This window comes from Syzygium oleosum, unplaced genomic scaffold (genome assembly GCF_021117445.2).
Source record: "Syzygium oleosum isolate NSW1041296 unplaced genomic scaffold, Sole_v2.1 Sole_v2.22, whole genome shotgun sequence".
NCBI lineage: Eukaryota > Viridiplantae > Streptophyta > Magnoliopsida > Myrtales > Myrtaceae > Syzygium > Syzygium oleosum.
The window spans coordinates 4,250,821-4,322,909 of NW_026607506.1; the positions used below are offsets into that span (position 1 = coordinate 4,250,821).

A 72,089-nucleotide genomic window follows, 5' to 3' on the forward strand; every position below is an offset into this window, starting at 1 on the left:
CGGGTCAACCGACCCGACCCGAGGCATTGACTCGGGTCGAATCGGCTGAACCGGGTCGGCTGGGCTGACCCGGGTCAACGAATCCGACCCGGTCGTTGACCCGGGTCGGATCGGCTGAACCGGGTCGGTCGGACCGACCCGAGTCAACAGATCCGACCTGGGGCGTTGACCGGGTCGGGTCAACTGAACCGGGTCAGGCCGAACCGACGGTCGCGGACGCCGGAGAAACCAGAAATCGGCCGCTCTCCGGCCTACCCAAGCCAACACCGCCCCCAAATAGGCTTCTGGGAACTTCACCGAGCCTCACCGGCTGCCTGGGATCGCCGTCCGACCGTTGCTGGCCGACCGGCGAGGTAATTAAAAAACGGCCTCTTTGAGGCATTTCATCAAACAGACGGTGAGCAGCGCAAAAAAAGGGGAATCCCGACCTGTTTCGAGGCCTCGCCGTCCTCGGGACACCCGTTCTTACCTTTGACGACGATGGACGGACGGCGGGGGACGGCGGTATGGGCCGGGACTCGCGCGAAACGGCCGGCGCGGGTCCCGGCCAAACCGGGAGCAAAAACAGGGGAAAACAGAGCGGTTCGGGACCCGGGGATGCTCACCGGTCGACGGCGCGGCTGGGCGGCTTACGGCGGGTCTGAAAGCGACGGCGACGCTGCTGGTTCTGTCCTGTTCCGGTGTTCGCTCTCTCTATCTCTCTATTCTCAGCTCTCTCTGTCTTCTCTCTTGCTTTGTTTTTCTCTCCCTCCGGCTGACCGGGGCAGCTTTGGCTCTCTGTGTTGCCGCCGTCGGCTCGGCGGAGGGGATGGATGGCTGAAGCTGAGGCGCGGTGGCCGCCGGAAGCCCTCTTTCTCTCTCAGCTCACACTCTCACGCTCTCTCTGTGTTTCCCTCTAAAATGGCCGACCCCCCCTCTCTCTCTCTCTTTCTGTCTTTCATAGCCGACGACGACGAGTCTGGGCCCGGCCGCGTCGGCGTGACGATGGCCTGCACCGGCCTACGCCACCCCACGACTTTCGTGGCTATGGCAGGCCGGTGCAGAGCAGGGGGGCTGCTCAATGTGCCGAGACGGAGAGGAGAAGGAGAGAGAGAGAGAAAAAGAGAGACCAGGAAACGAGGGGAGAAGGGGCTGGCCTTAATGGCCGGTCCCTTTGGCGTCTTTGCCGGTCTGCTACGGGCCGGATGGGGACAGGGCGGCCGTGGCTCGGCCGCTCGTCAACCTGCGTCTGCGTCGGCGAGGAAAACATGGGGAAGGAGAGCGGCGACCGCTTGGCGAGGGGGAAGAAGAAAGGAAGGGGCTGGGCCGGGCCAGGCCCAGTCCGCGCGGGGAGGAGTAGAAAAAAGAAAAAGAGGGCTGGGCCGGCCTTGGCCCGGCCCGATCCGATATTTTTTTTTTAAATAATTTTTTTTTAATTTTTTGAAAATTAATTAAGAAAATATGCTCTAATAGACCATATTAATGAAAATATGCCTAATGTCTATATGCAATGCATTTAAATAGAAATTTTTTTGTTTTAGGAATTAAAGAAAATTAATTCCTAAATTTTGTGCAATTAATTTTGGGCAAATTAAAAATAGGTGTCAACAGCTGCCCCTCTTTGAAGGTGAGCTCGCAGAGATTGAGCTCGCAGAGGTTACGTTCAAAGATAAAATGGCACCTAAATTTGGCCCATGCATGTTCAATGAATGTTATTTTTGGCGAGACCGGAGTCCCATTTTTATGATGCGATATAAGATGATGCATGCTAAAGCAAATAAAAACATACCTAGGGCTACTTACCTTGCCGAAGGGTAGAGTAATTCCATATAGTTGATATTGTGTGTCGAGGACCCGAACCTGTCTTCGGTCACCTTGATGGGAAAAATGGTTTGTCTAGGACCCGAACCTATCTTCGGTCGCCTTGACTGGATTTTGTTTGTCTCGGACCCGAACCTTTCTTCGGTCGCCTTGACTGGGGGAAATCGCTTGCCTAGGACCCGAACCTATCTTCGGTCGCCTTGACTGGATTTCATTTGTCTAGGACCCGAACCTTTCTTCGGTCGCCTTGACTGGGGAAATCATTTGTCTAGGACCCGAACCTTTCTTCGGTTGCCTTGACTGGGGCAAATCGCTTGCCTAGGACTCGAACCTATCTTCGGTCGCCTTGACTGGATTTCATTTGTCTAGGACCCGAACCTTTCTTCGGTCGCCTTGACTGGGGGAAATCGCTTGCCTAGGACTCGAACCTATCTTCGGTCGCCTTGACTGGATTTCATTTGTCTGTCTAGGACTCGAACCTTTCTTCGGTCGCCTTGACTGACTGGATTTTGCTTGTCTAGGACCCGAACCTTTCTTCGGTCGCCTTGACTGACTGGATTTTGTCTGTCTAGGACCCGAACCTTTCTTCGGTCGCCTTGACTGACTGGATTTTGTCTGTCTAGGACCCGAACCTTTCTTCGGTCGCCTTGACTGAGGATTGCTTTGACAAAGTACCTGGGGGTCCTCGCCCGAGGATTTGATGGTTTGCCTGGCGGGTCCTCGCCAGCAGGTCTTGAAAAGGCTCAAACGATGAGCACCTGGGGGTCCTCGCCCGAGGATTTGATGTGAACATGAGGGTCAGTCCCATGCTCAGGAGGGTGAACAACGGGGTCAATCCGATATTCAGAGGGGGTACCATAACAATCATAGGTACCTGGATTTTTGGAACCGGCATGGGTAAAATGTACTTACCTGGGCACGTTCCTGCCTCTTAAGGGCATGTCTCCTGTCAGACAAGTTTTTCTTTGTACAAAGACATATGTATTCATCGGAGAGATAGACAAGCGAGGCTATTCTTGAATATCGTATGAAATATCTTGACCGGCTAGTCAAGATGCTTTTCTTTTCAAAGAAACACCCCGTTACTATACGGGTAGTTTGAAAAGAAATCGATGAAATACACGGGATTTCGTACCCGGAGGTTTGATGTATCATCTGCTGAATACCCGACCTTTTTCAGGGCATCTCTTCTGCGATGATAATGAGGGCTTCTCCAGCGCCCGAATTTTCGTGTTCTATCACTGGGAATTAGAACTCTGAGCAGCAAAAGCATGCTGTGTCAATTCCACTTGGGGAGCGGAAGAAAATTTTTGTGACATCTTTGGAGACGCTCCAAAGGTCATATGTTCTTTGAGTCTTTGAGGATATTTTACCTATCAAAGAGGGTTAGCGCAAACATGCATGCATTCATCAAAGATAGACAAGCTAGGCTATCCCAGAATGTGTATTTGAAAGTTCATGCATGATGATTTTGCCATGTTTGCATCACCAAACATCCACCGAGGGTAATTATCAATCAAGACAATATTCGCTCGCAAGGTGGACTTCTCGAGATGCTGAGCGAGGAATGTTCGGTCAGAAAGGACTTTCCACTCACTCTCATCGAAAAGGGTTGTTTGTCCCGTCCATTAATGCCGGAACATCGAAAGCACTCAATCTGACCACTATCACATCAACAAAGGTCTGAGTTTTCTCGCAAGTGGTACGACGCTGCCAATCTGAGAGGTCTTCTTCAGGGTCGTAATGTAGGCTTGGTCAATGGCTTAATGAAGGTGACTGTCCAAGTCAAGGCCATGAAAGAAAATATTCTGCAATCATCTCCGGGTTTACAAGTCAAGAATCCTGCAAAACGAGATAGAAATAGTCTTGCTCGCACTTCCTCGAGCGTTGTTTATAAACATTTGAAATTTCACGTTAATTCAAGTGTCCTAATCAGAAGAGACTTCATGAGGGACGTAACGTGGGCTCGGTTCACAGGTTGAGAAACGAAAGGATCGTTAGGCTCAAAAATGTGTGTAAGGGTGAGAGTTGGTGATGATCTTGGCATTGTCACCTGTCTTTTTCTTCATCATCAGGATCCTCTTGGACAACTCCCTGGGTAATCCCGTGTTTTAGCATCTTTGACAACATTTTCTTGAGGAGCTTCTACGTCAAGCATTTTCCTGGATACCATTCTATCCCTATTCCAATTGCTTTCTCAAGAATAGGCTTGTCTTCATCTGTCATGTGACAGATCTTTGTCAAGACAGAGTTCCTAAAGTAGGAATTTGTATCGAAGAAGAACTCAAGTTTAACCCTTTGGGGTCGTTTTTTTATCGTTTTTCTTCTTCTCCTTTTTCTTTTTCTTTGTTTTTTATTCATGGGCATTGGCCTTGCTTTTACCAGGCACACTGCTTTTTCATGCCCCTAGTTTTCAGCATTTTATTGCTGCTCTTTTGGTATTGTCAGGACTAGCCTAAACAAGCTTGAGCAGAATAATGTTATTAGGCTCTTGGAGTCTTCATCTTGATTTGGTACTTTGGACCCTGATGTTCAAGCTGTGGTGACTTTTGCCTTGCCCCAGTGTAGGGGATGATCACCAACTGGGTTGGTACGAAATGAAATCGCCGGCTCAATTGGGCTAGCAAGGGATATGAGTGTATGGGATAGAAGAAGAACCGCTCTTCGTCATCCTAAGGCACTTAAATTATTGTGAAAGTTCATCTGCAATAAAAACACTCAAAGATTAATGCAAATGAGAGCAAGAAAATTCCTATTCATCTTTGTCACATTGTGAGAGCTGTTGCAGCTGATGATCATAGAAAATTTTAGATATTACAAACTCCTCATCCTTCTTGTCTTGCTCATCACTGTTATCAATAAGATGTTGGCATTTTAGACAAGCTTTAGTTTGCTGCTTCTCTCTTGACAAAGCCCTCTTAGCCTCGACTGTCCGGCCGTCGATGGTGTGCTTGTCTTGGAAGACTCTGTCGAGGACCACCGGATCCGTGAAAACGACGAGGCCGAAGTCACAGGGACGGTGATCGAAAGAGAGGGACGCTCTTCTTGCTCCTACGAATTTGAATTCTCCCTGTGATCTTTGATTTACCTCAAGTTGCCCGATGTGGGGTGGTTCTTGACGAGGGGTGATTTAAAGGGAACCTCCAAGTGTATGGGCTTAAATGGTCAAGCAAAGGATTAATGGAAGTATATGGGGCAGGGAAATGAACTGCCTCTTGTCATTTTGGCTATCGTACCTTATGCGAGAAACCCCTTTACCTTGTAGAAGTGGAATCTTTTCGCTCATCTTACATGGGTTTGGTACGTGAGAATGTGTATAGACTAAGGATTGCCTCTCATCATCTTGAGACACCTCGTTCAATACATCGGAGCAGCTCGACACTATTCGTCGAATTGTCCGGATTTTCACAGGGAATTGGTGAATTAAACAGGTAAAATTACCATGCGAAATTCTTTCCAAGAGACATGCAATGCACTTGGGGGAAGTTAAACATTTGTTTGCTTTAACATGTTTCCTCTTCCTTTGTTTCGTTCTACTCTTATGAAAAGAGTTTGTAGGGAAAGAGATACTTACCTGTGCTGCAATGGCGAGGAGACAAACCTGTAAGGCAATAAGAAAGACCTTGTTAATGAACGGCTCTTTGAGGGACATGAATTGGGAACGATACAACATTACCCTTCGTGATTCCCCTCATTTGAGATCAAACTGACAACTCCTTGAGTTTCCTCGGATGTCGATAATTCCTCCTAACAAAAACAGGAGCTTATGTTAGAAATGAGAGGATTGAGGGTAAATTGAGAACGATACAAATTACCCTTCTTCCATTTTGCCTTCAAGGCTAGCAGAGTTTTTTTCTCCTCTTTACTTTGTTCAGCCTTCTTTGTTTCAGTCTGCTCCTCCATACTCTTGGTCTCGAAGCTCGAATGAAATCCTCTATAATTAGGGATGCTTCCGAATAGAGGGTTTTATTGTCAGCGCATGCTGTGTCAATGCTATTCCAACATGTTGAGGAGTTTCTCGTGAATGCTCCGATTCCTTACTGCACAGGCATGTGCAATTGCTTGCATGGGGATCTTCGCAGCAAAGCTAATTTCTGCTTTAAAGGTTTTTGACCGATATGGGTGTGACTGCCATCAAAACTTCCGTGGTTGTCAGGATCGGCCTTGACGCCATTTTGTCATGTGCGAAAACCTTTCCGGTTAGACTTGCCACCATGAGTGTTCTTTACTCAATTTTGTCCTATGTAAAAGGAAAAGATATGTCATTTCTATGCTAAAGTGGATGAACTTTAGGAACGAAATACACCCTTTTTGATGGATTGGGAGATTGCATGCCCCATAGTCTACTCTCCCAATTTGGCACTTATTCGTCATGCTTCATTCGAGAAGTCCCAACATTGGTGCTCTATCTGGCCCGCTAGTACGTCAGAGTCTAGCATGTTCCCCAGTTCATTATCTGCAAAAGAAAAGGGACGGAATGTCATTTCCAAAATTTGTTTAGGAATAAAACATACCTTTTTCTTTCAAAAGGGGTAATCTTTTCTTGATCTGCCCCCGACTTTTGTACGAAATGATGTTTCGCTCATCATGGGGTCAAGGAATGGTCAGCATTCTCTTTGACTTTCTGGGGTTAATATCACCCACTGGTAGTAGTGAGATTTGCCCCATGTTTCATTTGAAGGTTGGATGATCTTTGCTCAGACTACCCCTATCAGATAAGTTGGTCCGCGATCATTACCAGGGACTGATGTGCTCTTTAGTTTGTGTCATTTCCAAATGTCCCATTTGTAATAACAAATCAAAAAGGAGTATGCTCTGAGACACGAAGTGAGCGAGTTAGAAAGACAAACAAGGCTAAGAGCATGCACGCTTTTCCACCATCGTTCCTTTTTGCCCTTTTGAAAAATGATAAAACGTTTGCTTTATTTTCAAAAGCTTACAAACGAGGAAACATGAGGAAGCCCGGGCCTCAGAACACTTTCCTTTTCGTGGCTGGATATCATCAACGGGCCGGTTTGGAATACTTCCTCAGGCCTTCAAAACAAAACATTTGTAATTCTTTTGAATAATTCAGGCGAATTACATTTGTTGAAATGGAAATTGCAATACTAAAATTCCAAGCATAATTACAAATTCAGAAAACTGGGAATTCTAGAAAACAGCTGAGACTTTAGAAAGCAAGAAAAGCTCCCAAGTATGGGAGGATTCAAACTATTAAATATGCTTCTATTCTAAGGGAGGAAAATTGAGTCTACAGTTTACTCAATGACGACATCCGCGCCTCCTGCTTGATTGGGTGGTGCATTGTGGAATGAAAGCATCTTTGCATCCAATAATTTCTGGACCTTATTTTTCAGGACGACACAGTCATTGACGGAATGTCCTATTTCGCCCAAATGATAGTCACATGCCTTGGAGGGATCGTAGTTGGGGAAACGCTCAGGATTTTTACGCTTTGGCTCTTTAGCAAGCAACCTCTTGTCCAGGAGAATAGGCAGGATCTGAGACATAGGCAAAGGGAGTGGCGTGCACTGTTTTTTGTTATTTCGCCTTTGGGGCGGTTTGCGGCCTGAGGCCGGTTGCGGTCCACTGCTCATCTGAATCATTGGGGAAGGACGAACGGTTTGGGTGTATGCAACATCCGCATCTGTCAGGGGTTCTTTCTCCTTCTTCATGCCAAGTTTCTTGCTTGTGGAAGTGGGGTCTGTAAACCACCCCTCACGCAATCCCATTTCGATTCGTTCACCCACAGGAACAAGACGATTAAGGGATTCAGCAGTGGCACCAACCAGGCGGTGTCTGTATTCATATGGAAGAGACTTTATGAACAATTTCACTTGTTCATGATCAGTGAGTTGTGGGGTAACTTCGGGCGGCCAAGTGTCTCCATATGGTGGCATACTCTTTGAAGGACTCACTCTTCTTCTTCTCAGCGCGTTCCAGATCGTCACGAGTAAAGGTGACGTCGAGGTTGAATTGATAATGCTTGAGGAATGCATCAGCGGCATCATCCCAAGACTTAAAAGTATCCACATCCTTCGACATATACCATGTCAGGGCTGGCCCCGTCAAACTCGCTTGAAAGGTCCGAATCATGAGGGGTTCGTTGTCAACGTCTTGGGTCATCCGCACATGATACATGTGCAAATGATGTCTCGGGGCATGAGGTACCGTCATACTTCTCGAATTTCGGCATCTTGAATTTTTCTGGTACTTTGACCCGTTTGTATATGACAGGTCAAGTGGGACAGCATTCTGCGGGTCTTGTAGCTGTTTCAGCATCTCCTCGACCTTTGCAAGGCGTTTGTCCTGTTCTGTCATCGGTACAGCTTCAAGTTCAGGCTTCCTGACAGCAAGGGGAAGCAGATCGTCCTCTAGCGGGGGCATGTTGCTATCGCTGGCGGACGTCTTGTCTTTTCCAGTAGACGGTGGTGGTAACACCACTTCAATTGCTGCAGGCGTAGGTGTGAGTTTGCCCTGAATGGATTCCACCTGCTTTGTGAGATTTTGGATCGCATTGAAGACCATCTTTATCTCGTCCTCCATGTTGTTGAGACGGACGTTTTCTTCGGCCATTTTTTGTAGCTACCTGCGAAAACGCATATATGAATGAGTATAATGCCCAATAAAGAATCATTCTATGACTTAGTCATATTATTATTGCATATTTTCTTTATTTGCAAAGAAAAAATAAGCAAAAAGGGTTTTTATTAATATTAACATTACAGGCGGCGTCCCCGGGGTTCGAACCCCGGTCGCCTCGGACCGTGACGCTACATCCCCGGATACCACTGGGCCGAAGGCCGCGGTGGTGTCATTAAGGGGCAAAAAATTTCATTTAAAGCATAAAAAAATGGCCCGAGTTATATTAACATTTGTACAACCTAAAAACATTTTTACAGGAGAAAACCAAAACCCCTAAACATAAATACTAGGAAAATATAAAAGACAAGGGATTTTAACAAAAGGGCGCCATTCCCGGATACTCATTTTATAAACGATGGGGAAATCACGGTCTCTCGGAGGCGCTTATTTTTACGGACAAGCTCCGCAATAAGCGTATCCCTGGTATATAGACTGCAATCAACGGGTGGCCTAACAGTAACAAATCAATTGAATAAGTAGACCGTATATATAAAAAATGAGAAGGGATAGAATATATATACCTTTCCTTGAACCATGGCAATCGCAACAACATGCACATGAGGAGTGAGGTTCGATTTCTATCTAGACTGGCTCAGCAAAATGAAATTAAAAGGGTGCCTGACCGTCGCAGTCTCGCGTTGGTGTCAAGTCCTTTTAACCTCAGCCAAATCGAAAGGAATATCTTATAGTCACGCGAATAGCGGCTAAAGATACTTCTTTACGATTTTTTAGAAATAAATTTCGGGGAAAAGAAAGGCAACCTCTACATCGCGGGCTCGCGTTCGAGGTCGTATCTTTCTTAACACCATCCTAACATGCCCTATCGCGGCCCAGGTCCGGCAGCGTGGTTGTGTGTGCAACGGTGTAGTGCTAAATCATTAAAGCATGCACAACAAATTATAAATAATCAATTCGAACCTGCAAGACAAATAACACCTTAATGTCAGGATCATACCTGGAGTCCTTGCTGCCAAACAAAAATTATTTTGAACAGGATAAAATTTTTTGGCTTAAGTCCACTTTGAAAAATGCAAGTCCCCAGTGGAGTCGCCAGTCTGTCGCGACCGAACTCCCGAGCCCTTTTTTATCGAACAACATGCAAAAAAGGGGGGTTCGCCTGGTACGTGCTAAGTCTAGGTTCGAGACTTAACTCGGGCTCTCCTAAGCCCATACCATATCGCGACTTAGGGTTTAAGTTTTTTTAACATGCAAGTGGTTTATATCAAGGAGTCGCCACTAATCGATTTGGGGTGGGCCGATTAGAAACCCAAATAGGGTGATGGGAGAATCACCCTATTCCTGCGAACTAGAGATTAACTGAATTCGGGGACTTGGTTACACTAGTTGGATAACTAATGCCCTTTCGGTACCTTTTTACCCTGTTCATTTCTGAAAACATTTGTCAGGCAATTTGGATTGATTTTAGGACCTTTCTCCTAACATGTGAGGTGATCAAGCGAGTGCATAATCAGAAACGATTAGCAGTCAGGAACACAACAAATCATGCAGCCTAAGGTTCTAACCTTAACTAAGTCAGATGACATTCAAAAAACACAACACTCATGCAATTGTATTAAAAACATGCATAATAATACATCGATAATAAAAACTAACATGCAAAATACTACCACGCAACCTCAGGCTTTGTCTAATTTAAACAAGACGAAAACTTACAAAATAATATTACATTAGATTAAAACAACAACAATACATCACATAAAAAAAAAATTTAATTTTAATTTTTTTTAAAACGAAATTTTTTAATAAACAAAATAAAAAAAGGAAGGAAAAAGAAAAAAAAAAGAAAGAAAAAAAAATTTAAATTACTTTTTTTTTTAAATTTTTTAAATTTTTAATTAATTTTTTTTAAAAAATAAATAAATAAATAAATAAAAAAAGCGGAACCGGACCGGGTCGGAATCTACCCGGGTCAACCGACCCGACCCGAGGCATTGACTCGGGTCGGATCGGCTGAACCGGGTCGGCTGGGCTGACCCGGGTCAACGGATCCGACCCGGTCGTTGACCCGGTCGGATCGGCTGAACCGGGTCGGTGGGCCGGACCGACCCGAGTCAACGAGATCCGACTGGGGCGTTGGCCAGGGTCGGGTCAAGCGAGCCGGGTCGAGCGAACCGACGGTCGCGGACGCCGGAGAAACCAGAAATCGGCCGCTCTCCGGCCTACCCAAGCCAACACCGCCCCCAAATAGGCTTCTGGGAACTTCACCGAGCCTCACCGGCTGCCTGGGATCGCCGTCCGACCGTCGCTCGCCGACCGGCGAGGTAATTAAAAAACGGCCTCTTTGAGGCATTTCATCAAACAGACGGTGAGCAGCGCAAAAAAAGGGGAATCCCGACCTGTTTCGAGGCCTCGTTGTCCTCGGGACACCCGTTCTTACCTTTGACGACGATGGACGGACGGCGGTATGGGCTGGGACTCGCGCGAAACGGCCGGCGCGGGTCCCGGCCAAACCGGGAGCAAAAACAGGGGAAAACAAAGCGGTTCGGGACCCGGGGATGCTCACCGGTCGACGGCGCGGCTGGGCGGCTTACGGCGGGTCTGAAAGCGACGGCGACGCTGCTGGTTCTGTCCTGTTCCGGTGTTCGCTCTCTCTATCTCTCTATTCTCAGCTCTCTCTGTCTTCTCTCTTGCTCTGTTTTTCTCTCCCTCCGGCCGACCGGGGCGGCTTTGGCTCTCTGTGTCGCCGTCGTCGGCTCGGCGGCGGGGATGGATGGCTGAAGCTGAGGCGCGGTGGCCGCCGGAAGCCCTCTTTCTCTCTCAGCTCACACTCTCACGCTCTCTCTGTGTTTCCCTCTAAAATGGCCGACCCCCCCCTCTCTCTCTTTCTGTCTTTCATAGCCGACGACGACGAGTCTGGGCCCGGCCGCGTCGGCGTGACGATGGCCTGCACCGGCCTACGCCACCCCACGACTTTCGTGGCTATGGCAGGCCGGTGCAGAGCAGGGGGGCTGCTCAATGTGCCGAGACGGAGAGGAGAAGGAGAGAGAGAGAGAGAAAAAGAGAGACCGGGAAACAGGGGGAGAAGGGACTGGCCTTAATGGCCAGTCCCTGTGGCGTGCTGCCCCGGTCCTGCTTCTGGCCGGATGGGGAGGGCGGCGCTTCGCCGGCTCGTCGCCTGCTGCGTCGGCGAGGAAAACATGGGGAAGGAGAGCGACCGCTTGGCGAGGGGAAGAAGAAAGGAAGGGGTGGGCCGGGCCGGCCCGATCCGCGCGGGGAGGAGGAGAAAAAAGAAAAAGAGGGCTGGGCCAGCCTTGGCCCGGCTCGATCCGATATTTTTTTTTTAAATAATTTTTTTTTAATTTTTTGAAAATTAATTAAGAAAATATGCTCTAATAGACCCTATTAATGAAAATATGCCTAATGTCTATATGCAATGCATTTAAATAGAAATTTTTTTGTTTTAGGAATTAAAGAAAATTAATTCCTAAATTTTGTGCAATTAATTTTGGGCAAATTAAAAATAGGTGTCAACAGCAATTCTTATGGAAAGGCCCATATTTGGGTACGGGTGGTACGAAGGTACCTTGGAATATTGTATGCCTTCCCAAAGCAGAAGGGGGTTTGGGAATTAGAAGAATAGCCGACTGCAACACAGCATTCATGCTCAAACATATATGGCTACTCTTTACTGATAGAGAGTCTCTCTGGTGTAAATGGATCCATTCTACCTTTTTGAAGAATAAAAATTTCTGGGTATCCACCAAGCCGACTGTCTGTTCGTGGACATGGAAGAAAATTCTAGACCTTTGCCTCGACTTTCAGCAAACTTTCAAATGGAAAATTGGAGATGGTGCCTCCATTTCCTTCTGGTATGATTTTTGGCATTCCAATGGGCCCCTATATAAGTTGTTCTCTGATAGGGACATATATAGATCCGGAATCCCAAGGGACGCCTCAGTCAAAGATTTTTTCTCTTCTGTTTGGCATCAGTCATTTGTGCTGGATACATTCCATTCCTGGCCGGATGATGCTCCATTGCTGGCGGAGGGTGATGACCGGTTTACTTGGCAAGGGGATCCCTCGGGTACGTTCTCCACTTCCTCAGCTTGGGATTTTATTCGTATTAGAGGCCCCCCAGTCGCCTGGCATTCCTTTGTTTGGGATCATCATACAGCGCCTAGACACGCCTTTTTGCTTTGGATTATCTCCCTCAAGAGGCTTCCCACTCAGGAACTTCTCTTAAGCTACCGCAGAATTTCCGTAGGGGCCTGTGCGTTCTGTCGTTGTGGCCCGGACTCTATTGATCATCTTTTTTTTCGGCTGCGGTATCTCTCGATCCCTTGCTCTTTTTTGGGCGTCTAATTGTAACCTTTATTGGCGCAATGGCTCCTGCCAAGAAAATTTTCGTTGGGTTGCTCGGGTCACTACTGGACAATCCTTTCATCAGCGTATTACTCGGTTTTCCTTTGCGACCCTTTGCCATCTTATTTGGACAGAAAGGAACCACGTTCTTTTTAGGAACCGGCCAGTTTTTTTGACTGCTATGCGTACTCACCTTCTAAAGGCTGTTGGGGACAAAGGGCTCTCCCTCAAAACGGTGGAAGACAATCCTCGGAACAGAACACTGCAGGTCAATTGGGGTATTGCGGCGTCCATCTTTATGTGACCCTTGTATAGCTGTTTTTCCTTTCTTTTTGCGGGATGGCTGTCCTTGCCGCTTAGTGCACTCTTGGTGCTTCTCCCTTAGTCGCAACACCTTTGCACCTGTCGGGACATCTTTTGTCTTCTCAGGTTCGAGGTTTTTGTGTTCGGCTACTCCCTTGTAATTTGTGTGTTGAAAAGTCAATATAATACTTACCTTACCAAAAAAAAAAACATTGTTTTGTCGAAGTTCATTTAGATATTTTGAACTAATGTCTATACTTGAAGTTTGAGCTATCGTTCCAAATTTGGAAACAATGATTTGTGGAAGGTAAAAGGAGAAATATATTAGTTCATATGCACTAGAGATCATTTGTTTCTTAGGTATATTTGTTTCGCGGAAAATGAATGATTTGGAAAATATTTTCTTAAAAAGTTCACTTATATCATTCAAAAAAATGAATAAACCAAAAATATATTTATCTTCCACAAAAATGTTTGGACATAAATTGTTGTTGATAACGAAAATATTTTTCATCGATTAATTATTTCAAGCGATACAATCGATCATTTTTACAAAAATATTTTTCAAATTATTTATTTTTCATGAAATAAACGGATCCTTAAAGTTAATAAGTCAAACCATGGAAGGTAATAGGAGAAATATAACTTGATTTCGTTATTTTTAAAGCATCTATTATCACACATCATTAAATAAATAGTTATAACCAATTGTGCATGCATGCACAGCTCATATAGGACTCATGCATATTCGTCACTTCATCGCCATACACATGCCACGTCATTATCATGTATACACGTATTCATATTTTCAAAAAAAAAAAAAACACACACACACACACACGGCAGAAAGGATTAGGAGTGTAAAGTGATAAATGTATTCATGTTGGTACATCCTTTTTACGTAATTGTAAGGATCTCAATGTTCATCTCTACATGAGTAAAATCTAAAATTAATTTTTATGAACTTTGGAAAGGATTAGGTTTCTTATAAATTTCCCTTTTCGACAATGCTAATTTCTACATAAGTAAAATCTAAAATTAAAAAGGAACACGGCCCGTTTAATATATATGAGATGTCTACAATAAACAAAAACAAAACATGTGATATTCTTAATTACGATAAGAGCTTGGCTAGCATAACGGCACCGTTACAGACAAGTAGTAACAGCGCCAGCAGGTTTACAAATTCTCTTTTACATAGGATGGGCAACCGGAGCATTAGTTTCCAACTGTTGAGATACGACGGCAAATATTAAGCGCTAGTCAAATCCTTTGAACATCAAACGCTAGTTTACGAACATGTTCGATTTAATATCTCATAATTTTTAGGTCAATATAGCAAAAAAGTATTTAAATGGAGACAACGAATATTAATATTTGAGAATTGACAAATGAGAAAAGTAAACATTAGGTATGCAAAGGATATAAATTGTGGACTTTCGATCCTTTCAACGTTTTCTGATCATGTACCCATCGATTTAGCTCTTTTATCTACATATTGAAAATCCAGTCAGTCTCTCTTTACGGAAAAAATAATTTACTAGTCTCTCAGTAACTTTACTCATATGCCAGTGGATGGTACTTGAATATCATTTTTTAGTTGTTATTTATCAAAATATCTATTTTTTTTTCTTGGAACGTATACGGTTAAGTTCATAGATTTTGTAATATTTACCCTAGAAAGCTATATTTAGCACTAGAACATTGTGAGTAAAGAGTGAAAGTATGATTCTTTAAAGATGTGGTAGAAGATTGACGTAACCAAAGCAAAAGAAAAATCACCTTAAAATGTAAAACAAGAATTAGATCAAATAAAAATTATTTCATATTTGCGAGTAATTTTGGTTCTGTTTTTTTCCCTTTTCATTTTGGCCAAATTTTGTTATTTAAGAAGAACTCCACTTGGTGGGATTTATTGGGCCAATTTTTGTTATTTAAGAGGGGCGGTGCAATGAGCCACTCAACTTGATCCCACGTAAAAAAAAATAAATCTGGAACCATCACTTTAAGGGCGCGAATGATAACCATTCCGTTTCTCTATTTTTCTGTTTCCGGAAACATGTTTGGAACATAAATCCTTTTGGTAACGCAATTTCATTTTTCTATTTTGAGAACAAATTTTGAGCTGAGAAATAGGTTTGGAACAGAAATGAGAAGTGAAAATTTTGTACTTTTATATTTCTGGAACAAAAATAGAAGTAAAAACTCTTCTAATGGCTTGCCCTCGCCGCCCGTCGCCACTTGCCCCTAGCCCCCCGCTGGCCGCCGGTCACAACCCTTCGCCGGCTGCCCCACCTGTCGAGCGCCGCCCTCCACTGCTCTCATAAATTTTAAGGCCTATCAAATGAATTTCTAATTCGAGAATAGAAATTTCGTGTCGTTATCAAACGTATTTCTCTGCTCATAAACTTATTCAAGAAATAAAAATAAAAAAATTATCATAAATTGTTCTCAAGAACATAGTGGTTATTATTTGCGTCCTAATCTACATTCTTTTTTATGATGATTACCGGGTCTCCAGCACGTGTTTTCTCCTCAGATTATTCTTTGGCATGGAAGTGTAACTATTGCGATCAGAACTTTTACACAACGCCCAATCAAGCCGGTGATTGTTTTTTCTTTGATTGGGTCCTTTAAGTACATGTTTTTTAATTCGTATTGGTCCATCTATTTAAAAAATGTACGAAAGTGCTGCCAATGTGACACTTAGTTGCAGTTAATTGCTGTTCTAGGACCACGTGTGGTATTAGATGTGGCTATCAAAAACCTTAAACACTATGAAAAAATAAATATTTTTGAATCCTAGGAATGAGCAAATGCGAGGAGTTTGCCACATGTGGAAGGCGTTTCCATCATCCATCAAGGGCATTATTCTGACTTCAGTTTCAATATAATACGAGGCATTGTGGGGACTTGGTTTGTAAGAAAGCCACAGAAATAAAGCAAAGATGCATTACTTGAAGGTAAATTGCAAGAAATACTTTCGTTTTCAATCTTTAGACGAGAGATGTTTTTTTTTTGGAATACTCTGAAAATAATGCTAGGCTCAAATTACACTTGCAAATCAATTTAAAGTATAGTTTGAGACTACTCTTTACAATATCGTTTGAGATATTATATACGATTGCAGTGAACGACTAAAATATTTATTTAGTCTAAGCCATTAATTTGTAAAGTTTAGGTAGAAAGTATGATAAAGTACTACTTATTTCTATTGCCTTTAATATAGGTTAAATATTCCTTCCCAGCTAGTGTTTTTCATCGCAGTCTATTAGTACCAAACTTACTAATCGCAGTCTATTAGTACCAAACTTACAAAACAATTTAAGTTCTTTCATCCTAAAAATAAAAAGAGTTTGTTCTACAATAAAGTTATTATCAAGTAAATTCCCTGATACTTCTTTCTTGATCTTGTGATCATCTCATATAGGTTTGGATAAGAACTTTTTGTTCTTGATGAATTCAATAATAAAGTGTTTCCCCATCCCTTTATCATATTTATAAGTAATAATATCAAGGTTGGAAGATGTGGTATTTTCTGAGTTTTGAATCGGTTTGCCTTTCCCACTTTCACTCCGATTTAACATCTAAACTGATTAAATGAATTAGAAATAAAGAGAAAGTAAAACAAATCGAGATTTTATTTTTATTTTTCCATCATATCAAATTAAGATCAAATTACAAAAAAGGAAGAAAGAGTGAACGTAGATATCTGGCCTATCATAATCCTTTGGCCAACAATTCTTTTATCTTTTCACGGAAATGAAAATTATATTAAGATTAATTCCAATATAATTAGGGAAAAGTAAAAACTGAAAGTTAATGGAAATTTTTACTCGCCATAAAAGTGAATTGGGATTATAATAAGAAAAAATGAACGATAAAAAGGAGTGAGTAGATTATTTCTCTGACCTGTTATTATATGCAAGGAAAAAAAGACAACGAAGAAAAAAAAAAGGGAAAGAGAAATTATGATAATGTCAAAATGGCCACATATCAGCCATCTATAAGTCTACCTCAGTGCACAGCTATACATATGTAATATTAGATTGTGACACTTAAACTTGCACAAACGGTCGCACAACTATAAGTTCAGAACAAATGGCAAACATTACATATATTCAGGATACACAATCAACCCTAGAAGTCCTCATGGACAATTAATAGACATGTCCCTATAGTAACAAAAGATCAGACGCTGGAACTTGCTGTATAGAAAAGAGAGCCCGACGTCCCATGCTGGCTCATCTTGGAATTAGTTGAAGTCGCATGGGAGTAGAGGTTTTCTTCATCCACCTCGCCTTCGGTCTCTTCATTGTTTTCTTCAACTGTTGAGCTGTCGAGCTCGCGGTTAATCCTGACGAGTTGCTCAGCCACTTCCCTCATTGCCGGCCTCCTCGCACCACTTTGGTCCAAGCACTTCACTGCAATATCGGCAACCATTCCTACTCTCTCCATTTCATCTTCACTAGTGGCCTTGAAGCTTATGACATCGGAGAGTGTCTTATCCTTCACGGAAGAGATGAAATAATGAATAATATTGATTGACTCTCCAGACTTAGTAATAAAACTTGTAGGCTTCTTTCCCGTGAGCAACTCCACGAGGACAGCTCCAAAGCTGTATACATCACTCTTAATTGTTAACATACCGGTGGTTAAATATTCTGGATCGATGTAGCCCAATGTGCCTTGTATTTCAGTGGCTACAATATGACTATGCTCTGGTGATATAAGCACTGAAGTTCCAAAATCAGACACTTTTACTGAGTAATTTTGATCCAAAAGTATGTTCACCGACTTGATGTCGCCGTGAATGATTGGAGGATCTGCACAGGAATGCATATACTCGAGTGCAAGAGCTGCTTCGGCGGCTATTTTGAGCCGGTTTTTCCATGATCTCAAGATGGTTGACGCATTTTGATGGATGTGTTGGAAGAGGGTACCATTCGAAATGTATTCATAAACCAGCAATGGTATTCTAGTCTCCAAACATATGCCATGGAGCTTCACCACATTTTTGTGGTTTATTTGCATCACAATTTCAAGTTCATGCTGGAAATCCCCATTTATTAGAGATTTGTGCATATCTTTAGGCTTCTTGACCGCAACCACGATATCCCCTGCGACTCTCCCTCTATAGACGGAACCAAAACCGCCCTCACCGAGCTTATTGCTCTCATCATAGTTGTTGGTTGCTTTTGCCAGCTCTGACTCTGTAAAGATTTCAACTCTGTGGTGTTTCAAGAGATCTCCTCCATTTCGTCTGAAGTTTTTCTCTTTGCTTCTCCTCCTCCACATGTGAAAGGCTAAAACACCAACAATTGTGAAGAAGCACAGAATAATCGCTGCCAAAGAATATATGTAAATAGATTAATGATTCAAGTATGCAATCCTTATATGGTCCACATAGTTTCTAAAAGAAATTAATTTCAAACGCACAATCCATTTAATCCTCTTTTACATAATCCGCATCTATTACCATTAATTTGGATGACTGGTCAACCTTTCAAAATATAACTACCAACTTAACAATGATAGAAATTGTTTCTTTAACAAAATGATTATACATATTATGTATCATGTAACAATCCTTAAGAAAGTCCATATTTAAAATTTGACGCTTGTCATTATTAACCGAATAAGTAATCAATTGAACTCAATTTAAGTACATATTACCATCCGACCAAAAAAAAAAAAAAGAGAGTACATATTACCGGCGTATTTTATTACTCCTCCCAATGTCTTTCCTTAATTATAATGAAGAAGGTTTGTTATAAAACAAAAAAGAACGACGAAGCATTCACCTCCCGTTGTTTTAGCTCCTTCCATTTACAAATGGTATGAAAAATCAGTGAAATCTTTTAACCGCTTATGCACGAACATCACCCCAGTTTGTAGATAGTTAGTTTTGCATGTGGATAACTATGTATAATATATGACCTGCCAATCAAAAGCATGCTTGAAGGAGATTTTATCTAACTAGAGATGAAAGAATATATATAGCAATTTATATCCACTAATTAATTATTCCACTAAAACTAGTTTCAACCCCCTTGCAATGAAAACTCGCATCGTCTTAGAATTAATTCATCTATTAGAAAGAACTGATCCACTCACTCGATGGCCATTTGACATTCTTAATTTTATTATTTTTTATAAGAAAGAATAGCCTAATGTAGTGAATTATATATAAGGAGAGTGGCCTCAAGGGTTGGTTTTATGAGAGCCAAACAAGCTCCAACCTTCAATGTGGGACACTGGGAAGATGAAATACATGGAAAACAATTGTACACATTGCTTACCAAACTTGCATCTTCTTTAAACGCAAGACTTACAAGGAGAAGTGATTGCTCGTAGGGTTTATTGTTATTATGATTTCATATTTTTTTATAGTAAATATTATAAGTAAAATAAAAGAAATAAAACGTATATTTTTTCTTGAAAGTGTACACGGGGTTGCTATGGGTTGCAATAATGTTAGCCCCAGCTTGCCTTGACTATTGTCCCGCCTAATGCCTTGTGGGGCATTTTTTAGCGGGGGAACTTTGCCCCATTCAACGTGGTGTCCACGAAGAATGGGTGCCTCGTGCCCATCCTAAAGAACCCCGCTCCCCCAAGCTTTTAGGTATGGATCCTTCCTTTTTTGCTACTTATTATCCAAATTTTGACATTTAACTATATATGTGTTTAACTTCAAGAACTTTAAATACGTAAGATAGATGAGAACATGTTTTTTAATACCCCGGAAAATCTAGTACATCCGCCGCCACAATTCAATTAAATCATGGATTATTTCACCATATTCTGCCAGCGGGAAAAGTATAAAAAAAGTCCTAAACCTGTTGCATTTGTACCAATTCAGTCCAAACCTTTCAATTGGATCAATATAGTCCTAAACCATTTCAGGTTTTGCCAATAGAGTCCATCCGGCCAATTTAGGCCGAAAATTACTGGCGTGGACGCCGGCCATCCTACGTGGTATGGTTGGCGCCGATGCGGATAATTTTTTAAATTTTAAATATTTTTTTAAATTAATTTTTTCTTTGCCTTTTCCTTCTTTTTTTTTTTTCTCTACCGTAGTCGATGAGGGTTGCCGGAGCTCGCCAGGCCTCACCATGGCCGCCTTCGCCCATGGGCAAGGCCAGCCTCGCTAGGGCCTCACTAGCCATGGGCAAAGGCAACCGTGGCCTCACCAGCCGCGAGTGAGGCCGCCTTCGCTCGCGGTTGGCTAGGCCATGGCGAGGCTAGCAAGGGCTTCGCAGCCTTCATCCAGTGGCTAGCGAGCTCCAGCGACCCTCACCAGCCATTGTGGAGAAAAGAAAAGAAGGAAAAGAGAAGAAATAAAAGAAGAAGAAGATAAATTTAATAAAAAAATTCAAAAAATATTTAAAAATTTAGGACGCCCGACGTCCAAGTCAGCAATTTCCGGCCTAAATTGGTCGAAGGGACTCAATTGGCAAAACGTGAAAATGTTTAGAATTAGATTGGTTCAATTAAAAAATTTAAAACTGAATTTGTACTAATATAATAAATTTAAGATTTTTTTGGTACTTTTTCCCTCTACCAGCCTAATCGCAAATTGCACGAGCAATGTCGTGGGATCTGTCTTGTGTCCAATAACTACACTTCTGTTTACTCTTAAAACTTCTGTTTGTCCGGTTTTACTATTTTTACTATTTTTTTTTCTTTATTTTGTCCATTTCTCTCTTTTGATAGATAATCAATTGAAGATTTTTGTAAACCATTCACGGGAGGATACCTAAAGGTAACCATTTTTACCCAAATCCAAACTCAACCAAGACGTGCAAGTCTGAGTAATAATTACTGTAAAATGATTTGGCAAAAAAAAAAAAAACCCAATCCAATCCATAGGTGTGATCTTTGAAGGTGAGTTGAGTTTCATGAATTTTGGTAAAAACTGTTGAAATAGTTTGTTATCATGAAAAAAAGGTAATCGTTGGACATGAAAATGGGTGATTGTTGATGTGAAGAGACGTGATCGTTAATCATGAAAAGTAGTGATGGTGGGAATAAAGTACCTATTCCAAAGAAATATACTGATTGGTTGTCTGTAAATAGGACCAATCATACATCGTTCATCACAACTGTTGATAACAACAACAACTCTCTCTTCTTCACAACATTCTCTCTTCTTCTCTTTTCACACACAAGCTTCACAACACATTCAAAGTGAAATTCCATGAAAGAAATTGAGTAATTGCCGAACTCATTTCTCTATAGTTTTGATGTATATCCTGGAAGTATATTTGTTCTAAACCCAGTAGAAACAATAGTGGGGGCAAATAATACCTTAAGGACAATGATCGTCATCATGCATCAAAGTATCAAAATTATAAACTACTGCTCTATCTTCAGTAGCAATCGAATTTCCCCAACGATCATAAGGTATTAATATCATGAAGATGGAGACAGTGGCTGCATCAAGTGCTTGAAATTTTGACAGATAAGTATCAAAGAGACTTTCGTTTCTGTTTATATGCTCGAGATATTTTTGGAGACCAAATACAATACTAACAAATAAGGTATTGATAGATTTACTGCTCTGAAATATTTTGAATTCACCATGATTAATGAAAAATCTGCCTCTAAGCAAGTGGAGGAACTTCAAAGATATGTTGTCAAACTTAAAGACCTTATGATTGAAGTTTTGAACCTCTTCAAGTTACTGCAATTATTTCAAAATTGCTTTCAACTTAGAATGATTATTGAAAGAAACTTCTTCACACGATTGAGAACTTGATTGTGGATAATTTGATAAAACACATTCAAATCGAGGAAGGTTCTCGTGATCGTGAGGGTAATTATGTGAAAAAAGTTGTAAATAATGTGCATTTTGTTGAGTATGACAATATGAGCAGAGACAAAGAAAGCATCAAAACAATGATATGGAAAATTTGATTCGGTGGTATTATCATATGGATTTAAGCAATGCTGATAAGTGCATTTATTCAAAGTTTACCAAAGATTATGGAGTTATAATATGCTTATATGTAGATGATACGTTGATTGTTGGCACAAATATGTATGGAATAGATGAAACAAAAAAATATTTATCTTCTTAGTTTAAAATGAAAGATTTGGGAGAAGTGGATACAATTTTAGGTATCAAAGTGATCAAATATAGTGGGGGTTATGCTTTAAGTCAAGGCCACTATGTGGAGAAAATTATTCATAAAATATCAAGAGTTAAACGTACCATATGATGTTTCAATTAAATTGATGGAAATATGAGCAACCTTCAGCACAATTAGAATATGCCAGTGCAATTAGAAGTCTGATGTATGCTATCCATTGCACTATATTGGATATAGCCTTTATTGTGTGTAAATCGTCTAGATTTACCGATAATCCTAGTATTATATATTGGAAGGCCATAAGTAGAACTCTTGATTATTTAAAGAAAACAATACATTCTGGTCTATCTTATGAACGACAACTAGCAGCACTAGAAGGATATTCATATGCTAGTAGAATAACTAGCACAATTGATAACAAATCAACATATGGATGGGTTTTCAAGCTTGCAAATATTGCAGTTTTGTGGGCATCAAAGAAACAAACCTGTATAGCTCATTCAATGATGGAAATTAAATTTATATCACTATCGGCAGTTGGTAAAGAGGGTGAATGGCTATGGAATTTGCTATTGGATAAAGAGTTGTGGTCACAACCAATGGTAGCCATATCTTTACATTGCGATAGTGAGGCGACAATGTCTAAGGCACATAATATGATATACAATGGGAAATCTAGACATTGGCTTGCGACATGAGCATGTTCGACAATTAACTACTGATGAAATTATTTCAACAACTTATGTTCAGACAAATAATAACTTGGTGGATCCAGTCACTAAAGGACTCTTGAGAGGTTGAGTTAGCAGTACACTGCCAAAGGAATGGATCTTAGACCAATCGATAATAGTCAAGCATAGTGGAAACCTAACTTTACAATTTCCAACGAAATTGTCAAAGTTCAGTGGGTAAAAACAAGTTATTGTATCTTGACAATGATCGAGTACTGGGGCACAAGGTTAGTACTCATGGAAAGTTAGGAAGATAAGCGTAAAAAAAATATTCTTAATTAAGTTCAAGGTTATAAGTTAGGAACTTAACCTATATGAATATATGAAGTGGTGTCGCTTCTAACAAAAGTCGGATGAATTTTTGGAAATGTTTATCAATGAAGGAGGAAGCACAAGGCCATAAAAGTGCTAAGGCATAGGAAATTCTAACCAAATGTGTGTAAATTCATATATGTGATAATTCGATTAACAAGTACAATTATGGTTCAAAGTTTTATCTACAACTGATTTCGTAAATATAATTATTTACACTAATTGAAGGCTTAAATCATAACTGATACCTTCTTGGATGTTTGAATTTATGTACATTAGTACTGATAACAAACTAAGTGGGGGTTTCTTAAAATGTTTGTTATTACAAAAAGAGGTGATTGTTGGACATGAAAATAGGTGATTGTTGGATATGAAAAGAAGTGATTGTTAACGTGAAAAGAAGTGATGATTGATCGTGAAAGTGGTGATGGTGGGAATAAGGTGCCTATTCCCAAGAGATGTGTTGATTGGTTATATGTAAATAGGACCAATCATATATTGTTTATCACAAATGTTCATAATAACAACGCTCTCTTCTTCACAACATTCTCTCTTCCTCTCTTTTCACAAACAAGTTTGACAACACATTTAATGTGAAATTTCGAGAGAGAAATTGAGTAATAGCTGAACCCATTTCTCTGTGACTTTGGTGCATATCGTGGAGGTATATATATTCTAAACCCAGTAGCAATAATAATGGGGGCAAATAATAGCTTAAGGACAGTGATCATCATCACGCATCAAAGTATCAAAGAATTATAAACTACTGCTATATCTTCATCAGCAATCAAATATCCCCGACAAAAACTGAGCTTCATCAATCTCTGAGGTGATCCTTCTGCGCAAGTTCAAGCAATGCGTTTGGCCTTCGTGTCCAGCTAATGCTTATGGGCCATTATTATTTCAGCAACTCACGAGATTTTAGAAGAAAGAAATTCTCGAAATTATACCATCATTAGGGGGGTTTTCCCCTTAAAATAAGAAGCTCTAGTTGTTCGTTTTGGCCCAAGATTTGTAGGTTTGGTTGGAGCAGACATTTTGACTTAGATATGCTGTGTATCCTCCCTCGAATGTTGTTTCAAAGTGTTAGCCTCAGAAAAAAAGGGGAAAAAGGGAGGTCCAAGAAAAACAAATGAAAGATGTAATCGTTGTTAGCCTGGGCTTGAATTGGGATATGTGGCAGCTTGTGGCTCATTGCTTGTGTTACCGGGGATTACACCTACTACGAACGGTATAATAATCCATAAAACATATACGTCAAACCTACTGAATAATCAAGAATGAATCGATAGAATATGAACCATCCAGTGTATGATGAGCGGATATATATAGAATTACCTGGAACAAGTCCGACCCAAGGAGAAATATGGCAAATGTCTTTAGCATTGCCCTGCATTCCAAATGGGCAATGGCATGTGTAGCTCCCGGGAGTATTTTTGCACTTTCCATGACATTGGTATTTTTCTGGGTCCTTGCACTCATCGATGTCTACATTTTGCAGAAGAGAAATTGAACAGTTATCTCGGTTAATGGTAAAAACAAATTGAACAAGTCTGTGCATGAATTATTAGACAGATAATGCTATCCCATTTAGGTTCAGTTATAAGACTGTGACATGTGTCCCTTCTCTCTTAAGACATCTCTTCTTTCTCTACTCTGTCTACCTCCACATCGAATCCGAGCTCATCAATGGCGTTGTTCTTTGCCATCGATGGAGAGTGACGCTGCCTCGAACTCTATATACGAGACCCGTTGAAGGCACACTAGCTAGGAAAGGATCCTGCTAACAAAACTCGCGGAAATCGAGCTTTTGCAATAATGCATGAACCCTACGTTGCAAGAGCCAAGTGAGGGGTTATATATGGTCATTGGGGATGACGACTGAGCCTAGGAAGGAGGAGACTGATCTTTACATGCGTACATAAAATTATAAATATGAGCTATTATTCTATGAGTGAGGTGGATGTGCTAATATGCATATGTATCATTAAATACGATGGACTCGTTAGATTTAACCCTTTAGATGCATTATAGTACGCCTACCACGTTCATTATATGTGTATATAGGAGAGGAGGCACAAGGTTTGAGAGAGAAGGCAAAATTGTAGATGTAACATGGGAATAGAGTCGCTAGAAATGTTGACGGTGATGTTGGTAGGGTGGTGGCAGTAACCTTGACTTATTCTATTAGGCAAAAAGTTGGAACTTCAAGAAAAGATTTTGCTAATCCCAGATTTACTCAACCGAGTCTATCATAATCACTGATCATGCTAGTTCCACGTGGACTTCACAGGATCATTTCCGGAGATGGATTTGGATCTAGGCCTCCCATTAGAATTATATCTTGTGGTAGTACACAGCAAATAAATGAGGAAAAACATACTTTGTCTTCCCCCTATCAGCTTCCCCTCAACCCAACACATCCTCCACTACCACTGCGGCCCAGCCATGCTGCAAATGTTGCAGTCATTGTGACCATCGCATGGCGAACCCTGCCACTGTCGAGATTGATGTTCAGATGAGTTAAGGTCACGACCGCACCACCATGTACCATTGCCTCATCTCTCTTGATGAAAGGTGTTTGCAATTTGTTGGAAAAATTATCCAAAAAGTCATAAACCTATTGCATTTTTGCCAATTCAATTTTGAACCTTTTAATTGTGCCATTTGAGTCGTTTAACTTTTTACTTTTTACTAATTGAATCCATCTGGTCAATTTTGATCGGAAATCGCTGACGTGAACACTGATCATCATACATGACATTGCCGGCATTAACGAGAACAATTTTTAATAATATCTTTAGATTTTTTAAAGATTTTTTCTCTTTCTTTTTTTTATGCCCTTCTTCCTCTGGTCATCTGGCAATCGGCCAAAGGCAAGGGCTGGTGAGGTCGACCTAGCTGGCCATTGGTGAGGGTGAGCCTTGCCTGAACCTAGGTGGCAAAGGTTGATCTTTGCCCAACCAAGGCGAGGCCAACCTCGCCGTCAGTGGGCGAGGGAGATCCCAGCGACGGCGAGGTCGGCTTCACTAGTGGCTAGCAGGGGCGAGCTTTGCTAGAGGCCGGCGAGGTCGACCTTGCTGACCCTTGCCTTTGACCAATTGTCGGACCGGCCAAAAGAGGAAGGGCAGAAAAAAAAATTAAAAATTTAAAAAATACTAAAATATTATTAAAAATTATCCACTTTAGCGCCGACGAAACAACATAAGACAGTTGGTATCCACGTTAGCGATTTCCAGCCAAAATTAGCTGGATGGACTCACTTGGCAAAAAGTGAAAAGGTTTAAGATTCAATTGGCACAATTAAAAGATTTATAACTGAATTGATAAAAGTACAACATGTTTAGAACTTTTGGGGCAATTTTCCCCAATTTCGTCTTCTTCATTCATCCAAACAAATTTCATCTCCTTCATTGCGGAGATGGTACCAGGGACATGTTACTGCCGAGATGAGGTACAATTCAGACTCATGAAGACGGGGAGAGAGGGAGAGAGACGTCGTTGCTTGTAGTGGTGGTGGCACTTGTTGTCATCTCTGAAGTAGAGGTGCTGTTGTTGGTGGACGAAAGGGAGTGTGTATTGGTATAGCAACGATGCATGAACCCTGTGTTGCAAGAGCGAGGCGAGGTTTTATTGTTGCCATATTAGATAATGGACATTGGGTACGACGATTGAGCCTCGGAAGGAGGACATTGAACTTGACATGCATACATACATTTATTAATATGAGCCACTGTTTTATGATTGAGGTGGATGTACTAATATGCATATGCATTACTAAATACGACGGGGAGAGAGAGAGAGAGAGAGAGAGAGAGGCGGCTGTGGTGGTCTGACGCCGCGTGAAGGCCGATGGCGGGCTCACCTAAGGTGGTGGGTGGATGACGGTGGCAGCGGCAATGGCGTGAGGTGCAAGCCGGAGAGTGGAGGAAGAGGTTGAGGAGAGAGACAAATCAAACGGGGCTAATCAAATGGGTAAAAGCTAGATGGAAGTAGGTAGATACTGTACTTCTCCATCACCACAATTCATTTGAGTGCGATAATGCATGGGGAGTCGTATAAGTTAAATTACCTTTACACCCTTTGTGGGGAGTGTAGGGATTCCCATAGTACCCATGCTGGCAAACGCAACGATAACCCGGTCCATTCTCCAAGTCCTCACAATCCGTATTCTTACCACAGGGATAGCTCAACTTGTTCATAATGGCCTTTCCGCAATTGACGTTCGGTTCGACCATCCAGTCCAGAACAAGGCCCGGGCTCTTGCCCACATCCTCGAGCATCGGGTGCGTCGTCCGGTCTGAGACATTGAACAACCTGTTGTCCACCACGAAGGCCAGTGCACAGCTGTTGATTGGCGAGGCCGACACGTTCTTGTTGACGGAGGAGATGCTAATGTTGAGCGACTTGAGCCCCCCTGGGATGGATGCTTGACAGCAACCTCGAACACCGGAGCAAGTGGTCTCCTTGGACAAGCCAACGGTGTCGCTGCAGGAGGAGCTGCACTCGCTCCTGAACGTCCCTTCTCTGTCGCCCACGGACGCGCTGATGGCGCAGCCGAGGACGATGAGCTTTATCTGGGAGTCCGACAATCTGTACAGAGGATTTGAAGATAGATCGATGACCAGAGGACCGCTATTGTTTGCTGGCTTGCCTTTCTGATCGTAGCACTCGTATACTTCGGGGCGGCTGATGACCATGGTCGAGTCCCCGGTCGAGATTTTGCGTATCGTAAGATTCCCCCACTGTAGTTGAATACCGCTCCCTTCGGTGTTGGTGCAATTGAGCAAAAAATCTGAGGACCTCGCACAATCGGTTTCAAGCCCGAACGGAAAAGGTACGGGCACGGCCCCACACTGGTATTCGCAGCTTCTGGGCACCTGGGGAGCGCCCCCTTGTCGCAACCACCAGGCCACGGCCACCATCAGAAGCCAATGCACTACCTTCATTTCGAAAAAACTCTCTCAAACTCAACTCTCACGTATTTTTTTCCGTTTTGGGACCTTTGTTCTTCTGTCCTTGTTTATAGGGTGGGAGCCGTTCTCACCCGCCCATTATATTCACATCGACGAATTGGTCAAATTAAGTACAATAATGGAGGGACGCAAGAAGGGCAAATTGTGTCAATAGAACAAATTGGAAGGACCCGATTGCATATATCAAGAAATGGAAGACAGAATTAGAAAAAAAGAAAAGGAAGATATACAAAGATTTTACACACAAAGGTTAAAGCGCCCTTGGTCCTTGCCGAAGGGAAAAGGATGGTCACAGTATACGAAAATGAATACATACATGATCGTGACGTTTAAGGCTGCTTAGCAAACCTTGCTCTATCTTGTATCTAAGAAGATACAAGCCTACATAGTAATGAGAAACTTTAGATGTATTAAGAACTCCTAAGAAAACTTTTTTTACTAAGTGATATGATAACTTTTAATTGAACGTTCAAACAAGAGGTCTATTTTTTAGATGTCTGGCTTGTTAGAAGCCAATAAGATATTGCCACATCATCTACTATAAAATTTTAGGGCGCTACTAGCATAACAGTAGTCTTTATGTTGTAAAATAACGGTCACGTATCAGCCGCACATTTCACTATAGGAGAATGGCCGGGCGGCTTGAAAGGTTAATCAAACTCAAGGCGACACTAAGATGACCCTAGAATTATGAGGGGATTTAAACAATTTATTAGAGTTATGTTTAAGATGGTATTACAATTCTAAACTCGTACAAAAGGAAAATAGCAAAGAAAAATCTTGTACAGTTCGTTTTTGTGGCCATCACCGGTATAAGATCACAAAAAAATCAAAATCTGTACAAGACAAAAATTTAAATAGAGCTTTTGATCATATTCAATGTACAGTTTCTCAGAATGTAAGATTTTAAGTTCAATCGGAAGATTGATACTAGAGAAAATAATGAAGTTAATCTATGACACGGAATCTGAACAAACATTTCATACTTCTAAGTATCAAAATTGCGATTATTTCCTTTATTTTCGATTTTTCCTTGTTTTCAAAAGAAAAAATTTAAAATACAGAACTCAGTGGGATTTTCCATCAAGAAATATCCAATTAAGGGAGATTATCAAATTCCTAGGAAACCGGACAAACAAGTCTCCCGATTTCCTTGAAAAATTACGTGGTGGAGACAGCACCGTTACTATGGCGCTTTCATATTTTGGAGATAATTACCAAATCAATTTTTAACTTATTACACGGATATTAATTCAGTCCCAAACTTTTTTCCAATTAGACCAAACTATTTTCTCAAAATTTCAATATAGTTATTTCAGCCAATTGTCATTGGAAATTGCTGATGTCCAATCATTGTCGTAAGTGATATGTTGACGTGGACAATTTTACCCGAAATGAGGTTCTACGTGAGAAGCTACGTCAGTAATTTCCTGCGATAATTGATCGGAAGGACTACGTTGAAATTTTGTACAAATGTTTAGGACTGTATTGGCAAAAATAAAATAATTTAAGATTGAATTGACATCCTTACAATAAATTTAGAACTGAATTGGTAATTTTCCAAAACTTTTGGGGAATGACCGAAAATAGTCTTGCTGTTACGATCGCAAATGTCAATGACTAATTACATATAAAAGATAAACTCTACATAAAGAGCACTTTAACAAAATTTATAGCTGTCTTCCCTATGCTTCACATATATTCATCTTCATAAACATTTTTTCTGCATGACAAATTGAAGTACAAGAGATCCTTGATTTCCCATCTTTTTTGTCTTTTTTTTAGACCTCACATAATTGGCACAAATCGACATAGAATCTCGAATTAATTTGAACCTAATAAGATATGTCTACTGTATCAAAAGTAAAACATGCTCCTTGGAAAAGTTACTTGTTTGATTTCTTTTATGGATAAAAGAATGGGAACGAGCAGTAGTGCAAGCACCCTCTATATAGATGACCATAAGTCTCCCACATGTAATATTCGGTTTGATTCGTAAATATCATCCACTAACATTGCGAATGCTTAATTCGAGTTGTCAATGTCATCCACTGTAATTCGTGTATAAATCGATTGACCCGTTAACGACACGAACCAGTTTAAACTTGATACGGACACACTTAACTATTGTCATGCAAACAAGCTGTGTAAATAGGTCGTGTTAAAAATTGCTAGTCCTAATCTGTTCAAGGGTGTTCCTTGTGCTAGTTGGAAACAACATTTGTTTTTGTCAAATTTCTTATTAATAATTTTAATTATTAAATTATAGATCAAAACAAAACAATCAAAGTTATTCCATAAAATTGATACTTTTTTCTTTAAAGTCAAGATTTAGAGACAAGCGAATTGAAATACTTTTGAATTAGGGAAAATACCATTAAAAATCTCAAACTATGTCATTTGTGATAAATTTACCCTGAACTTTTTTTTGTGACACGAAAAAGCTCAAACTATGTCATTTGTGATAAATTTACCCTGAACTTTTTTTTTGTGACACGAAAAATCTCAAACTATGCCACTTGTGATACATTTACCCCACAATACTTTGGCCCATGAACATTTTCGTCTTTTTCCTTCTTCTTTTTTTCGTTTCTTCTCTTTTCCCTCCGCCGGCCATGGCAGAGGGAAGCCGGCGAGGGCGGCCCTAGCCGGCACTGGGGTTGGGCGAGGGCGACTCTTGCCCGACGCCGGCAAGGGTCGCCCTCGCCCTCGACTATCACTTTTGCTGTTAGATGCAAATCCATTACGCCCATCTATCGAGACCAAACAAAGCTAACATGTGTTGCACAACAAAAGTTAAAACATAGAAAAGTACCTAACATGTAAAGTAGTCTTTTCATTTTTATGCTAGCTTCGGACCTAGTTGGCCCAACCCGCAACCAAGAAAACGTTAAGCATGCTTTGCATGTATATGAGCCTAGTGGATCTCCAACGTCGATTCACGGGGCACCATGTGAGACCGGCATCGTCCGACTGTTGAAATTCACTGGAATTTTGTGCATCCGGTTCATGCAAGTGTGGCTTGGATCCACACTAAAACCATCGGGCCCAACTCCGGGTGACTCACATAATGTCTCGCGGGAAGACAATGCGAGAGAAAAAGCAAAGAAAGGAGAGATTGTGGGATTCTGTGTTGATCATTCCGGAGGAGGACCTTTCACAATGACGTGAATCGGCACCCAAAAAAAGATGATGGTGACTTTCGCAATACCGGGGATATCTATTCATGATTTTATGTCAATGAGGTCTTGTCGAGTTGTACTACTTCTATGGGTTTTATATTGTTTGAATCTTGGAAAATTGAAAATGCTAGATTAATTTAGTATAGTTGCATGTCTATAATAGAGGGGATAGTGATAATCCTCAACTCAAGAATGGATGAGACTGCTTATGTAAAACTTTTTTTATACCGGTGGTGTACAATCTAAATTTCGAAAAATAAATAGTGAACTATGAAGGGCAATATAAAGAAATGCAATACAAAATAAAGAAGCCAATATGAAAAGGATTATTATTCAATTGCTGGTGCAAAAGACAGTTTACATATGAAGGGCAATGCGCCCATAGTCATTGTGCTAGTGAAAAGGATGGTCACAGTACACTGAAGATTGATACAATTACACGGCTATGATATTAAGGCTGCGTATCAAACTTTGCGCTATCTTGTATCTAAGAATAAACAAGCGTATATAGTGTAAGAAATTCAATATGTATAAAGAAATCCTACTAAAACTTTTTTCATAAGTGATATGGAAATTTCAGTTGAGCGTTCAAACAAGTGGGATCTATTCTTTAAATGACTGGCTTGTTTAAGAAACTAATAAAAAAATTGCCATATTATTTATTATAAAATTTTTAATATGATTTCTTAGTACATATAGCATTACTCATATAGGAATAGTTTTATCAAAAAATGCAAGACGAAGTAAAATGAAAAATAGGAGTTATCACAATTTGGCTAAGGATTACTTCTTAGTATTTTCTGACCTCTCAAGACACCCTGATAACATGTTTGAAACTTTTTAGTTGCTTCTCGACCTTAGGAAACCTTAATTCGTTTGTTGCGTATGTTCGACTATGCCATGATATAGGATTATCTCGATTATACTCTCACATATTATGGTAAGCGTCAGGTGACAGATTTGCTCAAATTAGTAGCATTTCAAACGGAGCATTATATTGCGTGTATGGATCTCTTAAGGTAACGCTTAGAGGGAGTCATCAATGCTGGTAACCCTTTCCTCCCATTTTATCTGTCAAATAATATTATGACAGTAATGTTATTATGATGTACAACAATAATTTTTTTTTGCACAAGTATCCTTGTTGTAAATATACATAATTGCAAGATAATAGAAAATATAGAGTATTTATAGCATATACAGCTAGTGTAAACAAAATTTTATACAAGCAGCTGCGTACACCATTTATTGGAAAGAGTTGGTAGTTATAATCTTCAAATCGTGAATGGGTGAGGCTGCTTATGTAAAATTTCCTATATATTGGTGATGTATGACATGTTTTTTTGGAAAAGATATGGTGAACTATGCTTGCTAGAAAATGTAGCATGTAATTGCTGGATAATTAAATGAAGGGACTTTGTCTTGGGTCTCGTGCTTTCAGCAATTATCGACCCCAGAAATGTATGATGCCGCATAATTTTGTGAAGTAACTTGTGATAAATGAAGGTTTAATATCACGAAAAATCGTAAATTGGTATATTTATGATAAATTTACTCTAAACTAATTTTTTTACCACAAAAAACCCTAAACATGTACACTTACGATAATTTTACTTTCCGATAGTTTCTGTTAAATTTTATTGTTAAATTTCTGAGTTGGATGACAAGTGGTTGTTAATGGGTGTACAAGTTTGGGATTTTACTATCCGTTTGTCACATGTGTATCAGTTTATGATTTTTCGTGGTATTAATCTAATTTAACGGAGGGTAAATTTATCACAGGTGTACTAGTTTAAGGTTTTTAGTAATCAAAAAATTAATTTGAGGTAAATTTATTATAAATGTATTAGTTTGAAATTTTTGGTAATTAAAAAATTAATTTGAGATAAATTTATTATAAGTGTATTAATTTTGAATTTTTCGTGATATTGTTGGCACGTTAATAGTTGTTTAAATATTTCGGAAAAACAGGAAGTTTAATGCTCCTCTTGTGCGGCTTCAAGCATGGCCGAAGGAACCCCCTCACTCACTGCGCGACTATCACGAGAAAGAGACAACCAGGGCTAGGGCTAGGGCTAGGGCTAGAAACAAAAAAGAAAACTTATTTATCTTACCCTTTTATTTTTCTTTTCTTCTTGGCCCAACTAGTATCTTTCTGTACGCCCATAAATGCGAGGAAAATAAGCCCACTTATTTGATCGAATATAATAAAGCAAGTGTGCCCTCTTCTTTGTCTTCTAGTGGCAGGGATATTTGCCCTTCACCTTTGTATTTGTTCAATTGGATCGGTTTCTATATACGGCTCAAACTCGAGATATAATTTAATAATATTACATATTGTCCCTGTCTAAATTTCTAAATCATTAGTTTATATTATGTGTAGTAACTAAGATCACTTGTAGGAGAAAACCCATTTTAGGCTGTGAGTAGAACAAAGATTTTATTTTAATTTTGATTGAATTCATCTTAGATTAAATGGTAATAGACTTGCCATCACATCCCGAAAACCTTGAACTAGATTCACAACAAGATATTGGCTCTCTTTTTTTTGTCAATATAAAAAGTCTGGACTATTCGACTCAAACAAATGTCACGAATGCACACGTACATGCATCTAGTAAAAGATCCATTTACAGAGAGACTAGCAAGGCTATTCTGAGTGTGAAACGCCACGACGAGATTTGTCGAATTTAAATTAAATGTTAATCACCTAGCTAATAATTGGATATTTTAAAGCAAAATGATTTGACTAAGATGATAGTTGTCCAACAAATTATTCTGATCATTGAGTCCTCTTTCGGACAGTCATTTTTTATATTGTCCGCTGCGCCCCTCTATCGAGAGCAAACTAAAGTAATGTGTCTCACAACAAAAGTTAAAACATAGAAAATTACCTTTATATCAACTTGCGAGGAGACCTTTTCTTTTTTATGCTGGCTACGGACCCAGTTGGCCCGAACCGGCACCCAAGGAAACCTTAATAACACGCTTCGCATATAAATAAGCCTAGTGGATCTTCAGCGTTTGTTTACGTGGGCTCCACGTGGAACCGACATCATCGAACGGTTAAAATTTATTGGGATGTCGTATGTTCGGTTCATGCAAGTGTGGCCCCGATGCGCACTAAAACCTCCGGGCCCAACGTCCAGTGACCGAATAATATCTCGTATGGGAAAGATTTGGTGGCGACATTGACAAGAGACTCGCAACGCTTTGTCGGTGCAAGAACACGACAAATGCGAGAGGAAAAGTAAGCAAAAGAGAGATTGTGGGATTCTCTGTGGGATTCTCTTTTTTTCACTCCGGGAACTATTATTCTCTAAAAAGAAGTCACCTCTCACATCTCGAGTACCGACATAATTATATTCCAATTTTTTTAAACAGTCCTCTAATATGCATATTAACAAATATCATATACTCTTCCCGTAGACTCGATATGTACCCGTAACCATATTTAGGGTCATACAAAGTTGTATTGAAATCATCAAAATCCATAATCTTGCAATAATCTCGAGAATTTTCTAAGGGTAGTATCTGGTTAAGTGAGATAAGCATCCACAAGTACCGTTATGGTTGTTCCAAAGGAAAAAAAAAATCGATAATGGGACTTGGTTGATGGTTATTAAGTATAGCTAAATACATCATTAATCAAGAGAAAGTTTGATAGTCTAGCCATGGGACAACGTAAAGCATTACTTTATTATTATTATTATTATTATTATTATAGGATCCCAAATAGGATCTCTCGTAACCGTCAACCACCTAATTTATGGGAAATCTATTAATGGGATAGCAAAACTACTAAGTGAGTATAGTTTCAGGGTAAAATCTAGAATCTGAGAACCTAATCAGTGGAAACTTGTAGGTTCCAAGTTTCAAGGTATGCAGTATAGATTTCAGATTCTAAAAATTGGAGAACCTGTTTCGACAGGTAGGTTTCAAGTTCTAGACAGGTAGAACCTGGAACCTGGAACCTGAAACTTAGAACCTGAAATCTTAAACAAGTTTTTTATATTTTTTCTTGGTCTATGTCTTTGCGTGATTTACGGTGTTCCATGGCGTTAGATGATGAGTATATAATCTGGAATCACTTGTCTGAGCTTTCATTTTATGACTTGTTAATGCTTCATATTTTTCGTGTATCTAAATATAAGTTGTAGTCAGTAAATCATAGTAGCAAGTGGTAGTCATTAAAGGTAATGATTCACTAAAATTGTTCAATTAATAATACAGGTGAAATTTGGATAGACTCTAAAACCGACCATGGAACCTGTGACTTGATAGGTTTCAAGTTCCAATGTATGTAGGGTAAATTCCAAGTGAAACCTATACGGAGCCTAGAACCTGATGGAACCATTGACCCTTAAAAACTACTATTCTTACTGGCAAAATTTTTTCGTGCACGTAAGACCACGGGACCAAATCCATCGTAATCGTTGGTCATGCAGATCACACAAATGAGTCCCACATGATGGTTGCAATTACATTAGGTCAATGGACTGAGTTCAAGCAACAGATTCTTTATTTACTGTAACGTACTTTCAATGGTCATAATTTGTTTTAGTTAAAAAAATTGCCTCTATTTAAATGTTCTGAGGCAATGAACATAGGAGTCATGTCGTTTTGTACGCAACATTTCCGTGTTTAGTGATTAATATGGTTAGGATTGCCTGCAGATGGAATACTCTCTCCTTTTCTAGAAATTTCTGGTTAATATCTTGGAGCGATTCAATACTAATATGATGTAACAAGTTGTCACAATGTCCTTGTGATACGAATTCTAGTCAACCTTGTGTTTGAGTTTTGAAAAATCAATGCCACCTCGTTATGGAGAAGGATTCAATTTATAAATAGTAATTACACATATAATGATAAAAATCAATATTAAATATTAATAATATATATACTTTTGGTTACTTAACAAGTGTCATGAGATGATATCTTGTTAACATCTAAAAATTTATATAATTGTGGCGCATGAAGGTGCAATTTAAATATATAAACGATTAGTGGTACTACGTGTCGTAATTAAGATGACTTACGAGAGAAGACCCTACTTAGGTGGTGAACAGAATCACAACAGTATTTTGATTTTGATTAAAATCATCTTATCTTAAAAGGGTGATTCACTTGCTATTACAATCCCAAAAATCTTGACACGTAGTCCAAAACAAGTTATTAGCGTTTTTTTACGGTACAAAGTATTTGAACTGTTTGACTTAAACAAATGTTATGAATACATGCAATTTGTCTGTTCACAATGCATCTAGTAAAGCTCCTTTACAGTGTGGCTCGCGAGACTTATTCAAAATATGAGATGTTGTGTCGGAATTTATCTCATATATGTTTAATCGTTCAGCCAATAATTCAAGATTGTAAGCCAAAATGATTTGACTGAAAGTTATTACCAAATGGTTTTGATCATGGAGTTCTTTCGAACCATAATTTTTATACGGGTTAATACCACAAAAAACTCCAAACTAGTACATCTGTGATAATTTTACCAAAAACTAATATTTTGACCAACAAAAATCTCAAACCGGTACACCTATGACAAATTTACCCTTAGTTTGTTTCCGTTAAATTTTACCGTCAAATTGCTTTGTTAAATAACACACGAAAGTTGACTGATATGCTTGATTTATGTTTTACCCTCCGTTTGTCACAGGTGTAACAATTTATGATTTTTTTTTGTATTAATTCAACTTAACGGAAACTAACGTATGGTAAATTTGTCACAAATGTATCAATTTGGGGTTTTTAGTAGTCAAAATATTAGTTTTGGATAAATTTGTCATAGGTGCACCAGTTTGAGATTTTTTATGGTCAAAAAATTAATTTAAGGTAAAATAATCACAAATGTATTGATTTGGAGTTTTTTATGATATTAATCCTTTTTATACTAAATGAAAATTCCATTACGCTCCTCTATCATGACGAAACTAAAGTAACGTGTGTTACACATCAAAAATTAAATATAGAAAAGTATCTTTTTTTGGGGTCCGTAGAAAAGTACCTTAATAGGGTTTGGATCCGCACTAAAACCACTGGGCCCAACGCCTGGTGACCTCGGATGAAGACTTGGTGACGGTGACATGAGACTCGTAGCGTTCTGTCGGTGCGAGAAGACTTCGAGTCTCTCAAAGTCTTTCGAAGAACAAGACAAAACGCCAGAGAAAAAGCATAGCAGAAGAGGCGTTGTGGGGTTCTCTGTGATCCATCCGGAGGAGGAGAAACTTTGAGGAGACCTTTTCCTTTCCAGTTGGCCTGACCCTGCACCCATACATTAACAACATGCTACGCATGTAGGTGAGTCCAGTGGATCTCCAACGTTCATTTACGTGGGCTCCATATAAGACCAGTGTCATCTAACTGCTGAGATTCATTGGGATTTTGTGCATCCGGTTCTTGCAAGTGTGGCTGGGATGCGCACTAAAACCTCCGGGCCCAACGCTTGGTGACTGACCGCATGGTGCCTCGTACGGGAGGGACTTGGCGACGGTGCACGAAGACTTACAAGTCGTTTGAAGTCTTTCGAAGAACACGACAAAATGCGAGAGAAAAAGTAAAGAAAAGAGAGATTGTGGGATTCCCAAGAAAATAATTGTGATCATCTCCACATAGAATTATCTTTCTTTTTTGTTACTCCGGGAACTATTTTTTTTTTAGGATATGTTCACCGGAAATCATAAAATTTATCATAAAAATATAATTAAATCTTAAAATTCACAAAAAGTGCAATCAAGTCCTAAAATCGTATATTTCATATTAAATACTTGGGGAGAGTCGTCGGGCTTTGAGAAGGCCTTGGCCCCTTCCCGACGGCTGTGGTGGCGGTCACCTCGCCGTAGACACTGGTTTTGGGTCTATTTTTTTTGAACTTTTAGTTTTTTTTAATTTAATTTATATTTTTTTTATCTTTTTCTGTCGTGGCGCTTGTGTCTCAAGAAAAGTAATAAAATAAGACACGTCAGTATTTTTCATTAGTAAATTGGACGGTGTTAACTTTAAGATTCGATTGAACTAATTTGACAAGTTTTAGGACTCAATTGCACTTTTTCCAAGTTTTAGGACTCAATTGCACATTCGTGATAAGTTTTATAACTTCTAATATACATATCTTTTTTTCTAAAAGAATTTACTTTTCACATCTCCAACAACAGAGATAATGACGTTCTAGTGTTTGAAAAAAGTAGGCCAATTATATGTATATTAACAAACATTGTGTATTCTCCGCATAGACTGGACATGAACCCATAACCATATTTAGGGTCATATAAAGATGTATTAAAATCATCAAAAACCATAATCTTGCAATAATCTCAAAAATTTTCTAATGATGATGCGGGAGTATTTGATTAAATGAGATAAGCATCCTAAAGTACATTTGTAATAGTAGTTCCAAAAAAAGGGAAGAAAATGGAAAGAGGGACTTGGTTGATGGTTATTAAAGTATAGTTTAAGACATCATTAATTAATAGAAAAGATTAATAGTCTAGTCGTAGGACAATGTAAAGATAACTTTGTTATTATTATATTATAGGATGCAAAATGAGATCTCTCTAAACCTTTAACCACATCATTTATGGAGAAATGTTAAATGTTATTCCGATGTATCAATGAATTAACAATGCTCTCTAGCAAAACTACTTACAAAACATGTTTCTTATTGGCAAAATTTTTTCATGCACCTAGGACAACTGGAGGAGATCCATCATAGCCGTTAATCATGCAGACCGCACAAATAAATCCCATATGATCAATGGCTGCAATTGGATTAGGTCGATTGACCGAGCCTAAGCAAGAGATTCTTTATTTACAGCAATGTACTTTCAATGTCCATAGTTTCTTTTAGTTGGAAAATTGCCTCTATTTAAAGGTTCTTAGGCAATGAACCTAGGAGTCATGTCCTTTTGTATGTAATATTTCAGTTTTAATATGGTTAGGATTGCCTGTCAAATGGAATACTTTCCTTTTTCCTATTTTCTTCTTAATATCATGGATCGGTTGCATACTGATATGATGTAACAAGTCGATCACAATATCCATGTTATACGAATTCTAGCCAACTTTGTGTTTGAGTTTTGAAAAATAATGCCCTCTCGTAATGGAAAAGGATTTGACTTATAAATAGTAATTACACATATAACAATAAAAATCAGTATTAAAAAGTATTAATTTATATACTTTTTGGTTTCTTAACAAATGACATGAGATGGCACCTTCTTAATATCTGAGAATTTATATAATTGGAGCGCATGATGGTACAATTTGAAATTTTCCAAATTATTAATATGTTTAAAACTAAATTGGCACAATTAAAAGGTTTAAGATTAAATTGGCACCGTGTAATAAGTTTAAGACTTTTCTAACACTTTTCCCGTAATAATTAAGATTGTTACTAGGAGAAGGCCCTACTTAGGCGGTGAATAGAATAGCGGTCGTATTTTAATTTTGATTAAAATCATCTTGTTTTAAAAAGAGTAATTGACTTGCTATCACAACCCAAAAAATCTGGACACATATTCCAAAACAAGTTATTAGCTTTTTTTTAACAGTTCAAAGTATCCGGATTGTTCGACTTAAACAAATGTCACGATTACACGCAATTCGTTTGTTCACATGCATCTACTAAAACTCCTCAACAGTGTGGCTAGCGATATCTATTCTGAATGTGAGATGTCGTGGAAGAATTTATTGCATACAAATTAAATGTTTAATCACTCGGGTTATTAATTCGAGATTGTAAAACAAAAATTTGACTGAAAGTTATTCCCAAATGGTTTTGATCATAGAGTCCTTTCGAGCTGTCATTTTTCATATCAGATGCAAAGTCTTTTACGCACCTTTCTCTTGACCAAACTAAAGTAACCCGTGTTACACAACAAAAGTAAAACATAGAAAAGCACCCTGGATTAATATGTGGGGAGACCTTCACTTTTTCGTGCTGGCTTCGGACCCAGTTGGCCCCGCCTTGGACCCAAGGAAAAAAAAAAAAATAACATCCTTCGCATGGTAATGAGCCTAGTTGATCTTTGACGTTAATTTATGTGAGCCCCATATAAGACTGATCTCATCCAACAGTTGAAATTCATCGGGACCTTGTGCACCCGGTTCGTGCAAGCACGGCTTGGATCCGCACTAAAACCACCGGGCCCAACGCTTGGTGACCAACAGGGGAGACTTGGTGCTTGAAGACTTCAAGTCATCTCGAAGTCTTTCGGAGAACAAGATAACATGCAAGAGAAAAGAAAAAGCATACAGAAAAGACCTCGTGGGGTTCCCCGTGATCCATATGGAGGATGACCTTTCTCGACGACGAAATGTGCATTATGCGAAATGGTCGTGGCTCGACCATTCTATATAGCCATGGAGGAGCAGTAGGAGTACAGGGCTTCCACAAAGTGTGTTTCTCAGTCTTCTTACTAACCTATGGGGATATGATCTCTCGGTCTCAGAGCAAGATGATGAAGTATAACAACAGCCACACCCAAAAAACATATTACGGATCCTATTTTCATTTCAATGACCTCATGCCGGTACAATCGTTGTTACTTGTTAATTCAGTTATGCTACTTCTATAGGTTTTGAGTGGTTTGATTCTTTGCAAAACTGAAAAAGTTGTATTCATGTTAGTATAGATGTACCTTGCAAAACTAGAAGGTTGAATTCATACTAGTATAAATGTTTGTCTATACTAGAAAACAATATTAACGATTATCTCTGTAGAGAATTTTTAATATTTTCACTTGGGAAACTGTAAGTCTCTAAGAAAAGCCACTTTTTTCATCTCGGATTACAGATATAATGACATTCGAGTGTTTGAAAAAAAGTAGTCTTCTTCTATGAATATTAGAAAATATTATATACTCTCCGTGTAGACTCCACATGTACCCAACCCATAACCATATTTATTGTCATGTAAATATGTATTAAAATCATTAAAAAAGAAAAAATCTTGCAATAATCTCAAGAAATTTCTAATAATATATTGCAGTATTTGGTTAAATAAGATTAGCATCGCAAAGTACATTTGTAATTGTACTTCCAAACAAATATAAAAAGTAGTCGACTTGGAATCGTGCGTTGGATATGCTGATTTTGACTATCAATTAGGGGCAAATATACAAAGGGGTTGACTCACCGTAAGAGTTATAATTGGCAACGCATATGATAATTCTAATCTTCATAATAAGATGTGCTCAACTTACATAGAAATCGGCCATTTACTGACATTCTTTTTCATGTGCCAACAGATGATTAGAGCTACCAGAGTCTTTAGCATTGTGGTGACTTGGTATGTAAGGGAGCCATAGAAAATAAGCAAAGATGCATTACTCGAAGGTAAACTACAAGAAAACCTAGCTTAGGGTGCGTATGATTTAGTAATCTCTAAGGACTTTGGACTTTCAAAGCTTTTGTGCCAAAGTGCTAAAGTTGAGGTGTTTGGTTCCGCATTCTCAAAGACTTCTGAGACAAAATTAACTTTTCCAAAGTCGCTTAGCCCCAGACAAGTCCTACCAAACATTGGCATTCGGCATTTTGGAATGCCGCTTTTAGGGTTAATGTTTTTTTTTTCCAACTTTGGCCTCATTAAAATTTTCAAGTTCCGGTTATACCCTTACCCTCACTTTCCTGTGTAGATTTGGTTGTCATCACTCATTGTCATCGGCGGGCTTAGATCTAACTGATGTCGCCTTAGGTTGCTGCTGGAGGCCATCGAACCGAGGTTGCGTGACTCAGGCAAGGTGACACTTGGGCCGCACGAACTCAATTGCCCTCAACTGGGGTTGCTCGACCTCAAATGCCCAGGGGAGGGCCATTGAGGTCACGCAACCTTGGGCCACTGAGGTCGCAAGACTCGGAGTCGCCTTGCCTGGCCGCCCAAGGTTGCAAGACCCTTAGCATCAGCTCGCTTGGGTCGTCCGAGGAGGCGTGATCCTTGGCATCAACTTGCCTGGTCTCTTTGACAGTTCAATCCTCGTTGGCTCCGATTGCTTCCAACAGGTTGGGTTTCCTCGATCCTCTCCTCTCTCTCTCTCATTTTAAAAATTGCGTTGCAGAAAACCCTAGTCTATTTGCATTTCATGAAAACCATTTAGTCTAAAGTAATTTGCACTTTTATAAAGCATTGGACGAAAGCTCTCCCAAATCCACTCTTAGCACGGGGATCACAAAATCTTCTTACTATTTTAGTATTTCTCCCATTATTTTATAGTGACTTTGTATTTCCAATCTTTTGATAAGAGATTCTTTTTTGGAAAAATCTTAAAAAAAATGTCACGCTCAAATTACAATTGCAAATCAATCAAAAGTATATTTTTTTTTATCTGTTTGTCAATTTAATTTAAGACTATTTGCTAGAAAATTATTGAAACTACTTTTTACACTATCGTTTAAGATATTATACAAGACAGCGGTCAATGACTTAAAAATTAATTGAGTCCAAGCCATAAATTTGTAAATTTCAGGTAGAAAGAACAAAAAGTACTTCTTATTTCTAATGCCTTTAATGTAGGTTAAGTATCTCTTGCTCGCTAGTGTTTTTCTTCGTAGTTTTTAGGTATCAAACTATAATATATATAACTTCTTTCATCTTAAATGGCAGATTGTATATCTAGCTTTGATGTTGTAAAAGTTATTTCTTTATTTTTTAAAGACTTTGTTCTACAATAAAGTATTTATCAAGTAAATTCCCTGATTCTACATCTTTGATCTTGTGATCCTCTCATATGGGTTTGGATAAGAACTTTTTGTTAAAATTAACTAAAATAATGTAGAGCTCAGGGTACGATAGGTTTGACCGGAAAACATGGTATTTTGTGAGTTTTGAATTGGTTTGGCTCCCCCTCTCACCCCTATTTAGCATCTAAACTGAAATTATATTAAATGAACTATAAATAATGAGAAAGTAAAGTAAATTGAGATGTTATTTTTTTGCCATCATATCTAATTAAGAGCAAGTTACAAAAATGGAAAAGTGAGTAAAAGTAGATACTTTTCTTGGCCTATTTTTGTCTTTTTCGCCGACTCACTTGCCATAAAGAGTGAATTGGGATTAGACTAAGGAAAGAAAAGATAAAAAGGGCGTGCGTAGATTTTTTTTTCTGACCTATTATTATAATATGTAAGGAATAAAAGAAAAGGAAGAGAGATAAATGGAAAGAGAGATTATGATAATGACATAATGGCTGTATGTCAGCCTCCTATAATTCTACTTCAATCCACGACATTACAGATATTATATTAGATTGTGACACTTAAACTTGCACAAATGCTTGCACACATAAAAGTCTCTAGAAAATGGCAAACATATATTCAGATTACACACATTCAACCCTAGAAGTCCTGGTGTAGACATGTTACAATATTAATAAATGCATCACATGCTGGAACTTGCTAAATCCATTCCCAGATCAGAAAAGAGACCTTGACATTGGCTGTTCTCACAAGTAATTGAAGTCGCATGGGAGTAGAGGTTTTCTTCATCCACTTTCCGTTGGGTCTGTTCATTGTTTTCTTCAACTGTCGAGCTGTCGTGCTCGGGGTTAATCGTCGCGAGTTGCTCAGCCACTTCCCTCATTGCTGGCCTCTTCGCACTGATTTGATCCAAACACTTCACAGCATTCTCAGCAACCATTCCTACTCTCTCCATTTCATCTTCACTAGTGCCCTTGAAGTTTATGACATGGGAGAGTGTCTCATCCTTCACGGAAGAGATGAAACAAAGGATAATATTGATTAGCTCTCCGGACTTAGTAACAAAACTTGTAGGCACCTTTCCAGTGAGCAACTCCACAAGGACAGCTCCAAAGCTGTACACATCACTCTTAATTGTTAGCACACTGGTGGTTAAATATTTCGCATCGATGTAGCCCAATGTGCCTTGTATTTCAGTGTCTACAATATGACTTTGCTCTGGCAATATAAGTATTGAAGTTCCAAAATCTGACACTTTTACTTAGTAGTTTTGATTTAAAAGTATGTTCATTGGCTTGATGTCGCTATGAATGATTGGGGGTTCTGTGTAGAAATGCATATACATGAGTGCAAGAGCTGCTTTAGGGGCTATTTGAACTGGTTTTTCCACAATATTAAGATGGTCGACGCATTTTGATGGATGTGTTGGAAGAGGGTCCCATTTGAAATGTATTCATAAACCAGCAAGGGTATTCTAGTCTCCAAACATATGCCCTCGAGCTTCACCACGCTTTTGTGGTGAAGTCTCATCACAGCTTCAAGTTCATGGTGGAAATCGCCCTTTATTAGAGATGCGTGCACATCTTTAGGCTTCTTGATCACGACCATGGTGTCCCCTGCTGTTCTCCCTCTATCGATGGAACCGAAACCTCCCTCGCTGAGCTTATTGCTATTGTCATAGTTGTCGGTTGGTTTTGCTAGCTCAGTTTCCGTAAAAATTTGAACTTTCTGGTGTTTCAAGAGCTCTCCTCCGTTTCGTCTAAAGTTTTTCCCTTTGCTTCTCCTCCTCCACGTTTCAATGACCAAACCACCAACAATAATGAAGAAGAAGGCCACAACAATCGCTGCCAAAGAGTCTATGTTACTAGATTAATGATTTAAGCATATAATCCTTATACAGTCCACATAGTTGATAATAGAAATTAATTTCAAACACACAACCCATTTTATCCTTTTCAACATAATCTGTAACCATCACCATTGATTTCAAAATATAACTAACGGTGATAGAAATGATTTCTGCCTAGTTTAGGGTAAATATGTCACAATAAACATAGTTCATAATTTTTTATGGCTTTTGCCCTAAAATAAAAAAAAATAAAAATATGTTCTTTTCTTAATAGTGTACACAGGGCGGATTCGCTAGGCGAGGTAGTGTTAATACTAGCCCCACCCAATGTCCCGGAGGATGCCTTGCCGAGCAATTTTTGTGGGGATTCCCGGTGCCTATCCTTAGTCTATGAACCCCGCTACCACTAAGCTTTTAGGTGTGGATCCATATATCCTTAGCCTATCCAAATTTTTGTAGCTATATTATCCAAATTTTGACATTTACATATATACGTTAAATTTCAATAACTCTAAATATGTAATAGATGAGAAAATGCATTTTAATACCCTGGGGAAAACTAATACATCCACCGCAAATTCTCAATTTAAACAAGGATTATTATACCATGCTCTGCCAGTGAAACCGCAAATTACACGAGCAATGTACTAGGATATGCCACGTGTCCAATAGTTTCACTATTTTTTTTTTCCTGTTTGTGTCTTTTAGTAGGTAATTAATTGAAGATTTTGTCAACCATTCACAGGAGGATACCTAAAGGGAACTATTTTCACCCAAATCGAAACTCAACCTAGACTTGCAAATCCAAATAATAATTACTGTAAAAGGATTTGGCAAAAAACAGGAAAAAAACACAAAAATGTGCCCCAATGCATTGCTCAAGAGCCATTAATACTACAATAACTCAGAAATTTCTCGCCAGTAATACCATTTTCTATCATCAACGAGACTTAGAGTCACTGTGCTTCTCTCGTGCGGCATCACGGAATCCGTCGTATCCAAATTTAGCATTTAATCACTGAGCCAATAATTAGAGATTTTAAAAAAGAATGCTTTTAATCACTCAGCCAATAATTAGAGATTTTAAAAAAGAATGCTTTGGCTACGATATCAAATTGTTTTGATCATTGAGTCCCCTTTCGAACTATCACTTTTGCTGTTAGATGCAAATCCATTACGCCCATCTATCGAGACCAAATAAAGGTAACATGTGTTGCACAACAAAAGTTAAAACATAGAAAAGTACCTAACATGTAAAGTAGTCTTTTCACTTTCATGCTAGCTTCGGACCTAGTTGGCCCAACCCGCACCCAAGAAAACGTTAAGCATGCTTTGCATGTATATGAGCCTAGTGGATCTCCAACGTCGATTCACGGGGCATCATGTGAGACCGATATCGTCCAACAGTTGAAATTCACTAGAATTTTGTGCATCTGGTTCATGCAAGTGTGGCTTGGATCCACACTAAAACCACCGGGCCCAACTCTGGGTGACCCACAAATGTCTCGCAGGAAGACAATGCGAGAGAAAAAGTAAAGAAAGGAGAGATTGTGGGATTCTGTGTTGATCATTTCGGAGGAGGACCTTTCCCAATGACGTGAATCGGCACCCAAAAAAAGATGATGGTGACTTTCGCAATACCGTGGATATCTATTCATGATTTTATGTCAATGAGCTCTTGTCGAGTTATTCTACTTCTATGGGTTTTATATTGTTTGATTCTTGGAAAACTGAAAATGCTAGATTAATTTAGTATAGTTGCATGTCTATAATAGAGTGGACATTGATAATCCTCAAATCAAGAATGGATGAGACTGCTTATGTAAAACTTTTTTTATACCGGCGGTGTATAATCTAAATTTCCAAAAATAAATAGTGAACTATGAAGGGCAATATAAAGAAATGCAACACAGAATAAAGAAACCAATATAAAAAGGATTATTATTCAATTGCCGGTGCAAAAGACAGTTTACATATGAAGGGCAATGCGGCCATAGTCATTGTCCTAGTGAAAAGGATGGTCACAGGTTTCTAGTTGCTTCTCGACCTCAAGAAACCGTAATTCGTTTGCTGCGTATGTTTGACTATGCCATGATATAGGATTATCTCGATTATACTCTCATATATTATGGTAAGCGTCAGGTGACAGGTTTGATCAAATTAGCAGCATTTCAAACGGAGCATTATATCGCGTGTATGGATTTCTTAAGGTAACTCTTAGAGGGAGTCATCAATGTTGGTAACCCTTTCCTCCCATTTTACCTGTCAAATAATATTATGACAGTAATGTTATTATGATGTGCAACAATAATTTTTTTTTGCACGAGTATCCTTGTTGTAAATATACATAATTGCAAGATAATAGAAAATATAAAGTATTTATAGCATATACAGCTAGTGTAAACAAAATTTTATACAAGCAGCTGCATACACCTTTTATTTAAAAGAGTTGGTAGTTATAATCTTCAAATCGTGAATGGGTGTGGCTGCTTATGTAAAATTTCCTATATATTGGTGATGTATGACATGTTTTTTTTTTGGAAAAGATATGGTGAACTATGCTTGCTAGAAAATATAGTAAGTAATTGCTGGATAATTAAATGAAGGCACTTTGTCTTAGGTCTCGTACTTTCAGCAATTATTGACCCCAGGAATGTATGATGCCGCATAATTTTGTGAAGTAACTTGTGATAAATAAATGTTTAACATCACGAAAAACCGCAAACTGGTATACCTGTGATAAATTTATCCTAAACTAATTTTTTGATCACCAAAAACCCTAAACAGGTACACTTATGACAATTTTACCTTTCGCTAGTTTCTGTTAAATTTTACTGTCAAATTTTTGAGTTGGATGACACGTGGTTGTTGATGGGTGTACAAGTTTGGCGTTTTACTATCCGTTTGTCATATGTGTACCAGTTTATGATTTTTTGTGGTATTTATCTAGTTTAAATTTGTTACAGGTATACTAGTTTGAGATTTTTAGTAGTCAAAAAATTAGTTTGGAATAAATTTATTATAGATTTATCAGTTTAGAATTTATCATAAATTTCTTTCCTTCTTGTCCCCACTAGTTTCTTTTTGTACGCCATAAATGAGAGACAAATACGTCCACTTGTTTGATCGATATTTGCCCTTCGTCTTTGTATTTATTCAATGAAGTCGGTCCGTAAAAGGCTTAAATTCGAGATATAATTTAATAATATTACATGTTGTCCTGGTCTAAATTTCTAAACCATTAATTTATAATATGTGTAGTAACTAAGATCACTTGTAGGAGAAAACCCATTTTAGGCTGTGAATAGAACAATGGTTTTATTTTAATTTTGATTGAATTCATCTTAGATTGAATGGTAACAGACTTGCCATCACAATTCCGAAAACCTTGAACGTGATTCAAAACAAGATATTGGCTCTTTTTTTTTTGTCAATAGAAAGGGTCCTGACTATTCAACTTAAACAAATGTCACGAATGCACGCGTACATACATCTAGTAAAGCTCCATTTACAGAGAGGTTAGCAAGGCTATTCTGAGTGTGAAACGCAACGATGAGATCTGTCGAATTTAAATTAAATGTTAATCACCTAGCTAATAATTTGAGATTTTAAAGCAAAATGGTTTGACTAAGACGAAAGTTGTCCAACAAATTATTCTGATCATTGAGTCCCTCTTTCGAGACCAAACTAAAGTAACGTGTTTCACAACAAAGTTTAACATCGAAAACCACCTTCATATCAACCTGCGAGGAGACCTTTTCTTTTTTGTGCTGGCTACGGACCCAGTTGGCCCGAAACGGCACCCAAGGAAACCTTAATAACACGCTTCGCATATAAATAAGCCTAGTGGATCTTCAGCGTTTGTTTACGTGGGCTGCACGTGGAACCGACATCATCGAACGGTTGAAATTTATTGGGAACTTGTGTATTCGGGTCATGCGGGTGTGACCCGGATGCGCCCCCAAAACCTCCGGGCCTAACACCCCGTGACCGAATAATATCTCGTACGGGGAAGATTTGGTGGCGACATTGACAAGAGACTCGCAGCGCCTTATTCAGTGCAAGAACACGACAAATGCAAGAGGAAAAGTAAACAAAAGAGAGATTGTGGGTTTCTCTGTGGGATTCTCTGTTTTTTTCGCTCCGGGAACTATTATTTTCTAAAAAGAAGTCACCTCTTACATCACGAGAACCGAGATAATTATATTCCAATTTTTTTTAAATAGTCCTCTAATATGCATATTAACAAATATCATATACTCTCCCCTTAGACTCGACATGTACCCATAATCATATTTAGGGTCATACAAAGTTGTATTGAAATCATCAAAATCCATAATCTTGCAATAATCTCAAGAATTTTCTAAGGGTAGTTTCTGGTAAAGTGAGACAAGCATCCAAAAGTACTGTTATGGTAGTTCCAAAGGAAAAAAAAAATCGAAAACGGGACTTGGTTGATGGTTATTAAATATAGCTAAATACATCATTAATCAAGAGAAAGTTTAACAGTCTAGTCATGGGACAATGTAAAGCGTTACTTTATTATTATTATTATTATTATTATTATTATTATAGGATCCAAAATAGGATCTCTCTTAACCTTCAACCACCTAATTTATGGGAAATCTATTAATGGGATAGCAAAATTACTAGGTAAGCATAGTTCCAGGGTAGAACCTGGAACCTGAAAACCTGATCAGTGGGAATCCGTAGGTTCCAAGTTTCAAGGTATGCAGGATATATTCCAGGTTCTAAAAATTGGAGAATCTGTTTCAACGGGTAGGTTTCAAGTTCTAGGTAGGTAGAACTTGAAACCTGAAACTTGGAACTTGGAACCTAAAACCTTAAACAAGTTTTGTGTGTTTTTTCTTGGTCTATGTCTTCGCGTGATCCATGATGTTAGATGATGAGTATATAATTCGGAACCACTAGTCTGAGCTTTCATTTTATGACTTGTTAATGTTTCATATTCTTTATATGTCTAAATATAAGTTGTAGTCAGTAGATCATAGAAACAAGTGGTGGTCATTAATGATAATGATTCACTGCAATTGTTCAATTAATAATACATGTGGAATCTGGGTAGACCCTGGAACGGACCCTAAAATCTGTGACATGGTAGGTTTCAGATTCCAAGGTGTATAGGGTAGATTCCAGGTGGAACCTATACGGAGCCTGGAACCTGGTGAAACCGCTGACCCCTAAAAACTACTATCCTTATTGGCAAAATTTTTTCATGCATGTAAGACCACGAGACCAAATCCATCATAGTCGTTGGTCATGCAGATCGTACAAATGAGTCCCACATGATGGTTGCAATTACATTACGTCAATGGACTAAGTTCAAGCAACAGATTCTTTATTTACTATAACGTACTTTCAATGGTCATAATTTGTTTTAGTTAAAAAATTGCCTCTATTTAAATGTTCTGAGGCAATGAACATAGGAGTCATGTCGTTTTGTATGCAATATTTCAGTGTTTAGTGATTAAATATGGTTAAGACTACCTGTAGATGGAATACTCTCTCTTTTTCTAGAATTTTCTAGTTAATATCTTGGATCGATTGCATACTAACATGATGTAACAAGTCGTCACAATGTCCATGTGATACGAATTCTAGTCAACCTTGTGTTTGAGTTTTGAAAATCAATGCCACCTCGTTATGGAGAAGGATTCAATTTATAAATATTAATTACACATATAACGATAAAAATCAATATTAAATATTAATAATATATATACTTTTGGTTACTTAACAAGTGTCATGAGGTGATATCTTCTTTAACATCTAAAAATTTTTATAATTGTGGCGCATGAAGGTGCAATTTAAATATCTAAACCATTAGTGGTACTACGTGTTGTAGTTAAGATGACTTACAAGAGAATACCCTGCTTAGGCTGTGAACAGAATCACAACAGTATTTTGATTTTGATTAAAATCATCTTATCTTAAAAGGGTGATTGACTTGCTATTACAATCCCAAAAATCTTGACCTGTAGTCCAAAACAAGTTACAAAGTATCTGAACTATTCGACTTAAACAAATATTACGAATACATGCAATTTGTCTATTCACAATGCGTCTAGTAAAGCTCCTTTACAGTGTGACTCGCGAGACTTATTCTAAATATGAGATGTTGTATCGGAATTTATCGCATATATGTTTAATCATTCAGCCAATAATTCAAGATCGTAAGCCAAAATGATTTGACTGAAAGTTATCACCAAATGGTTTTGATCATGGAGTTCTTTCAAACCATAATTTTTATACTAGATGAAAATTCCATTACGCTCGTCTATCATGACGAAACTAAAGTAACATGTGTTACACATCAAAAATTAAATATAGAAAAGTACCTTTTTTTTTGCTCTGTAGAAAAGTACCGTAATAGGGTTTGGATCCGCACTAAAACCACTGGGCCCAACGCCTGGTGACCATGGATGGAGACTTGGTGCGGTGACATGAGACTCGCAACGTTCTCTGGGTGCGAGAAGACTCCCAGTCTCTCGAAGTCTTTTGAAGAACAAGACAAAACGCCAGAGAAAAAGCATAGCAGAAGAGGCGTTGTGGGGTTCTCTGTGATCCATCCGGAGGAGCACCCTTCTGAATGACACCTGCAAATCAATTAAAAGTATATATATATATTTTTTATCTATGTGTCAATTTGTTGATGATTATTTGTAGAAAATAATTGACACTGCTTTTTTCGCAATCGTTTGAGATATTATATAAAACTGCGGCCGACGACTAAATATTTTTTGAAATCTAGGAAGAAAGAACTAAACAGTACAAGTTATTTCTATTGCCTATAATATAAGTTAAGTACACCTTGCTAGCTAGTGTTTCTCATCGTCAATGAGAAGATAATTGAGATTGCTTTTTTTGCTATCGTTTGAGATATTATATAAAACCTCGATGAGTCATCGAGGTTTTTAATGATCAAACTTACGAAATAATTTAAGTTCTTTCATCTTAAATGGCAGATTTTATATTTTTCTGTTGATGTTGTAAAAATCATTTCTTTATCTTTTTAAAAATTAAAATAATTTGTTACACAATAAAATTATTGTCAAAGGAATTCCCTGATTCTTCTTTCTTGTCTTTGTGATCCTCTCGTATAGGTTTGGATAATAACTTTTTGTTCCTGATGAATTAACTAAAGTAATGTAGAGCTCAGAGTCCAATAGGTTTGACTATCATCCTTTATCTTATTTATGAGTAATCATATCATGGTTGGAAGATGTGTTATTTTCTCAGTATTGAATCGATTTGTCTTTCCCACTCTCACTCCGATTTAACATCAAAATTGAGATTAGATCAATTGAATTAAAAAAAAAAAGAGAATATAAAGTAAATTGAATGTTATTTTTTTTCCATCATATCAAATTAAGATCTTACAAAAAAGAAAAAAATGAGTAAAAGTAGATACTTTTTCTAGCCTATTATTGTCTTTTTCGCCAACAATTATTATCTTTCACTTGCCAAAAAAGTGAATTGGGATTAGATTAAGAAAAAGAAGATAAAAAGGCGTGAGTAGATTTTTTGTCTGACCTATTATTACAATATGTGAGGAATAAAAGAAAACGAAGAGAGTTAAAGGGGAAGAGAGATTATGATAATGTCAAAATGGCCATTTATCAGCCTCGTATAAGTCCACTTCAATGCACAACTTTACATATATTATATTAGATTGTGACCTTTACTTGCACAAATGCTTGCACAAATATAAGTCCAAAGCAAATGGCAAACATAATAAATAGTCAGATTACACATTCAACCCTAGAAGTCCTTATGGACAATTCACACATGTTACTAATAGTAATAAGGTATCAGATGCTGGAACCTGCTGAATCCATTTCCAGATCAGAAAATAGAGCTTGACGTCCCATGTTGGCTCATCTCGCAAGTAATTGAAGTCGCATGGGAATAGAGGTTTACTTCATCCACTTTGCATTCGGTCACTTCGTTGTTTTCTTCAACTGTTGAGCTGTCGAGCTTGTGGTTAATCCTGGCGAGTTGCTCAACCACCTCCCTCATTGTGGGCCTCTTCGCACCGCTTCGGTCCAAGCACTTCATTGCAATCTCAGCAACCATTCCTACTCTCTCCATTTCCTCTTTACTAGCGTCCTCCAAGTTTATGACATTGGGGAGAGTCTTATCCTTCACAGAAGAGATAAAATAATGGATAATATTGATCGACTCTCTGGACTTGGAAAACAAACTTGTTGGCTTCTTTCCTGTGAGCAACTCCACGAGGACAACTCCAAAGTTGTATACATCACTCTTAATTGTTATCATACCGGTGGTTAAATATTCTTGATCGATGTAGCCCAATGTGCCTTGTATTTAAGTGGCTATAATATTACTATGCTCTGGTGATATTAGTACTGAAGCTCCAAAATCAGACACTTTTACCGAGTAATTGTGATCCAAAAGTATGTTCACTGACTTGATGTCGCCGTAAATGATTGGGGGTTCTGCGTAGGAATGCATATACTTGAGTGCAAGAGCAGCCTCGGCGGCTATTCTGAGCTGATTTTTCCACGATCTTAAGATGGTCGATGCATTTTGATGGATGTGTTGGAAGAGGGTACCATTCGAAATGTATTCATAAACCAGCAAGGGTATTCTAGTCTCTAGACATATGCCTTGGAGTTTTACCACATTTTTGTGGTTTCATTTGCATCACAGTTTCAAGTTCATGCTGGAAATCCTTCCTTACTAGAAACTTGTGCACATTTTTTGGCTTCTTGACTGCGACCACGGTGTCCCCCGTTATTCTTCCTCTATAGACGGAACCGAAACCGCCCTCCCTGAGCTTATTGCTATCATCATAGTTGTTGGTTGCTTTTGCCAGCTCTGCCTCCGTAAAGATTTGAACTCTGTGGTGTTTCAAGAGCTTTCCTCCATTTCGTCTGAAGTTTTTCTGTTTGCTTCTCCTCCACGCGTCAAAGACTAAAGCAACAGAAGTTATGCTGAGGATGGGCAAAGCAATCACTGCCAAAGAATATATGTTCCAAGATTAATGATTCAAGCATGTAATCCTTATACGGTCCACATAGTTCACAAAAGAAATTAATTTCAAACGGATTGCCCATTTAATATGTTGTTACATAATCGTCATCCATCACCATTTATTTGGATGATTGAGATATCTTTCAAAATATGACTACCCAATTAAAGTGATAAAAATGGTTTCTGTGACAAATGAGTTAACACATATTATGTATCATGTAACAATCCTTATAAATGTCCTTAACGAATCAATTGAACTCAATTGAAACACATATTACCAGCATCTTCTATTACCCCTCCAAATGTCTTTCCTTGATTATAATGACGAAGGTTTGTGATAAACCAAAGTGAATGAGGAAGCATTCAGCTCACATTGTTTTAGCTCTTTCAATTTACAAATGATTACACAAGCAGTGTCCTAAGATCTGTCGCGTGTCCCATAGCTTCCTTTTGTTTACTCTCAAAAACTCTGTTCGTCTCTTTCTACTCGTTTTACTTTCTTTCTTTATTTTTCTATTTCTTTGCTGTAGTAGACAATTAATTGAATATTTTTTTAATTCACGGGAGGATGCCTAAAAGGGAACAATTCTAAATAATTTTTAGCATTTATTTATTTTGCGAAAAATGAATGATTTGTAAAATATTTTCTTAAAAATGATCGCTTGTATCGCTTACAAAAATGAATGAACGAAAAATATTTTTATTGTCTACAAATATATTCAGATATAAATTAGGGATAATGACACAAATAGTCCATAAACTTTGATTTAATGTGCAATTTGGTCCCTGAACTTTTAATTTGTTCAATGTAGTCCCTGAACTTTAACATAATGTTCAATTTGGTCCCTGAACTTTTAATTTGTTCAATGTGATCCCTGCACTTTTAATATGTGTTCAATTTAGTCCCTGAACTATATGAAAATGTTCAATATAGTCCCTGCACTTGAATTAACGGAAGGATTATATTGAACATTTTCAAATAGTTCAAGGACTAAATTGAACACATATTAAAAGTTCAGGGACCACATTGAACAAATCAAAAGTTCAGGGACCAAATTGAACATTAGGTTAAAGTTCAGGGACTACATTGAACAAATTAAAAGTTCAGGGACCAAATTGCACATTAGGTCAAAGTTTAGGGACTATTTGTGTCATTTTCCCTATAAATTATTATAGGTAATAAAAATATTGTTCACTTACTAATTATTTCAAGCGAATTGGGTTTAGTCCGAGAGAGTTTTTTTTTGCAAAACCATACCAATCCAATTCCATGTATCCCACATCCACCTTAGCCATTGGCCATCAAATGCCCTTCGAAGCCACAATCATCATGAATGCCACCGCGGTCATCGAAGTGCCCACAAACCCCTTGCTCTCTCTTTCTCTCTGTCTCTCCCCAGTGGTCACATTTCAGGGTCGACGACCTTGTGATTATTTCTTCAAATCACGTTTCACGGTCATTTATGTACTTACTGTCATGTTGGTAAACTTGCAATTTTTAGATAAGAGTTTTTTTTTTGGTCGAATAAGATATAAATTGGACCTTCTAGCCTTTTAGCCAAAAGGGGTTGGGGTGTTTTTGAAGTAAAAGAAAAAACAAGTGTGGTGTGTGCAGTGAATAAACGACCAAAAGAAAGAAAAACAGAGTGTGTCCGTGTGGGTCTCCCGGTGAACACCGAGAAAGAAAAAAACACCTCGGATGAGGGCCAGTTCTGTGGTACCTGGAACAGATTATCGGATTGTAATGGATCGAAACTCCTCAAAATTTTTTGTAATTCCTTTCCAAATAATCTTATGACACAAAAATTTACGGCCTTTGCCATCAACAGGCGAGACTTGCCTTTTTTTTTAAAATCCGATGGTCATTGAGTGGTGTGGTGACCAACGATTTCTCAGTTGCAAAGTAGAATCAGATACAATTTCAGAACATCTTAACACAAGCCACTTCGTAGTCTAAAGCAAGAATAGCTTAGATTATTGAGCGACCATCGCAAGGGAAGTAGATTTACCTGCAACAATCATGACAAGATGAGAAGTTTGGCAACCAATTTTGCCATCACCATTCGTGCCAAATGGGCAGTTGCATGTGTAGTTCCCGATCGTATTCTTGCAATTCCCGTGACATGGATATTGTCGTGGATCCTTACACTCATCGAGGTCTATATCACACAAAATCAACGGTGAACTGTAAATGTACGTTTATGTGTTTTTTTTGCTTCTTAAAATTACGTATTGGTTGTATTGAAGCATCTAACTCAATTTAGTGAATAACTGGTTTGAGGAATTTTTTTTTTGGTCGAATGGTTTGAGGATGTTGAATAGCGGAACTTATGGCCCAATCCAAACATATAATTTATGGCTCGGAAAGAGAAGATAACAATACCTTCACATCCTCGCGAGCCATAGGGATTCCCCGTGTATCCAGCCTCACAGGAGCATCGATAACCCTGCCCGTTCGTGAAGTAAGAGCACCTACTGTTGGCGCCGCAGGCATAGCTTGATCGGTTCGATTGCGATTGCGCTTGCTCGCAGGTCAAATTCCGTTGAACTACCCAATCCAGGACAATCTTTGAGTGTATTGGTATACCATCTGGGAAAGGAAGCTCGTAATCGGAGACATTAAACGACTCCTGGTCCACTACGAACGCTGATCCACAAGAGCTGAAGTTCCAAACTGAGGTGTAATTCTCCACGCTGGCTATTATGACTATATTGAGGCTCCTGAGGCCCTTGGGGATTGATATCTGACAGCACCCAAAGCCGGAGCAAGCGGTCTGGGCCTTGAAGTCGACGTACCCATTGCAATAGGAGAAGCATCCACTACCGGAAGTCCGGTTTGCGTCTGAGATAAGAGCCAACGTGTCGCAACCGAAGACCGTGAACTTGTTCCGGGTGTCCGATAATGTATAAGGCCAGTCTTCGCCCATTCGGATCGATGTTTCAGAGTAAGAGTCGTTAAGCCGATGGGCATTCTGGTCACCACAGACGTGTGCTACGTAATTGCCAACGATCATCGTCCCGTTCTCCACAGATATGTTGAACACCTCAATGTTGCTGCCGAGGAACAGCTTCGGGGGTGCGGAAGTGCGGTTGCATGTAAGGACGAAGGAGGAGTTCCTCGCGCAACTTTCGTCGAGACCGAATGGCAAAGGCACGCTTATGTTCCCGCATGTTCGGTCGCAGTGGTCCTTCTCGGTAAAAGTGGCCAAGGCCATTGGCAGAAACCACAACACGGCCGCTCTCATCTTATCTTCTTCCAATCTGTGCTGCCTCTGGCTCCTCTTACCTGTCTTTATAAATCTAGTTTTGATGCCGATGCTTCAGCTGCATCCAAGTCGGTCAATACACTGGAAGACGGAGTAATCGATACTGACCTGTGGGAAAGTCATTGCTGGCTTATCCTGCAAGCCATGTTTTTAATTGTACAAGTTGTGAATATTTCCATATGCAAACTGAAATAAATTTAAATATAAGTGATGTTTATATACACTTTCATTTTCACTCAAAATGCACACATTCTAAAGCCATGATTGTTTCGCAAGATAACAGGAGAAAAATCAGTTTTTTGAACTGAAAATCTTCACACTTAGTTATTCAATAAGTACTCTTGGAAGTCCTTAGCAAAATAAATTCTCTACATACTTTGCAACTGAGAGATCATTGGTTATCATCCGATGACCATCGGATTACAAAAAGAAGACAAGTTTGGCCTGTTGATCGCAAAAGGCCGTGAAATTTGTATAGGAATTAAACAAACTTGTGAAGAGTTAAGATTCATTACAATCGGAGGATCTGTTCCAGGTACAACAGAATTGTCCCTCATATGAGATTTTTTTCATTCTTAGTATTCACCAGAGAATCATGCGTAAGTAGTTTTCCTAAAAAACTCTCTCGGACTCTCATATTTTTCCCCCTATTGTACACGCCAATGGTCATTGTTTCGCGATAAAAGATTCGGACTATCAACTTCACATTGGGCATGTTTAAAGTATTTAGGAAAATGTCAAGGGAAAACATCAAATAAGGACCCAAAGTTGATCTAATTGGTCAAAAAAGACCCCAAGTAGACAATGTGTCAATTAAGGACCCCAAGTGCCCAAATCAGTGTCAAATAAAGACTTGAGCTCGCCGGCCAGCCGGCCGGCCAAATTTCACCGGCCAGCAAGCGTGAGACATTTCCGGCGCCGGAATAGGGCCAATTTATCCAAAAAAATTCTTTCTTTCTTTCTCTTTTCCTTTCTTTTCGTTTTCTTTTTCTATCTTCTTCCCGGTCGCCGGTCCCAGAGGCTGAGGCCGACGAGGCTGGCCCTCGCCGGCACTGGCGAGGGCGAGCCTCGCCATCGCTGGGTGAGGCGAGGGCGGAGCTCGCCATGGCTGGGCAAGATGGCGAGCTCCGCCCTCGCCAGATCTGGGCCAGCCTCGCCGGCCTCAGCCTCTGGGCTCGGCGACCGGGAAGAAGATAGGAAAAGAAAAGGAAAAGAAAAGAAAAAGAAATGGAAAACAAAATGAAAGGAAATGTCTTACGCTCGCCGGCCGGCAAACATTTGGTTGACCGATGAACTCAGGTCCTTGTTTGACACTGATTTGAGCACTTGGGGGGTCTTTTTTGACAAAATAGACCCACTTTGGATCCTTATTTGACACTTTTCCAAAGTATTTTTGTGGCATCAACTCAAATCGAACACAGAAATGTCAACTCCGAAAGAGCTACACTGGCAGAGGTACTACATTGCCATTGGTTTCCAAATGCAGGTCATTCGTAGCTCGTCGCCAGTTCCTCCGGTGATTCTCATTTTCTCGGATCGCGAATGAACCGAGCCAGCGAGGTTGTGATCTAAAGGTTTTCTAAGGAAAGTAGAGCGCGGACCTTGCTTGTCGTGCAGACAGAGAGAGAGAGCTACATGGAGAGAGAGAATCAGGGAGAATCATTCCTTTCCTTACCTTACCTAACTTACCTCCTGCGCGAACCGGTCGAAGAAGTCGGAAGAATTCTCAGACGCAAAGCGATGCCCTACGCCGTACTCGCGGGGGTTATCCGAAATGCCGATTGCCGAGCGATCGTGCCGCTTGAACGATTCTCTCCTGCTATCACTACTATATACTGCTTTTCGTTGCAGAGAGAAGAGAGAGGAAGAGAGAGGAGAGAGAGAGAGGTGCACTTCGGCTAGAGTTGAACAAATAAACTCTCATTTGACTCCATTTGGAGCACGGGCGAGCAATTTTAGAGTTGGTCAAATTTTCACCGGAACCCATAGTTAGAATCGGTTTTCTAATTTTTTGAATCCAAAATATTTATATACATAAGAACTTAGAACCTACCATGTCATTGGTCATAAGGTCAATTCCAGCTCTACTCTACTTATGTTTTTAATTGAATGATTGTGGTGAGTCGTCACATCTAATAATCACCATTTGTTACAATTTATCAACAAAACTCATAATTAGACACACGAAGAATATAAAACATTAACAAAGTAAAAGTTTCATTCATCGATCCGTTACAAAATGAAAACTCAAACTGGTGGATTCAGATTATACACTCATCAATGGATGTCATGAAATATCGTAGGATCGTGCGAAAATATAGAGTAAAGAAAAACACAAAGACATTTTAGGTCCCAGGCCCGAATTCTACTCGTCGGGATCGGTTGCCCAATTTTCCGAATCCATGACCTACCCAAAAAAAAAAAACTACCCCGGAAATCCAAAATCCGACCGGTTCCTACCGGTCCGGATCTCCCGGCTCTCGATTTTAGATTCTGGAACCACGCTCGTCCCTAATTCGGACCACATGGGAATAGGAGGAGGAGATTGCGGGGAGGTCCTCGGTGGGTGTCGACGGAATTTGCAGGGAGGTCCTCGGTCGTTTCGATAATTTAGATCCCCGTGCCCCGGAGAGGATCTGCAGAGACTGGGGGGGCCCCGTATCTGAGAACCCTGATTGGATTGATCTGATCAAGGCGCAGCAGCAGTAGAAAGAAAGAAAGAAAGACATCTCTCTCTCTTCTCTTCTTACTTTTTTAACCTCGGGAACTGGAAGGGGGGGATGCCCACTCGTCCCGTCCTTCCCATCCCTCCCTCCCTCCCTCTTCTGACGCCCCTGACGACGCGCGTGGGGATCCCCCGGGAAACAGCCTGTCATCGCTTAACCCGATTCGACCCGGTGTGACGCCATTTACGGCTCCAGGATCGCCACCGCCAATACGTCCCTTTCGCTGCCTTGTCCCCCTCCTTCCCTCCTGGCTCCAACATGTAAAAAGTTTAGAGATAATGATACAAATAGTCTCTGAACTTTGACTTAATGTGTAATTTGGTCTCTGAACTTTTAATTTATTTAATATAGTCCCTGAACTTTAACATAATGTTCAATTTGATCCCTGAACTTTTATTTGTTCAATGTGATCCCTGAACTTTTAATATGTGTTCAATTTGATCCCTGAACTTTTAATATGTGTTCAATTTAGTCCCTACACTTGAATTAATAAAAGGACTATATTGAATATTTTTAAATAGTTCAAGGACTAAATTGAACACATATTAAAAGTTCAGGGACCACATTGAACAAATCAAAAGTGCAAGGACCAAATTGAACATTAGGTTAAAGTTCAGGGACTACATTGAACAAATTAAAAATTCAGGGATCAAATTGCACATTGGGTCAAAGTTCATGAACTATTTGTGTCATTTTCCCAAAGTTTATTCATATTCATATTATTTTTGTCCTTTTGGTTAATACCCACTTAAAAAAACAAAAGCCAAAAAGCACACCGTACCACATTTCATCCGAATTAATAAAAAATTCTCAAATCGGCACATTTGGTGCCATGCTTGCACCGATTTGAGAGAAATGACGTACCAGTTTGGAGGGTTTTCTGAACACAACAAATTAGTTTGCTCGCGGAGTAAATATGATTTGGGCAAACGTAACGTGGATGTACCAGTTTGGAAATGTTTAACTTACTTTTGAGGGGGTAAACGTTGTGCGAATGTAACAGTGCAGGAGTTTTTGCGATGCTAAAAATTAATTTGATGTAAAATGCGGCGCAGACATATTAATTGGAGATGTTTTTTTTAATTGGCATATTAACCTTGTCTTTTAGTGGTGGGCTTTGTTTTTTACTCTATTTTGGGGTGGGGGGAGATTTTTTTTTTAATTGGGCCGAACCGGCACCAGAAAAAAAGTGGTGATTTATAGTTTGCGGAAAATCAAATCTCTCGAATCGTTGTAAGTTGTCCTCTAGCTTATATTTAGCTTTCGCAATGTCTCGCCTGAAATACCGAGAGAGGTTGCGATGTCTCCGTTGGTGTCGGCACGATCATTTTCTAGCAAGAGCTCCGACGTTGTGTTGGTCACGTGACTAGTCAGCTCACAGAGTGTAGATTCGTCTGATAACAAATGACGAATCACATTGTACCCAAGATTTTGGCACGTTGTGGTAAGTTGTTCCTTGCTTTTCAAGTTTTGTTTTTTTTTTTTAATTTCAATGGTTCTCTTAGAGTATTGAAATGAGTTTCAAAGCCATCTTGACGTTGATCTTGACCAATTTGTTTGATCTAGCTCCATCGATGATTGATTAGGCTATCGAAGTTGAGGTCGTCTTGCCGTCTGCTAGTACATGCATGTGCATGTGGCATAGCCTTTACCAGTAACTGCCATGTGTAAATTATGAAATCATTTTACTCACACGACAACTCTTAGAAGCAAAGCATATACAATCATTTTGGCATTTTAATGATTAAAGCCGGGAAGCCGTCACGCTGTATTAGCATTCGATACCCGTATTTTGGTATTCTTATGAATTGATGTTAGCACTAAGAGGCCAATCTTTGAAAATGATATACCAATTTTGATTAACAACACTTTTGAAAGTTTGGACGAAGTTTGGAGGCCTCAATTTAAATTTTGGTTATTTGACTGATCATTTTCAAATCCCTACTGTACACGCCAATGGTCATTGTTTCACAAAAAGCCATGATTGTTTCGCAAGATAACATGAGAAAAGTCAGTTTTTTGAGCTGAAAATCTTCATACTTAGTTATTCAACAAGTACTCTTGGAAGTCCTTAGCAAAATAAATTCTCTACACACTTTGCAACTGAGAGATTATTGGTTATCATTCGATGACCATCAGATTAAAAAAAAGGCAAGTTTGGCTTGTTGATTGCAAAATGCTGTAAAATTTTTGTGTCATAGGATATTTTTTTATAGGAATTAAACAAACTTGTGAAGAGTTACGATTCATTACAATCCAAGGATCTGTTTCAGGTACAACAGAATTGTCCCACATATGAGATTTTTTTCTTTCTTAGTATTCACCAAAGAATCATGCGTATGTAGTTTTCCTAAAATACTCTCTCGGACACACTCTTTCTCTCAGTGTTCCCAAGCTCCAATTACATTCAATAACGCACGCAGTGTTTAGTTCACAATTTATTAGGAAATAATTTTTCAATCTTACAAAGGAATTATACACAAACATTACCACAAAATTTAATCGCTATAAATACTTAAACTCTAAGTGTAATTTCACGGACAAAATCATGAAAATAGCTCACTGTCAAGCACTCGTAAACGGCGCTTCAAGACTTCTTCGTCAACAACGCCGTGTATTAAAATCCTGCAATACAATACTCGCGTGACCGACTCAATCAAAATAGGAAATAGTGCAAGTTCGGTCAACCAAGTTTCCCCTTTTTTTTTATTCACTTTTGTTTTTGTCAGATTCACTTTTCTTTTACTTGGCAACAAACTGCACGATAAATTAGATTAATACAAAAAAAATATATAAATTAGTACATCTATGATAAACGGAGGGTAAAATTTTAAATTTGTATATCTATTAATTGCCACGTGTCATTTAACTAAGCAATTTGGCAGTAAAATTTAACAGAAACTAATAAAGGGTAAATTTATCACAGATGTACCAGTTTTTTTTATTTTTGATGGTCAAAAAATTAATTTGAGGTAAATTTATCACGTGTGTATCAGTTTGGGGTTTTTCGTGGTATTAACCCTTCTTTGGTTTGACAGTGTAACTATTGGGTCTTACACAACGTTTAATCAAGCCTGTGATTTTTTTTTTGATTGGGTCCTTGAAGTATATGTTTTTTTTATTTGTATCTGTCCATCTATTTAAAAAATTTATGAAAGTGCTGCCAATATGGCGCTGCGTTGCAGTTAATTGCTATTCTAGCACCACGTGTGGTATTAGATGTGGCTATCAAAAACCTTAAACAATACGAAAAATGACGCCAGAGAAAGCGTAGAGAAGTAAGAGGCAACACAAGTGAGAACTAAAATGGATAGGATGCTCGCCACTCATAGGAATCCACCTAAAAGATAAGTGCAATACTTGTCACCCGTAGGAATCCACCTAAGGAATAAGAGTGAAACAAGAACTCCTTTAAAAAGCTCAATTAGTTTTAATCAAAAAAATCTCTACCTTGTTATTCATCATAGCACGTCTATATAGAGTATGGAACAACCCTCCAAGCTTGAGTAATTATTGAGACTCTTTGGAAAGATAAAAGACTCATAGGAAAGACAAACAACATTTACAACCATAAATAAGGACTCTAGAAACTTGAACGACATTAATTAGACCTTGAAAATAAACGAGAATTAAATGTAACCGATTAGAGGTCTCCATGACTTTACCATTTCCAAAGTGGATAATTAATGGCCTTTGAAGGAACCGAACAGCCTTCGATTCGTTGTGATTGAAGAGCCGACTTGGTACCGATAATATTGACAAGAGCTGACTTGGTACCGATAATATCGATGAGAACTCGACGTCTCAAAAATGCTCTAGCATAAAAAAAAACAAATACTTTTGAATCCTAGGAAATAGCAAAATGTGAGGGTTTGCCACATGTGGAAGGCGTTTCCATCATCTATCAAGGGCATTATTCTGGCTTCAGCTTCAATATAATACGAGGCATTGTGGTGACTTGGTATGTAAGGAAGCCATAGAAACAAGAGCAAAGATGCTTTACTCGAAGGTAAACTACAAGAAATACTTATGTTTTCAATCTTTTGATAAGAGATGGTTTTTTTGGAATACTCTGAAAATAATGCCAGGCTCAAATTACAACTGCAAATGAATTAAAAGTATATTTTGAGATTATTACTTTATGCTGTTGTTTGAGATATTACATAGGGCCGCGGTCAACGGCTAAAATTTAGTGTAAACCATTAATATTTAAAATTTAGGTAGAAAGTATGAAAAAGTACTGCTTATTTCTATCGCCTTTAATATAGGTTAAATATTCCTTGCCACCTAGTGTTTTTCAACGTGGTTTATTAGTACCGAACTTACAAAACAATTTGAGTTCTTTCATCCTAAAAACAAAAACAGTTTGTTCTACAATAAAGTTATTATCAAGTAAATTCCCTTATACTTATTTCTTGATCTTGCGATCCTCTCATATAGGTTTGAATAAGAATTTTTTGTTCTTGATGAATTGACTAATATAGTGTTTTTCATCCCTTTATCATATTTATAAGTAATCATATCAAGGTTGGAAGATGGGGTATTTTCTGAGTTTTGAATCGGTTTGTCTTTCCCACTTTCACTCCGATTTAACATCTAAACTGATTAAATGAACTAGAAATAAAGAGAAAGTAAAGCAAATTGAGATTTTATTTTTGTTTTGCCATCATATCAATTAATATCAAATTACAAAAAAAGGAAGAAAGAGTGAAAGCATATACTTTTTCTGGCCTATTATAATCCTTTTGGCCAACAACTTTTATCTTTTCACGGAAATGAAAATTATATAAGATTAATTGCAAACTTTGACGTTTAATTATATATATATATATATATATATGCTTAACTTCAATAACTTTATATACGTAAGATAGATGATAAAATGTATTTTTATACCCCGGAAAAACTAATACATCCACAGTTAAATCTCAATTAAACTGTTACCGTGAATTATTATACCGTGCTCTGCCGGCCTAATCTCAAATTGCGCAAGCAGTGCAACATGGGATCTGTTATGTGTTCAATAGCTATAGTTCCGTTTATTCTAAAAATCTGTGTGTTTGTTTCTACTATTTTACTTTTTTTCTTTATTTTTTTCTGTTTCTCTTTTAATCTCCTTTATTAGATAATCAATTGAAGATCTTGTGAACCATTCCCGGGATAATACGAATACCTAAAGGGAACGATTTTTACCCAAATCCAAACTCAACCAAGACATGCAAGTCTGAATAATAATTACTGTTAAAGGATTTAGCAAAAGAAAAATAAAAATATGCCCCAATCCAATCCATGGTGAGTCGAGTTTCATGAACTGTGGTAATCCAACTGAGCTTCATCAATCTTGAAGTTCATCCTTATGCGCAAGTTCACCAAGCAATGGCGTTTGGCCTTCGTGTCCCTCTAGGGCTTAGGAGCCATTATTACTTCAGCAATTCACAAGATGTTAGAAGAAGGAAATTCTCGAAACTTATACCATTATTAGGGGTTTTTTTTTCCTCTTGAAATCAGAAGCTCTAGTTGTATCCTCCCACGAATGTAGTTTTATAACGATCCAACGATCAATTTGGCAACCGCCTTTACCATTGCCCTGCATTCCAAACCGGCACAGGCATGTGTAGCTCCCAGGCCTATTCTTGCACTTTCCAGGACACGGGTATTTCTTTGGCTCATAGCACTCATCGATGTCTACATTATGCAGAAGACAAGTTGAACCGTTATCTCGGTTAATGGCAAAAACAAATTGAACAAGTCTATGCATGGATTATTAGATAGATAATGCTATCCCATTTAGCTTTCGGTTATAGTACAGTGACATGTGTCCACTCTTTCTCAAAATATCCTTTCTTTCTCTACTCTCAATCTCTCTGCGTTGAATCCGAGCTCAACAACGGCGTTGTTCTTTGCCATCAACTGAGATCGACGCTGCCTCGAATTCTATATACAAGACCCGTTGAGGGCACACGAGCTAGGAAAGGATCTAAAGCACAGAACTCACGGAAAATAGAGCATTTGCAATAATGCATGAACCCTACGTTGCAAGAGCCAAGCAAGGGGTCGTATATTGGGCACGACGACTGAGCCTAGGAAGGAGGAGATTGATCTTTACATGCATACATAAAACTATAATTATTTTATGGTTCAGTCTCGATCCTCTTACCAAAAAAATAAAGAAATAGTGTCGACCCGATTCTGCCGTTGTCCACAAGTTGATTCTTGATGTTTCAATCTTTGTAACGCACTGGATCATTTAAAAATTCCAACGAATGAGCTATAACGATGATTTCGGCCGAATTATTTAAATCGAATCCTCCCTCGTGACAAAAGAGTGCTTGTGGTAGGAGAGTGATGCCCATTTGAAGGTGGATCTTATTTCTGAATTTTTTATCTAGGTTACTCCCATATAATGCGAACTTTTGGTATGGTGGTGAGTTTTTGTGGAACACGCCACAAATTACCCTGGAAATCCCCCTTCGTTGGAGACTTGTGCACATCTTTAGGTTTTCTTGATCGCGACCACGGTGTCCCGCGCTATTGTCCCCTCTATAGATGGAACCTAAGGGTGTGAATGGTAATCATTCTGCTCCGGAAATTGATTTCTAGAGGAGAAATCTATTTGATAAAACATGACTAATTCTACTCAAGAAATTGATTTTTGCTTGTGGAAATTTTTGAGGTGCCCAACAAAAATAAAAAATAAAAAAATTTAAATTTCACTCAAAGTGGGTGGCCACAGGTATTCTAAGTGATTCTGTGAAGTTTTGAAATTTTTGATTTTTTTATTGTTCTTTTGGGCACCTAAAAAAATTTAAATTTCACTCAAGGTGGGTGGCCACAGGTATTTTAAGCAATTATGTGAAGTTTTGAATTTTTGAATTTTTGATTTTTTTTGGCACCTCAAAAAATTTAAATTTCACTCAAAGTGGGTGGTCACAGGTATTCTAAGCCATTCTGTTAAGTTTTGAATTTTTTGATTTTTTTTGGACATCTAAAAAAATTTAAATTTCACTTAAAGTGGGTGGCCACAGGTATTCTAAGTTATTCTGTGAAGTTTTGAAATTTTTGATTTTTCAATTTTTTTGGGCACCTAAAAAAATTTAAATTTCACTCAAAGTGGGTGGCCACAGGTATTCTAAGCCATTCTGTGAAGTTTTGAATTTTTTGAATTTTTTATTTTTTTTGAGCACCTCAAAAAATTTAAATTTCACTCAAAGTGGATGGCCACAAGTATTCTAAGCCATTATGTACAATTTTTTATTTTTTATTTTTTGATTTTTTTTAGAACCTCAAAAAATTTAAATTTCACTCAAAGTGGGTGACAACAGGTATTCTAAATCATTCTGTAAAATTTTGACTTTTTTGATTTTTTGAAATTTTTGATTTCTTATAAAGAAGGAAATTTGGGCTAGAATGCATTTTGGAAGAGAGAAGCTACAAAAAGTAGCTTCTCTTTTTTGGGCCAAAACTCATTCTGGAAGCAAAAATTCATTTCAGAGCCAAAAAAAGAATGAAGTTTTACCAAACACGTTTTTATTCTAGAATGCAAAAATTGCTTCAGAATGCATTCCGAAAATTTTTTAACAAACGCATTTCTGATCCGGAATGCATTCTGGAGCAGAATTCCTGCTCCAGAATGGATTCCATGCACGCCCTAAACCACTATCACCAAGCTTATGGCTATCATCGTAGTTGTCGGTTGCTTTTGCCAGTCCTGACTCAGTACAGAATTTGATGTGAGATGCAGCGGCGAAATTTATTGTGTGCAAATTAAACGTTTAATCATTTCGTGAATAATTCGAAATTTTCGGACAGTCATTTTTTATAGTGTCTGCGCATCTCTATGGAAGACCAATCCAAAGTAACGTGTTTCACGACAACGGTGAAACATAGAAAACCACCTTTACATCGACCTTTGAGGAGACCTTTCCCTTTCCAGTTGGCCTGACCCTACACCCAAACATTAACAACGTGTTCCGCATGTAGATGAGTCCCAGTGGATCTCCAACGTTGATTTACGTGGGCTCCATATAAGACCGGCATTATCTAACTGCTGAGATTCATTGGGATTTTGTGCATCCGGTTCATGCAAGTGTGGCTGGGATACGCACTAAAACCTCCGGGCCCGATGCCTGGTGGCCGACCACATGATGTCTAGTACGGCAAGACTTTGGTGACAATGCACGAAGACTTACGACCTGCGTGCTAAATTGCCAAACAGTGTTTAATTCTATTCTTTTATTTTCAGAATCAATTTAAAAATAAAAATTTATTTATTTAATTTTTTAATTCTGGGCATAATTTTACAAAAATTTATTTCCAGAATCAGTTTTGGAACAGAATCAAGAAGCTAAAAAAAGTAGCTTCTTGATTCTGAGAACAAAATGAGAATCGGTTTTTTTTTTCTTTCTTCTTTTTCTTTTTTTTTTTGTTCTTGTTCTTCTTCTTCTTTCTGGCCTATGACCGTCGAGGGCGAAGGCGCCGCGGCCCTCACCGGGAAGCTGGCGATCGTGACGGTGAGGCTTTGCCCAGCCAAGGCAAGGTCGATCTCGCCATCGCGATCGGCGAGAGCAGCGGCGCGGTCGGCCTCGCCTTGGCTGGGCGAGGTCGAGCCTCGCCACCGCCCTCGCCGGTCGCGACGGCGTGGTCGGCCTTGCCAAATCTGGGCCAGGTCGAGCCTCGCCCAGCCAAGGCAAGGCCGACCTTGCCGTTGCGACCAGCGAGGGCCACGATGTCCTCGCCGGCTTGCTTGTGGCTGGCGTTGGCGATCGGCCATGGCCAAGGAAGGAAAGGGGAAGAAAGGAAAAAAAAAAAAGAAAAAAAAAGAAAGAAATATTAAAAAATTCTAAATATTATTAATATAAAGAAATTTTGTGTAGTTATCAAACACATTTCTATTCTTTTTCTATTCCATGAATGGAAATTTTTTTCCGTTACCAAATGCATTCAAATGCTCATAATCAGTTCCCGGGCACAGAATAAAAAAGAATCATTTATGAGTAGAATTAGTTTCCGGGCACAGAATAGTTGTCATGCGCACCCTTACAAGTCGTCTCGAAGTCTTTCGAAGAACACGACAAAATGCGAGAGAAAAAGTAAAGAAAAGAGAAATTGTGGGATTCCCAAGAAGATAATTACGATCATCTCCACATAGAATTATCTTTTTCTATTGTTACTCCGGGAACTATTTTTTTCTAAAAGAAGTTGCTTTTTACATCTTGAATAACAGAGATAACCGTGTTCTAGTGTTTGAGAAAAGCGGGCCCTTTATACGTAGATCAACAAATATCGTGTATTTTCCGCATAGACTGGACATGTACCCGTAACCATATATAGGGTCATACAAAGATGTATTAAAATCATCAAAAACCGCAATCTTGCAATAATCTCGAGAATTTTCTAATGATAATGCAGTGGTATTTGATTAAATGAGATAAGCATCCAAAAATACATTCATAATAGTAGTTCCAAACAAAGGGAAAAAAAATTGAAAAAGGGATTTGATTGATGGTTATTAAATTGTGCACGTTAGCGCCAGCCGTGCCATGTGCCGTGCTACGTAGGATGGCCAGCATTCATGTTAGCGATTTCCCGCCTAAATTGACCGGATGTACTAAATTGGTACCAAGATGAAAAAGTTTAGGACTAAATTGATTCAATTAAAAGACTTAGAATTGAATTGAGGTTTATAACTTTTTTTTGTACTTTTTCCCCAATGCAATAGGTTTAGGACTTTTCTGACACTTTTCCGACACTTTTCCTGTAATAATTAAGATCATTACTGGGATAAGGCCTTACTTAAGCGGTGAATAGAATATCAGTCATATTTTAATTTTGATTAAAACCATCTCTTTTTAAAAAAAGGGCAATTGACTAGCTATCACAACCCAAAAAATCTTGGCACAAAGTCCAAAACAAGTTATTAGCTTTTTTTTTACGGTTCAAAGTATCCGGATTGTTCGACTTAAACACGATTACACGCAATTTGTTTGTTCATATGCATCTACTAAAGCTCCTCAACAGTGTGGTTGGCGAGACCTATTATGAATGTGAGACGTTGTGACAAAATTTATTGGATACAAATTAAATGTTTAATCACTCAGTTAATAATTCGAGATTATAAAATAAAAAATTTGAGTGAAAAGTTATCCCCAAATGGTTTTGATCCTAGGGTCCATTCGAGCCGTTATTTTTCATATTAGATGCAAAGTCTTTTACGCCCCTCTCTCTTGACCAAACTAAAGTAACATGTGTTACACATAGGGGTGAGCATGGTCCGGATTAGGTCGGTCCATCTCCTAAGCCTAGGATCAACCCACATAGTGTTGGTTCTCAATTTTGGACCGAGAACCGACTCTGTTGAGCCTGGGACCGAGGACTGGACCAACCCAATGGATTCGGTCCGGTTCCAAGGTCAACCCGGGACCAATCGATAGTTTTTTTATTTCATTTTTTTGTACTTCCTGAAAAGGCAAACCTACTGTTTCAAATTACATATCCATCGACAATGAGTTTGAAACTCTAAAATCAAGCACGAAATAGGACTCACCAGCCAAGTTGTGTTCGGAAAGCAAGGGCGAGCCAAGTGTTAGGGTTTCTGATTAGGGCTTTTTTTCCTTCTAATTTAGTTGGCGACGAGCGAGGTCAGCAAAGAGAGGCGAGCGACGAGCGTCGAGCTTCGAGTGGGGCAAGCGGTGAGCGGCGAGCAGGGCGAGCGTCGAGCGCGGCGAGTGGCAAGCGGGGCGAGCGGGGCGAGCGTCATGTGGCGAGCGTCAAGCGGTGAGCGGCCAGAAGCGAGAAGGGCAAGTGTCGAGCGGCGAGTGGGGAAGTTTTTTCTTTCGATTTTGACAAACTGAAGGCTAAAGAGAGAGGACAAAGAAGACTAAAGGGGACGAGCACCGGAGGAGGAGGACGTGAGGAACCTGTTGAATGCTATTTAACACCGTTTTGGACACTGTGAGGAGCTGTTTCATGCCATTTCACTTAGGGTTCTCTTTAGAATAGATAAAAAAAATATAAATAATATATTATAATATATACAGTCAGGGTTGGTCCGGGTTGGACCGACCCTAAATTCCATGGACCGAGGATTAATTCGCACAGTATTAGTCCAAGGATCCTAGGACCAAGGACTGACCCAATCTCCCTGAGAAACGGACCAGGACCGGTAGGGTTGGGCCGGTCCAGGGTTAACCCGAGACCGATGCTCACCCCTAACCGGGAGACCTTTACCTTTTCGTGCTGGCTCGAGACCAGTTGGCCCCGCCCTGGACTTGAGGAAAAAAAAAATAATAACATGCCTCGCACGTGAATGAGCCTAGATGTTGATTTATGTGGGCCCCATATAAGACCGACCTCATCTAACAGTTGAAATTCATCCATATGTTGTGCACCCGGTTCATGAAAGTGCGGCTTGGATCCGCACTAAAACCACCGGGCCCAACAACGCCTGGTGACCAACAGGGGAGACTTGGTGCATGAAGAGTTCAAGTCGTCTCGAAGTCTTCGTTGGACAGGACGACATGCCAGAAAAAACAAAAGCATACAGAAAAGACATCGTGGGGTTCCCTGTGATCCATTCGAAGGATGACCCTTCTCGAAGACGAAATGTGCATTACGCGAAATGGTCGTCGCTCCACCATTCTCTATAGCCATGGAGGAGCAATAGGAGTACAGTACAGGGCTTCCACAAAGTGTTTCTCAGTCTTTTTACTAACCTATCGGGATATGATCTCTTGGTCTCAGAGCAAGATGATGAAGTATAACAATAGCGGCACCCGAAAATAGATGACGATGTTGTTCGCGATACTGTAGATGCGTCTTCCTATTATTATTTCAATGAGCTCTTGTCACACAAGATCTTTGTTAATTTAATTATACTACTGTTATAGGTTTTGAGTTGTTTGAATCTTGGAAAACAGTAAAAGTTGAATTCATGCAGTATAGATGTATGTCTATACTATAAAAAAGAATTTATGGTTATGTCTGCAGGGAATTATTTCTTTCACTTCGGGAACTATTATTTTCTCTAAAAGAAGCCACTTTTTACATGTCGGATTACAAATATAGTGACATTCTACTGTTAAAATCATGGTCCCGTGACAAAAGAGTGCTTGTGGTAGGAGAGTGATGACCATTTGAAGGTGGATCTTATTTCTGAATTTTTTAA

General features: G+C 39.0%; 1 protein-coding gene and 2 pseudogenes across 1 annotated transcript; all 3 read right to left on the reverse strand.

Annotated features, from left to right (window-relative positions):
• Positions 1-17,025: 17,025 nt before the first annotated feature.
• Positions 17,026-28,246, reverse strand: LOC115670107 (wall-associated receptor kinase 2-like). Its single transcript, XM_030591309.2, has 3 exons — positions 27,282-28,246; positions 24,548-24,697; positions 17,026-18,416 (listed from the first exon to the last, which is right to left on the reverse strand). Exons 1-3 carry the CDS (start codon positions 28,156-28,158, stop codon positions 17,263-17,265), a joined length of 2,181 nt encoding a protein of 726 aa, XP_030447169.1. The 5' UTR covers positions 28,159-28,246; the 3' UTR covers positions 17,026-17,262.
• A 15,503-nt stretch (positions 28,247-43,749) lies between these two features.
• On the reverse strand, positions 43,750-45,048 carry LOC115669949 (wall-associated receptor kinase-like 1; annotated as a pseudogene).
• A 7,533-nt stretch (positions 45,049-52,581) lies between these two features.
• On the reverse strand, positions 52,582-57,386 carry LOC130140782 (wall-associated receptor kinase 3-like; annotated as a pseudogene).
• Between the last annotated feature and the right edge of the window lie 14,703 nt (positions 57,387-72,089).

Bases quoted from the DNA above. Each gene is read 5' to 3' on its own strand.
- LOC115670107 (XM_030591309.2), bottom strand. From the start codon at position 28,158: ATGAAGGTAGTGCATTGGCTTCTGATGGTGGCCGTGGCCTGGTGGTTG. The intron at 24,698-27,281 runs GTAATTTAACTT...TGCAAAATGTAG, and splicing joins TCCCCACAAAGGGTGTAAAG to ACATCGATGAGTGCAAGGAC. The intron at 18,417-24,547 runs GTAATTCTATAT...ATTCTTTGGCAG, and splicing joins TTGGGTCGGACTTGTTCCAG to CGATTATTCTGTGCTTCTTC.